Source organism: Lathamus discolor, chromosome 5 (genome assembly GCF_037157495.1).
Source record: "Lathamus discolor isolate bLatDis1 chromosome 5, bLatDis1.hap1, whole genome shotgun sequence".
Classification (NCBI taxonomy): domain Eukaryota; kingdom Metazoa; phylum Chordata; class Aves; order Psittaciformes; family Psittacidae; genus Lathamus; species Lathamus discolor.
The window spans coordinates 70,779,274-70,851,362 of NC_088888.1; the positions used below are offsets into that span (position 1 = coordinate 70,779,274).

At 38.6% G+C, this 72,089-nt stretch overlaps 2 protein-coding genes across 2 annotated transcripts in view; both read right to left on the reverse strand.

The window, feature by feature from the left end:
• FHL5 (four and a half LIM domains 5) overlaps positions 1-137 on the reverse strand; it is a 26,000-nt gene extending 25,863 nt beyond the window's left edge. Inside the window, exon 1 of the mRNA XM_065681204.1 lies at positions 1-137. This exon is cut by the window's left edge and continues 224 nt beyond it. The gene's annotated coding sequence lies outside the window, so the exon portion shown is untranslated.
• Positions 138-2,763: 2,626 nt separating this feature from the next.
• On the reverse strand, positions 2,764-25,868 carry UFL1 (UFM1 specific ligase 1). Its single transcript, XM_065681206.1, has 19 exons — positions 25,731-25,868; positions 24,848-24,993; positions 23,645-23,673; positions 22,815-22,912; positions 21,422-21,536; positions 20,129-20,259; positions 19,435-19,493; positions 17,367-17,513; positions 15,981-16,156; positions 15,084-15,263; positions 14,583-14,703; positions 13,088-13,210; positions 11,167-11,287; positions 10,119-10,282; positions 6,641-6,771; positions 6,431-6,511; positions 5,618-5,703; positions 4,979-5,159; positions 2,764-4,269 (listed from the first exon to the last, which is right to left on the reverse strand). Exons 1-19 carry the CDS (start codon positions 25,805-25,807, stop codon positions 4,060-4,062), a joined length of 2,376 nt encoding a protein of 791 aa, XP_065537278.1. The 5' UTR covers positions 25,808-25,868; the 3' UTR covers positions 2,764-4,059.
• Positions 25,869-72,089: the final 46,221 nt, after the last annotated feature.

The window sequence follows — 72,089 nt, forward strand, 5'->3', positions numbered from 1 at the left end:
CTCTCAGTGTTTTTCAGTTCTGGCCTTAGAATTGCAGTCATCTCTTTTAACTTTTGCTTGGACTGAACAGGAACCAGCTGACTTTCACAGACAGTTTACTGCATGCATGGAGTACACAGAAGTCCTTACACTTTGCATAAGACTCTACTCAGACTTTTAATCAATCACAGCTGAAAGTAAGGATATTGTGTCCATTTAAAAATGCTGACTGAAGTTAAGCAGAGTGAAAAGGATGGCTGCTTGTGGTATGAACAATGACTGACCTCCGGGGAGATTTTTCCACATCCAAGAGCCAATAGACCTGAATCATTTAATCTATAACGTCAAGTGGGTGGAAGCTGTTTTTTATCACAGATAGAAGAAAGAAGGAAATGTTTAAAATTTTTAAAGATGTATTACATTTTCTGAAGACTTTGGCAAAATTGCTAAATCTGGACATGTTCTGGAGGTTATCTGTGTCTAGGTAGTATCTTGCAATGAAGACTGCTCCTCTAATTATTATTGCCAGTTGACCATTTCTATTTGTAGTTTTCTGGCTTACTAAATTCTGAAGACAATTATTTTGTCATACACTTAAACTAGATTGAACTAGTTTTTCTTAATATTGTGTGAGCTATTAGCTTTATTTGTACCAAGCACATTACAAACTTGGGATTTTTGCAGATTGAGGACAAGTTAGATGTGAATTTGAGTCCAGAATGAGAATCATGAATAGCTTCCTCTTGCCTTTACTTCCAGAAAGAGAAAACTGAAAGTACAGTTCTTGACCATGTACCCTTTGAAGTTCACAAATCAGAGAAACAAAAAAGCATTACCCAAACAGATCTGTCAAACGAGCTAATGAAACTTCAAAATACTTCTAATGCAACACATTCTTTCCAGAAAGGAAGTATGGACACCTCCTCCAGCATATCACTTTCCTTAATCTTCAAAGACTATCCTCAAATTTGTATTACTATAGAGATCACAACTATGCTAATAGAAGACATCCCCAAAGAAGCATTTAATTGGAGGCTTTGCCAACAGGTGCAAATTGAGTACAACTTCAGAGGTCAACAAATTCTGCTGCTTCTTCAGAGTATCAGTTAGATGATGCCTCATACAGCTCTCACATCTCTGCCTGAAATAAAAAGAAGCTTATTTCATCTGTCCCCACCAGACACAATGATTCTTCATATTGAGGATTTGGGAAATCCATCAACCAAATGGTGGTTCTCTTTAAACTACTCAAGTTGCTCTTCCCAATTCAGCTTAATAGTCATTCCTTAACAATTCCCAAGAAAATAAATAAATAACTTGTTGTTTTCCTGAGAAAACATCTTTGGCATTTACTCAATATGTTCTGTTATTTGGGCTAGCAGAGAAAGGAATTCTCTCAGTATCCTGTTTATCCAAAAGCTTCAGATAATTACCGTTTTCTATGTTTAAAATACAATAATTGTTAAAAAAGTTTAAGTAGCATGTATTTGGAGGCTCAAAAGGCACGCAAGGGAAAATCACTACATGCCTTCTTCTCATATTCCTCCCTAGGCATCCACTTTTGGCTCCTGCTGAAGACACAATACTGGGCTACACAGACCTTTGATCTGACCCAGTATAGCCACTCTTGCGTCTTCTGCAAGAGTACTAAACTTCCAGTTAAAACCCCCACCCAAGTCTACCCATTTTTGTAGAGATTTCTGTTTTCCCAGCCTAATGAAAATGTAACTGTTACTCACTGGAAAAAAGAATTCAGGGAGTAACCACTGCAGGAGTAGCCTACTCATGAGCCTACACAGAGAACAGAAGTACTGTAGTTTTATCTGACCAAGCTGTAGGATGGATTCATGCAGACAACAAACCCCAGTGCTATTAATTAGAAATTTCTGGCAATTTCTTGTTTTTTTAAGAAGCTGTGAAACAAGAGAATTGGAAAGAAGGCTGCAAGTCCTAACAGAGCAACAGCTTATTTCCAGCAGACCTGCAAATAACCAAATGGCCAGCTATGAAAGTCATATTTTGCCACTTAAAAAAGTGCAAGGAAATGCCATTGGTGAGAGAGATATTATTCTACCTATGGCTAATGCAATTTGCTGAGAGCAGCACCAAATGAAGCTAGATCAATGTTTATAAATAGCTGTGTATATATACATACATGCATACATATACGTCAGCTTTTTGAGTCTATAAAAATACAAAGGTGGTGTTTAAATACCATAAGTGAAGAGCATGAGAGGCTGAGACTAAATACCTGAAATCAAAGTAAGTATGTTAATTTGTATACTTTGTAGTGCCATCAAAGGGCAGTTTTGTTTTGTGAACTGAACACCTGATTTCTACGACAATTCCTCCCAGTCAGAGAAAAACCCCCATGAATTAGCAAAATATTCAGGAAATTGAGAATATTCCTTTTCTCTTTCAAAATACTTCTGTATCATAAACTGAAGACTGATTTTCCACAGCCAAGAGGCAACAAAAATATCTGCAAAGGTTTTCCAACCTATGTCTCCTTGAATTCTGTTAGTAGCCAGAAGATATCTCTGAATTTTAGTGCTTCCCCTGTATCTACTTAAAATAATATTTATCATCCTTTTCACACTAGCTACAATGCAAAAAGTCTAACACACGATAGATGTCCATTATTATTGCAGCATAAACCAGTACAGAACAAAAATACAGGGATGCTTAGAATGGCATGTTAAATCAAATGGTGCATTTGCACATTGCTCTTTGAAAGATCCAAGTTTCAAGATGATCAACCATTGATTAAATCAACAGAATGCATTTCAAATACTTAATCATTTAATGTTATTAAAATACTTTCATATTTGCATATAGAATGTCATGTGCTCTATTATTTACAAAATAGCTTAATGTCATATAAAATTGTTTACATTCAATATAGGAACTTAATAATTATTTTAGGTAAATAACAAGAAACTGAACCTATTCCCTGTATGGAAACTTTATTTCTTAAATGAAGTTAAACAGCCTGAATATTTTTCATCTCTTACTTTTCATTGTCTTCTACTGTCAGCTACGAAAGCCTCAACAACTACCTTTACTTCTGCCTTACAGCTGGCAAACTCTTTTGTCTGACATCTGGTAGAAGATCAGCACTGCTGTGAACACTGATAAATGTTACTGCCTTTCATATATATATAAAATTCAACTTTTTTTACCTTACCAAAATTATCTTAACCTTGTTTTACCAGTTACTGAGCTTCCATACTTGGCCTCTTCAACTTTCATTTATTGCGACTTCACGTTTTGATGTATTTATGACTTAGCTTAGAGAATACATGAACTGTTGGAAAACAAGTATTTGAACAGAATAGGGTTTGCACAGAATTTGCTTTCTTTCAGCATCAGAGAATTTTGGCAAGGATGGGTGAATGACATTTTTAGTGAAAAGAACTCTATTTCTGTCTTACTACTCAAACTTGACTTTATGTAAAACCCTGAAATTACACACATGAAATCAACGGGCATTACTGAAGTAATGCAACTACAATCTCTGCTGCTTGAAAATCACCTTTTGTTAAAAGTAAGTTGGCAGTATATTTGACATAGAATTGTCTAATTAATAGTGGCAGAACTCTATTTTACACATTTTACCACCTTCCTGAAGACAAAAAGCACCGCACATGTAAAAATAAGGCTGGTAAAAAACTCAAGGGAAACAGTATTTTAGCCAGTATTTTGGTCTATAAAGCTTCTGTAGAAAGATCATAAACTGAAATCTTTTAATGAAACTCAGCACAAACAGAATACCACAGGTTTTCTCAAGGAGCTGACAGAATACAATACTTCTAACTGCTATGCGAACTGGACTAAGAACTCAAGAAGTCTGCTGAATGAACAATGCACACAGCTGTACTACAATGTGTTACATGTGCTACACGTACACTGTAGTAGTACATAACAATACTTAATTTACCATCATCACCCAGCTGTAATTTCCCATTGTTAGAAGCTAAATTTTAAAGTTTGCCAAGCATTTTCTGCTATCCTTTCCTTCAGGATAAGAAAAAAATAAATCTGACTGAATTATGGATTTGGATTCACCAAACAGTAATTTTATTCCTCTGTTACAGAAGATTTCCTAGGTCTGAGAACAAGGTCTTTAATAGAGGTAGTGATTTCCTGTAGCTCTTTTCGAATGGCATCTGCTTCTTCCTCTTCCAGGTTATCTGTTGTGTCACTGTCTCCATGTTCAGTTTTCTTAGTCTGGCTGATCAACTGTTTCACTACTAGCCCTTGGTATTTTACTAATAGGGAATGCTGATCCTAAAGGGAAAAGAGAGAACAAACCAAAGGAATGTCAATGTTATGGAGAAGCTACCCCGAGCTTTAACTGAAAGTAATTTTTTTTAAAAAGCATTCTTCCCTTCTTGCCTAAAGAGGGTAAATATATACATAAATATATTTCCATCAAGTTATTTTGCAACCTAAATTGTGAGAGACATTCAAAGGGGCAAAAAATTTAAAGTGCATCAATGCTGTGAGAACAGGACAATTAAACACCAAAGCAGGGAAGCAGTGCAGTTAGTAAATGTCACCAGTTCGGGCAGTTTGGAATACAGAATTTCAATATCTTTACTTTTGAAGTGGTATACCTTTCTCTAAAACTGAACTAGAGAAGTTTAAAAAGCAACCATGCTGTAGCTGGAAGGAAAGAGAGCGTAAGAATTTTCAGTTGCAAGAATTATAATATCCTCCAGTAGACAGCTGTCTCTATGGTTAAAGGCAAAAGCTGCAGTACTTGTAACAGGTTGATTTTTAGTTTTATTGAAAAGTATTGAAGACAGATTCTTGAAATGCTAGGTTTGAAATACAATCCAGATTAGCAAAATTGCATATTCTGTAAATAAAATAAATGATTAGACATGAAACATAAAGTTGTCAGTCTTATGCAGCAGAAACAGTATAAGGCACAACTTCAATGTTCTGTCATAGAAGCAAGGTACTTTCCCCTTAAGAAGCTAGAAAGGAGTACCTCTGGGACCTTGCCACTTAGGAAATTAATGATCTGTGGTACTGATCTTCCTGGTGCATGAAGCATACAGTGGGTTGAAAACTGAAATAACAGTACTGATGTCAGGTGCAGAACAAGAGCTGGATCTTCTGTGACTTTAAGCTGTTCAATCAGAGCTTGTCTATGCTGAAACAGGACTTGCCTGAGGAACAGAAATACATTATACAAATATATTTCTGTCCTACAGCAATTGATGATATACTCTAAAACATCAAACTTCGGTTAATTTTAATTTTCTCTTCTGACCAGTTCTATGTAAAATTGCACATTAAAAAAAAAAAACAAAAAAACCCAAACAACAAAAACCCCCCCAAAACCCCCCAAACTAGCACTGGTGTAGCTCAGATTTTGAAAGCCCCCTAGAGAATTTATAAACTATGTTGTAGTAAGTCAAGTAAATTAGCTAAATATAAAGTCCCCCCTTCTCCTTCTCCCATGGAATTAGGACTGCTTGACTTTGCATTTTTCAGTTAAGCAGTTTGAAAAGAAAGACTGCTTCTTACACATTCTCTGTGACTGCTACCACAGTAACCACCTAACATTTGTCCAGCAGTACAGCTACATTTCAGACTGTGCATAGAATAAATAAAATTAAGGTACCTTTCTTTCTTTTTGTCTCCTTTTTTCACCATAATACCACAAATATCCACTGCAGAATCAAGGCATGAGAGAAAATCTTCTATGCTCTATTAGAAAATGAGATAAATATTTAAACTGAGTTAGCAAATTATAAAAAAGTTAACTACTGTTCACAATTAATCACACAGATGACTGCGAATACATTTGGAATATGCTATGAAAGAAAACAGAAAGCAAAAAGTATTTAGTAGAAATTAATGCTATTCCTTTTCCAATAGTTCATATACTTAAATACTAAACCAAGTTATAATCCACTAATCTTAACAATGTAATTAAAAAAGGAATATATGTTCTACAATTATTTACAGATATGTTTTTTCTTAAGAAACATCAGTCCGGCCTTTTGCATAAAATAATAAATTACTCTGCTTTGTACTTTCACTGCTGATCTTTTTCCTAAATATCCAGGGTTTACTAGTTATGAAATATATGGGACAACAATCATGATCTTCAGGAACAAACAAGAAATATCATCCACTTTGAATTACACATTCTTTCTCAGCTTTTACTTTTCTCACCTGCACTTAAGAGATATACTGGATTTCACCTGGAAGCGAAGAGCTAGGTGACTATGCAAATGTAAGAACAATCTTTCAAATGTAAAAATTCACAGGTATGAAAATGTACTTACTCTCACTGACTTACAAACATTTGAAAGGTTATTTTGACTTCTTCCTTCACAGCAGCAGCAGTTACGTATTACACTCTCTATGTTAGCTGTTTATTAGCATTGTATCAGCAGAAAATCTGAACTCAGATTCTGGATCACTTTACCTTGCCATTCAGAGAAGTATGCAGTTTAGTTAAAGGGCCTTTGGTGTCTTCTGGCAATTTACCTAAAATCTTTGTTCGGACCTGTATGAGACAAGAATTAAAATAATCTGATTATTATTTATCACTTTAGCTGCATTTACACATAAGATAATAAAATATTAAATAAACATTACTGATCTACTTGAGACTTATAAAGGAACTGCTGTGTACCTCACTTGTGATTGCAGAGTAATTTTCTGTTGTCATCATTGAATCAGATGCTAGGAAGTTGAAAATAAGATTTGTAATATCTGTACAAACTGTCTTCAACAGATGTTTGGCAAGGTTAGTCTGAGTCTCATCTGTTAAAAGAAGTAAGAGATTCAAAGTTAACTTACATGATTCTTAAGAGAGTTAGTACAGCAATTCCTAAAACGTAGAGTCTTATCAAGTATGAGTAGTATAAGAAAGTTATCTGGATAAATGAAGCTAACATGCCTCATTTGTAATTGCTTATTGAACATTCTTCAGTGAAAAATGTGAGTTTTCACAGAATCCCAGAATCCCAGAATCCCAAGGGTTGGAAGGGACCTAAAAAGATCATCTAGTCCAACCCCCCTGCAAGAGCAGGGTAACCTACAGTACATCACACAGGAACTTGTCCAGGCGGGCCTTGAATATCTCCAGTGTAGGAGACTCCACAACCCCCCTGGGCAACCTGTTCCAGTGCTCTGTCACTCTTACAGTAAAGAAGTTCTTCCTGATGTTAACGTGGAACTTCCTATGTTCCAGTTTACACCCATTGCCCCTTGTCCTATCACTGGATATCACTGAAAAAAGCCTAGCTCCATCATCCTGACACCTACCCTTCACATATTTGTAAACATTGATGAGGTCACCCCTCAGTCTCCTCTTTTGCAAGCTAAAGAGACCCAGCTCCCTCAGCCTCTCCTCATAAGGGAGATGTTCCACTCCCTTAATCATCTTTGTGGCTCTGCGCTGGACTCCTTCAAGCAATTCCCTGTCCTTCTTGAACAGAGGGGCCCAGAACTGGACGCAATATTCCAGATGCGGCCTCACCAAGGCTGAGTAGAGGGGGAGGAGAACCTCTCTTGACCTACTAACCACTCCCTTTCTAATGCACCCTAAGATGCCATTTGCCTTCTTGGCCACAAGAGCACATTGCTGGCTCATGGTCATCCTCCTATCCACCAGGACCCCCAGGTCCCTTTCCCCTTCGCTACTTTCCAGCAGGTCAACCCCCAACCTGTACTGGTACATGGGGTTGTTCTTCCCCAGATGCAAGACTCTACACTTGCCCTTGTTAAATTTCATCAAGTTTCTCCCCGCCCAACTCTCCAGCCTGTCCAGGTCTCGCTGAATGGCAGCACAGTCCTCTGGTGTGTCAGCCACTCCTCCCAGTTTTGTGTCATCAGCAAACTTGCTGAGGGTGCACTCAGTTCCCTCATCCAGGTCATTGATGAAAATATTAAACAGCACCGGTCCCAGCACCGACCCCTGAGGAACTCCACTAGTCACAGACCTCCAGCTAGATTCTGCGCCATTGACCACAACTCTCTGCCTTCTTCCTTTCAACCAGTTCTCGATCCACCTCACTACTTGATCGTCAAGCCCACACTTCCTCAGCTTATCTATGAGGATGCTGTGGGAGACAGTATCAAATGCCTTACTGAAATCAAGAAAAACCACATCTACCGCTCTACCATCATCCCTCCACCTAGTCACTTCCTCATAGAAGGCTATAAGGTTGGTCATACATGACTTCCCCCTCATAAAACCATGTTGGCTGTTCTTAATGACCCCCTCATCCTTGATATGCCTAGTGATGGAGTCAAGAATAAGTTGTTCCATCATCTTTCCAGGGATGGAGGTAAGGCTGACCGGTCTATAATTACCCGGGTCCTCCTTCTTGCCCTTCTTATAGATTGGTGTGACCTTTGCCATCCGCCAATCCTCAGGCACCTCGCCCGTTTCCCACGACTTACCAAAGATGATGGAAAGTGGCCTAGCAATGACCTCCGCCAGCTCCCTCAGCACCCGTGGGTGCATTCCATCCGGACCCATCGATTTACAGATGTCCAGTTTGCATAGCTGATCCCTAACCCAATCCTCATCTACCAAAGCAAACTCCTCCTTTGTCCTGACTCCTTCTGGGGCTATAGAAATCCGGGGCCCTCGGGGAGAGTCTGCAGGAGTAAAGACAGAGGCAAAGAAGGCATTCAGCACCTCTGCCTTCTTTATATCCTCTGTCTCCAGGGTACCCACTTCGTTCAGCAGTGGGCCTATATTGCCTCTTGTTTTAGTTTTATTTGCTATGTATTTGAAGAAGCCCTTTCTATTGTCTTTAACCCGACTAGCAAGATTGAGTTCCAAGGAGGCCTTAGCTGTCCTAATTGCCTCCCTACATCCTCTAACAACTGTCCTATATTCCTCCCAAGCGGCCAGCCCCTCCTTCCATAATCCATAGATTCTCCTTTTCCACTTGAGTTTGCCCAGCAGCTCCTTGTTTAACCACGCCGGTCTCCTAGATCCCTTACTTGACTTCCTACTCATTGGGACGCTCCGATCCTGAGCTTGGAAGAAGCAGTCCTTGAATGCTAACCAACTATCTTGAGCCCCTTTACCGCCTAGTACACTTTCCCATGAGACTTCCCTTAGCAGTTGACTGAAGAGGCCAAAGTTGGCCCTTCGGAAATCCAGAACTGTGGCTTTGCTAGGTATTCTATTCCTCCCACACAGGATCCTAAACTCCACCATCTCATGGTCACTGCAGCCAAGGCTGCCATTGACCGTCACCACTTCGACCAAACCCTCCTTGTTGGCGAGTACTAAATCTAGCAGCGCTGCTCCCCTAGTTGGTACGTCCACCATTTGCATTAAGAAATGGTCTCTAAGAGTATTTTAATGTGTTGGTACTATTTCAAAAGGTGTATTTGTAGAAGCAGTAAAGTAGTCCTTGTACAATCTTCCTGAACCCCTAACGAACAATCACTGCTATGCAACAACAAATAAAAAAGGAAAAGTCTACAATCACTGCTATGCATCAACAAATAAAAAAGGAAAAGTCTACAGGACAAGCAGTGGAACAGAAGAGCAGGCATATGACTACAGCACTTAAACAGGTTTTAGAAAAAAGAGGTTACAGAACACATGTACAAGAACAGACGCTAACGAGAAATAATTCCATTTATTCCTAAACATAGGAATATCAGGGTTTTTTATTAGTGTTTCCTTTTGTTATAAGTTTTCCACAGGGAAAGTTCTACATGAAAGCTGAATACAGCAGAGAATCTTGGAAATGTCTACAATATTTTCCAAATGCTAGTTTTCTGTCACAAAATATAGCTAAAGAAGACACCTTACAAAGTATCCCACTGCAAAATAAATCTACACCTTTTTGAAAAGCTGCCCTCAAGGAGCAGCTGCTTTCAGTATCAAACCTAAAAGAGTTTTTAACAGGGGCTTCTTAGAAACATTCGAATTTTTCGTTAGTGGCACAGGCAACAGAATGAAGGAAGCTTACTGATTTTGCACTCCAGCATAAGGTTAGTGTTAGGCAGAGTAAACACATCTCTAAGTTTTTCCTTTTTAAATGGTTGCTCTTCTTTCACCTTGAATGTAGATTCTAGAATAAATTCAACACCCTTGAAGAAGCATAGTCAGTTTTTAATGTATGCATGCACTGTACCTGTGAAATGCTTTGCTCCCTTTTCGAATAACCTAATGTTGTTGTACAAGATTGAGAACTCCTCCTGCAAGTCCTTCATAGTCTGTCTTCTGCTGGCTCCAGAAGATGATGTTGAAGATGTAAAAACAGAACGCACAACTTCCTGGTAAGTTTTTGTTAAAGGTCTTAGAACAGGGAAGAAGAGAGGAGAAAAAGTGAACATTAAGCAAAGTGTAAAACTGTAGGTTTCTCCAAATATATCAGCAATAGAGACAGCTATCTCATTGCACAGTAAGTGAATGGAGCATGCTCATGGAATGGTAAGCTTAATAAAAAAGCAAATAATGGAAATCAGAAAATAAGCACTAGGAAGTTAAAATGTACTTTTGTAAGTGCAGAAGTACTAATGGTTACCATATGCACAGCATGTACATGCTTGACAAGGTTTTAACTCATAACAACTCCGAAATGCAAACAAGATGACAGATAGAAAATACTTCCAGACGCAATGTCATTCAAAAACTCTTTCAGGGGCCCGGACAAATTTCAGATCAATGATAGCTATAAGAGGGGAAGACTTTTAAGCTGCATTAAAATAGCACAGGCCATTCTAAAAATGCAGTTACCACTGTACTCTAATGTCCTTTTCTGCCCTTACCACACATATTCACATACTTTCTATTGTATGGAGAACCTTTTAGAACAAGATATTCATCTCTGCTTAGATCAGTTTGCTGACCTAGCTTATTACCCAAGTTAATCAGGTACCAGCGGAGCTACAAAAGACAAGAAAGGTGAACACAGACCAAAGGCTATACAGAAGATGGCACTGGTGGAACCCCAACATGGATCAGTGTAAGAGGGTGGAAATACAAGCATGAACTAGAAAATATGCTTGCTGACAAAGGGCACAGAACCACCTACTGCCATGACACGTGCCACATGGAGCTGTGACATGCTTTGCTTCCATCAGCAAAACATTTTTTCTCAGCAAGAAAACAGACTGAAGAGAAGATTAATCTGAAGTGAATCGCAGAGTTTCCGACTCCAGCTGAATTACTGAAATTACCTTATTAGATGTTCAGCAAGTTCTGCAATAAGTTCTTCGGGACAATCCTGCATGTGGGTCTTTAAAACATCCTGAATTTCATCTGCTGACATGAAAGGGAGCTCCGGCTGCTTATTCCTACCTGTAGCGGTCATGAGCAACGTTCATTGAGAAAACATTATACGTAGTTTTGCTACATTTCCTCTATGGCACAGAAGATGAATGTCTCCACAGAAGATGAATACACATGATAGTTAAATCTTACACAAGAAAAACTGACAAAATATCTCTTTTGATTGCTTAGAAGTAATTTTCTGTAATAGACAACTTAAGTAGTAATTGTAGTCACATTTCAAACTGCCTGGCCCATCCACTAATTTAGAAACTATGATGTCACCAAGACCAAGTAGTTTTTTTAAATGCCAAATCTGAATAGAATGCTCCAATTTGAAAGATTTCATAAGGTTGTTTTGTTTAGAGTCCACTTAGTAACAGAGGGTATCCTAAGCTTAACTTACAGTATAAAATTCGAGACATGATAAAGTATTAAACTAGACGAGAAGTTCCAGCAATAAAATCAACTTACATGCTGCTTGTTAACACATATGAATTAGTGCCTCTGTATTTTGGTTTTGGACAAAATGCAAAGTTTATGTGCACGCTGCAGAATTGTTTTATACATGAGATCAGGATGACGACAGGGAACCAGAAAAGGACAGGCATTCTATGATGCAGATGCAGCATGTAACGGGATTACTCTGCACATAAGGAAACTGAATGAATGGAAATCAATTATGTTTCTAGTAGTGCCACATTAGCAATAAACAGTATACAAGGCTATAAAAACTGGTGGTAAGGGAGCTTAAATCAGGTTTTGGAAGGGTCTTATTCACATACACCTGAATTTATCTTGGGATTTTGACTCAAGCTGCTTATTAAAATACAGCAATACAAGCATCAACAACTGTAAAACACATGAAAGAGGTGATTTAAAACTTAATTTTATATGCTCAGTGACTGAGCAGCTTTGAAAAATAACTTCATTTATATGAGAATTCCAGTAATCTGAGAGTAGTATCATACAAAATTAAATGCTGTACTTCACAACGTCAAACATGTTTAAAGTATTTCAGTCAGTAATGAAAGTCTTGATACCATATATAAAATGGAAGTGCACATTTCTGCATCTCCATTGAATAAAAGAAGTAACACATAATTATGACTGCGCCACTTGCAACCAGCTTGCTGAAAGCCTAACAATGTAGGTGTTTAATTCTGAGGATGCTATCCATGCTCCTTTTCCTAACAGTAAAGGCAGAGAAATGGGCTCAATAGGGAGCAATTCAATCTCATCCTGTAATACACACCTAAAATGAGCGAGACAGACTAGACCTTCAATGTACCTACCTTACTCCATTACAAAGCCAACAGATATAAAGGTAACTTGCTCTGATGTAGATGCCCCAGTTAAACAAGACAAACCCTATTTAAAATATTAAACCTTTATTTTGACTGTATATTTTATCCCTGTGAGGAAAAACATCTAAGTACTAATTCTTCATTATGATTTGTTAATTTAAGCCTTGGAACTGAATGTGAACTTCTTCATTTATCATACACTATTCAGCAGGTATTAAGAAACCAAGTATAATATTAATCCTGAAATCTAAGGCATTTCCTACACAAAATTAAATAATAAAAAAGGCTCTCATTTCCTTTACTTAAAATTTCTTTTTTAAAGACCAAGTTATACTTCTCAGTGAATATAGTATGTTTATTTAATTTAAACAGCAATATCATGTCCATTGATACAATTCTAACTAAAAGTATTCTCATGTTATTTGGCATTTTACCTGACAGCGGGGAAAACAAGAGCTGTGAAAAACCAAGTGCTAAAAACATGTGAGTGTGAATAGATAGTGCGCAAAATAAAAGGACAAACCTGTGCTAGTTGCTTGCGACTCTTCATCACTGTCAGCATCTTTTCTTCCTTTCTTCTTGGTCTTCTTAATCTTGATTTCTCTAGCATTACCACCTCCTCCTCCTCTCACGCATCCACTGCCCTCTGGTGGAGAATTATTTGCTTAGTACACAGCAAAGTTGCAGCACTTAAAAAGTTTACAATATTATTTACCTGCATTCCTTGTTAATGCTGAATTAAAACCCTACAACCTGATTCTAAACATAACCTGCAATCCATATCCCAGAATATTAGGACTGTAAGATTCAGTCTTGAGAAAAAAGAGCAACCAAGTCACAGCTTTATTTAAGCTAACATCATCAATAAACACAAGTACTAATCATATCAAATGTACCTATATATTTTATTTTTAAAAGGCACAATATCTTTTTCCAGCTGAAAACAGATGAGATACCACTTTCCAGAATGTAATGGCAGATTTTGTGTTGGCTGAAAATAGCATCTTAGTAGGCATCTAGCATTTTTATTCAGTGATGCTGAATAACTGAGCTACTGAAAAATATCCAGATAATGTAACTTTGTTAACCTGCAGAGAAAAAATCCTACGTAGTAAGCATTTATCCAAAATATTCTTGAAAACATGCATTCAATCAACTAGAATACTAGTTCTTTTCCAACTATTCCTAGATGACTGTAACGCAATGAGATGTTCCAGTTCTGACAAACATATCAAACTACTTAGTTCATATGTCCTGTAATCCATGTATTCACACTGCAGACTGGATCTCAATTTGCAGTACAGTCCTTCTCCACATGGTAAGTAGTTCTGCTGTTTGTTTCCCTTTCCACAGCTTGTTCCCTTCTTTTTTCACTTAAAAGAAATTTCAGATCCAGAATAACTGGTTCTATACATGCACTAAGTCTTTAAAAAGTAGTTCTTTTCCATTTAAATATAAGGTCCAAGATTTCAAGTAACTACATTATGTAACAGTGGTATCATTTAAGAAAAGGAAACACTCCCCTGCCCCCAAACCTGATTTCTCTATTTATACAGAGTTATTTTGGAATTTATTTCTCAAGACTTAAGAAATAGTTTCATTTTCATGGGTCCTTGAGAAAAACAGCACAGAGTGTATCTATACTGTGTAATCAAAAATGGTACAGAGGTTTGGCCACTCCCCAGTGCACAACTCAATCTTACGTGATCACACCATACACACAAATGAACATGGATTCCTTGCTTCTAAGGACAGCTGCCTTGTGTTGGACTAACTCAAGACACTTTTATGATACTTCTAAACCCGAAATTAGTTCTCATGGACATAGCTCAGATACACCCACATCTACAGGATAATGATAAGAAGTGGCTAGATTATTTCTTAAAATATCTTCAGCAACAGACTGGAAGGAACTACCACACTACAAGATATCGTAACTTTATATTTGAATATTTCCAAGGCTAAACAAGCCTTTTTTTTTCTTTTTTTTTCGCTTAAGTTAAATACTGATGCTTTACCTGTTGCCTTCTTTCTTCTTTCATCCTTTTTGTCTTTTTTATTAGCATATGAGCTCTCTAAACCAGAAGCCTGTTTTAAATCTTCTTCAGTGATTAAATTAACAGGGTTATTTTTAATTTCCTAAAATGAAGAACATGCACGTAACAGCAAAAAGATACAGCAACAAAAGATACATGCAGAAACATTTCACACTTTTGGCCATGTTTTCAGTATACTAAGCTAACACCATGTATTCCAAGTGCAACACATGAAGAGATATTTATTCTTCTCTTCAAAATTCAGCATCTGGTCATACTGTCAGTGGAACAGTGTTCCCTGAGTGCAACTGAACGTACATTAAATTACACTAATTGCACATACAAACTTTTTCGTCATTTTTGCTTTTCTTCTCAAACTGTATTTCAGATGAGATGCAAACAGATGGTAACAACAGAGAGTCATATAAACTATAGTCCAACACTCAACATATATTGATTGCATCTTGACCAAAAAACCCCTACCTTTTCAGCTTTCTGCTGCATTGCAGCAGAGAACAGATCAGCACAGCTGCTTAGAAATTTCTCACTGACCACAACAGTGTCACTGAAGATTAAACCTGAAGAATTTTTATCTAAAGATCTCATCACTTGCTGAAGCAAAATCCCAGCATCTTCTACTGACAATGAGCTGGGCAGAAGAGTCTATGGGGAAGAAAATAAAAATAATTTACATACAATGATCTGTTCTAGAATGGACAGACATACTTGTGTGTGCATAAACAGAATCCATGGACATTTGACCTCTATTAACTACTTAGAATATACTGCACTTTTAAAATTAAACTAGCAATTTAAGAGTAAACACTATTTTAAATCTTAGAACACCAGAAATCAACACTGCTCTGTGCAAATGCACAGCAACTTCTTCAAAATGCACCTCAACAGGTACAGAGTAACACCAAACAAAACAACAGCAGGCTTCCTTACAAGTCACAAAATAGTGCTGTTACAGCCTAGAATTACAATTTAGCCAAGACAAAATGGCTAATATCCCTCTGCTTATGAAACTGTCACAGAAATCCGGTTTAAACTTTTTTCTAACCTCCCCTTTCCTCCTGCCCCGCAACAGCCCCCCCACCCCCAAAATATACTGTTCTCTAGCAGAATACACTAGCACTGATTTTGAAATGAAAGTTAGTCCTAGGTTTCTATCAACTGAATACTGCTATGTCCTTCCACTGGCTTTTTTCAGGTCAGATTAAAGGCAAATAATGCCTTTTGACTCGTTATTTCACTTGAACTGAATATCCTTCTTTGACAACATGAAATTTTTCATTATATATGTGTAGTATAAAGATTTTTGGACACAAAAGTAAAATAAAACAAATAAATACAACAACAACTGAAAGGATTGCTTACTGCTACATCTATCCAGTTTCCGGAACTGATGGCTTCCTCTACAGAGGCTTCAACTTGATCCACGATTTCTTGACCAACACAAGCTGCTCTCAGAAATAAGAGCTGTGTAGACTTGTACCTTTTTTTAATATAGCCTGCTGGGTCAGGGATGCCAAGTCTGTGCAATGCATCAAATTCTATAAAACAGTTAGATGTCTGTCACATTTAAGTACCTTCATATACTTACAGGATCTTATGTGGTAATGTTTTTTGAAAGCAGGAAATGAAGAATTTTGTTTAGTTTGTATATAAGTAAATGCAGTCTCAAGCGAATGCTGACCTAAAACTTAGTTCATACAAGGTGCACCACAACATAGTTAAGAGAAATATGAAGATAAAATTATGGACATGAGTTTGGGCTGAGTTTTGGAAAAAAAAAAATAAATGGTTTGGAGTTTTGTTTTTTTGGTTTGGTTTTTTTTTTTTTTCAGATTCCTATACCTTTAACTTTGCAATTGTATCTTTCTTAAGTATTCCGATATAACATGAACAATACTCATAATATATACAATGTCAACATGTTTTGTTTTCAAAAGTTACCCCAGTCTGCTCAGAATTGTGCAATGCCTCACAAGCAAAGTGTTTCAACTATTTGGCAGTTTATACTTAAGACATTCTGAAAACATTCAAAGACTTTGACAGATACTCTTATCAGTCAAGCAGTATTACAGAAACACTTAATGCTAGTACAGTAAATTATGATGAAGCTTTTTGAACTGCAAGACTAACCGTTTTTAGTAACTGGCCCTTTGGGACCATAAGGATACATTCTTTGTTTATTCAGGTCCATATTTTCCCATAGCTCCTGTATTAAAACACCATCATCCAGCATCACTCATCTTTAAGTTAGATAGATTTGTTCGGATTCAAATCGGACACTAGTGCCACCCAGTCCAGTTCTACAAATCTTATTTTGCACAGGCTCTTCCTGTGCACTGTATGCTTGGCTGTCTGGACTATTAGCCCAAGTTTGGCTGTAATCTGGATGCCTGGACTGAAACTCCAACCCTGTGGGTCAAACATTATCGCCTGAAAAGTCTACAGGGAGTAGTCTAAGAAATGTTTTCAGAACAGTAGTAAAAGTAGCATTTGTAACTCTGGTTTTGAGAAATAAAAGCTACTGTTTAGCAGTATGGTTCTCTCTGTTGAAATATGGTTCTTTGCGATAAAAGTAATACACATCATTATAAGCAAGACAGTCTTTTAACAAAGGAGTATCAACTACTGTATTGATTTCCACTTATTCTTGTGAGGCTTCACTCTAAACACTGGCTATATTAGGGTAAGACCAATTACATAAATTAGTTTTAGAAAGACATTTTATCTATGGGAATATAGATTAATTACCTAGGTAACCATTCTGCTTGAAAAAAGAATCCACCCAGTTGCTCTGCGTTCTGGCATAAATGTCTGGAATAAACACAGCCTTATCCTGTCTCCCACCAACCACAGTGCCTTTTAGTCGACCAGTGTTAACAAGTTCTTCTAGCACAGCTACAACACAGAAAAGAAAAGAAGTGGCATTTTCCACTTAGATATCTCCACTAAACAAAACATAGCAATTACTTTCCCTGTTTGGTTTTGTCTTTGCTGTCCGCCACCCCCATTAGTTGTTTGTGCTTGTTTTAGAAAAACATTTCTTGGGTCTATCAACTATTTTTAACACTATGCAAGTGTTCTGATAAAAGCTCTGGAAAGCATACAATGTTTCAAAAGAGTGAACCTCAATGGCAGAATCAAAACACTTCTTATTGAACATGTAACTGTACAGTTTGAGCTTTTACTTTAGAAAATGCAGTCATAAAAGTATCTTTATATATATATATGATGTATAAGCATTTTAGCAATTATGTTCTCTTCAAATTCACTGCTTGCATGTTAACCAAGACAGAAAAAAAGAGATCCAAACTCACTAAAATGACATGAAAAATTGTTATCTAAACTGCATAAATGTGAGCACCTCCTGCTGGTGACCATCATTATGGTTTACAATGTTCACACTTGCCAGTAATAACCTCCTAATAATGCACAAATACTGTTGATAAAGAACATACTGGCAACTCATAGTACCAAAGTACTAAGCCTTTCTCAATGCTAAATAAGGTATTTTTGGTCCATTAAAGGTGCACAGGAATATCTGATTTGCCTTGTATGTTCTGCCTGTGCCTTCTCATACATCACTAGATACAATGACAAAAAAAAAAAAAAAAAAAATCAGTGACATCAACTGCCAAGCTCTGCTGATTTCCAGAATTTTGCGAGATGGCTTTTTTACCCCCAGTTTGGGATGATTTCTATTTCATTGAAAGACAGACTTTACACTGGAACAGAACATTAAATAGTATCATATGGTTTGGCTTCTTTCTCATGATATGAGTAAACATTACAATATGCTTAATACAGCACATGAAGGTTTAGCTCACCTAAACAGGAAAATTTACCTAAAAACCTGGTTCCGTAAGAAATACTGCACATTAAATCATGATTTTTTATTTCTTTGGGCAGATATGACCATGTGAAAGTAGAGTGTTTATATAACCTTATTTAAATGCTAAGATTTTCATTTTCAATGAACAAGTTTGTTGCAAAGAACAAGAAGGTAAGCAGGGTGGTATTATAGTGCAGCTGAAGCATGCAATGCCCAGAAGGCAAAAAGACCCAACCAAATGAAAGAGAAATAGTAACTTTCATGAGAAGAGACAGAAAACTATTAAGGGATGCTAAAGACCAGTAGCACTTAGTCAGCCAGAATACAAGACTAATGATGCTTGAAGCAGCATTTTGGACAGATGGGAGGGGATGGTGAAAGAAAAGCTACAACATTAGAAGTAAAAAACAATTAAGTACTGCCTAAAAGTTTCAGTAGTAGGGTAGGAAATCTATTTTATTTTTGCATTTCTATTTAAAAAAGGAACTGCAAGAAATAAAAGCAAACAGTTTAAGGATATGCTTTATCTCTCAGCATATAAACACATTTAACTAAGAGCATAACAAAAGCTCTGCCTCCGATATCACAGAGAAGTCAATAAATAGAATCCAGAGCAGTTAATGTTATTTGGCTACATAAAATCTACTCCCTTTTGTGTGCTTCACAGATAAAACTGCCGGTAGCTAACGGCAAATAACAAAACAGATGACAAAATGAGTACTGTACTTCTTGCATCATCCTGCCCCAGAGGCATTTCATCAACGTATGCTTTCATTGCTTTAGATACAGAGAACATCTCTTCAGTTATGGATAGCAGAAAAGATTTAACATTTTTTACACTAAAGAGAAACATATTGCTCTTTCTTCCAGAATTAAAGCTATATACTAAAATGCTTATTTGAAAGCATACTTCTAGTAATGAAGAATCTATTAATTAACTAAAAAAAACCCAACAAAACAAACCAACCCAATCCAAATGAAACTCACAGTAAAGTAAATGTTCTTGAAATCCATACCGAGTGATCAAGTTAGTTACAGGTGTAGGCCTTGGAAAAAAAGACAAACAAACCAGCGTAAGTCAGTGACCTGAAACTGATGTGGAGAATCTAGAAATAAGAGCGGTTACTCCAGATGGACAAAACTACAAAGTATCTTAGCCCCAGGGTGCTACGCTGATGTTTAACATTTCCTAAAACATTTTAAATTACTACGAAGTTCTATCTTATAACAAAGCTACAATAATTACTTTAAGTAAACTTTCGCTGTTCCAAGTTTTTCTCTTCAAACAAATTGACACGGATGGATATTGACTTAATTATAAAAAATAATCTAGAATCACACATAGTGGGCAGACATCAATATGTAATTGACTAGGGAGTGGTAGAATGACAATGAGGATACTCTCCAAACAAATAGAACTGCTGATTAACATTTTCTTCAGCCAAACAACTTCTTGTATACTGCATATTGTTATGCCTCCCTTGTTCTCCTTTCAAAAGGAGGTTCCCATTTTGAAAAAGTGAATCTAATATAAATATTTCACCCCAGGAACTGAACTACACTTACAAGAAATCAATCCATAGGTCTTTATTTTCTTTTCTTTTTCAATCACATGAGAATTTTGTCAATAAAGACCTATGTTGAAAATATTTTAATATGTGGCTGCATGTGTTCCATTTACCGAGTAATTGCAGTGAAGAGACCACGAATGCGTGCTCGATGCCGTGACACAAAGGCTTCTGTAAAAATCACCTCATGGTTTTCCTGGTCTAGCTGTCCATGAATAATTCTACCCAAACGCCTGGATAATGCCTGTAAATAGAAGCTGGGTTAACTGCTAAAACTGTATATTAATGATATTAAACAAAAATTAATGAAAAAGAACTATATTAGCAGAGCAGCAAATTAGCTTTGCTAAGATAGAAAAAACATTCAGAAATGAGGACTGCAAGTATAAATTACTACTTAAGTATGTTGAGAATTTGTATGTATTTACTAAATTGATGCCATTATGGCCCACACTCCAAACTTAAGGGAATTCAGCTTTCGTAACAATGCCCTCTTCTATCAGACATGTGCGTATCTAATGATGAAAGAAACTTTTCAAAAGTAAAAATAGTTTGGAAATGCACAATACAATTTTTTTCAAATAGACAAGATAAAAATCAGCAACAATAAACACAAAAGAAACCGGGTAGAAACAGTTTATAAACGTACATAATTGGAAGTGAACTAAACCCAGGAAATACTGCCCAGGAAACAAACAGAACACATGTAATTTTGTGTGTTAGAAACGTTTTTGTAGAAGCTGATCACACAAGTAGTATTAGAAGAAATCTGCTCACAAACTGAGAGTCAACAAGGTTGTCTGTGGTACATAATATGACTGTTCACCTAACACATGCCACGTGATTACCCTTTGAAAAAAATATCTTCCAATCAAAATCCAACCTTAAATGAAAGTCAATAATGGTAAGAGAATTCTCCCTAATCCTCTGAAACACTACAATAGTCACTAACAAAAGAAAAGTTTTTTGTTTCTACTCTGAATGTCTGGCTTCAGCTTTTAGAAACAAACATTATTTTAAGTTTTCTGAATAAACTGAAAGGTTTCTACCATTGTATTTCTGCTTCCTGGGTAACTAATGAGACTGATGAAATTCCCACTATATCTTTAGTATCTTACACAAATAAGTTTTCAGATCTAACTAATCTAACTTGTTCCTGACATTACTAATTCTGGTCTGCTCCTACCAGTTATGAAGATTCTGAAGAAATTTTGCCCAGTAGTCAAAAGGCTAACATCAACAACATTCTGTGAATGGCTGTTACACTGCACCTTCTATGTACCTAATACTTTTCTGCTTAGAATGACAAACAGTTTACAATAATTACAGCCATGAATACTGCAAAGATAATGAAAGAATGTAAATACAATAAATTCTACATTTGCTAGGTTGGTGGCTTGCATCACCTGTATCAGGAAGTCTCCCGGAAGGTCATATGTCTTGCAGAGTTCTGATATTGTCACCTGGCCAGTTTCCTGTAGTTTATCATTTATTTCTTCTGCTAATTGATCCAGGTAACTCCTTATTTAAAAACAAGAAAGAAACACCCACACATTAAGTGTGAATTTCAAAATCAACCTGCTAGCCATATGCTGAATTACTAATTGACCTGGCATTATGATGACCAGAGGACTGGAGCACCACTCCTATAGAGTCAAGCTGAGAGAGGTGGGGTTGTTCAGCCTGAGGAAACGGCTGGAGAAGGGAGACCTTACAGCAGCCTTCCACTACCTAAAGGAGGCCTACAAGAAATCTGGAGTGAGACTTTTAACATGGGCATGTAGAGATAGGACAAGGGATAATGTCTTTGGAAGAGGGGAGATCTAGATTAGATATTAGGAAGAAGTTCTTTACTGTGAAGGTGGTGAGACACTGGAACAGGTTGCCCAGAGAAGCTGTGGCTGCCTCATTCCTGGCAGCGTTCAAAGTCAGCTTGGATGGGGCTTTGAGAAACCTGGTCTAGCAGTAGGTGTCTCTGCCCATGGCAGCAGGGCTGGAAATAGATGATCTTTAAGGTCCTTTCCAATCCAAACCATTCTATGATTCTATGACTGTACCTCTTTCTACTGAATTTTTGCAAAAATAAAGTTAGTTTAAACTAACAAAGGAGAACAATGTCAGTGAACATGTGGTTGTTTGGTTTCGGGTTTTTTTAAGCCTGCTAACCAAGTAGCTAATATTAAAATTGGCCATTTATCTGCTTGTATGAATTTGTCAACTAGCAGGAACAGGAAAACATGTCAATGAAGCTTAGAAAAGGGCTTTAATAAGCAAGATAGTTTTTTATCAAGAGAGCCATGAACTTCACATTCTTTGACAAGAATAAATCCTGCAGCACAATCAATAATAGAGACAAGAGTATTACTTCAGTGGCTGTTAGTGTGCTGAAAGCCATGAAATAACTTGCTCATACATCTTCATCTTGTGAGGAAGCAAGATGTGGGAAAAAGTTAAACTGTTTGTCAACAGCCAAGGCAAACAGCAAAGGCAAGAGAGATATGGCTGCTGTACACAAAGACACTGAGAAAGAAATGAAGCCTCCTAAGTGCTTACTCCTAAGTAAGTAAGGGTACTGGCCTCAGTAAGGCCTTTGCTCCATGGATTCACTGGATGCTCTGCTGAGACAGGCCTTGCTTGCCATTTCCAGAAGAAGCACTGATCACCACCAGGCACCCTCAGCAGCAGGCAAGAAAAATGCAGTTCGCTTCAAAAGCAACAAAGGCTGGCCAATGCTTTTAGCCTGCATTCTAAAATATGAGAGGGATGTGAATTATACATATTGCTCCTGAAAGTACTCACTCATTTATAAGCTGTCCCAATACAAGCTGAATAGTTTTTTCAGATTTAACGACGTCATTAGCTCTGTTTTCAATATGCAGAAGGTCCACATTTATTACCTAAAGAAAAATGCCAATGAAACCTCTTATCAGAACTTTAAATTAATTCTCAAACACTGAGATATCATACTTACACATTCCTATGTCTTGAGAAAAGCTGCTTTTATTTTTTCTGCTATTGCATACATACACATATAGTTAAGCTGTGATTTGGAATAAAGCAGCAAGGGTTTCTTTGCAACTGCGACAAGGTTAAAAGAAACCTCTACAATAAAAAAATCCAGAAAACTACGAATAGGAAATACTAAATTGTCTTTCAGAAAGGTTTTCTGATTCCAAGTGACTTTACTCAAGCCAGAAGGGAAAATTAGTCACAGAGGAAGACTACTCGAGTGTAAAGATTGGTGGAGACAAGCGAATAAAAAAGGAAGAGTGAAGATCCAAAGAGGCATGCAAAAGTTAATTATGCATGCTCCTGCAGCTTTATATTTAAATGAAAAACATATTTACTTTGTTTGCCATCCTTAGTTTACAAAGGAAGAGTTCATAAAGAAAATCTGTATATTTCAGTGGTGATTTCAGAGTTCCTAGATTACCATTAAACACACAGGAGCTTTCTACAAAGCAGTAAATTGTCAGATTAAGTAATCTGCTGTACTCTGACATGAGCTATCAGCTTTTCATTCTTTTAAAAAAGTAAATTAGCTGGAATATAACTGTTGAACTCCACATTTACAATATACATGGTGAAGTAAAGAAAGAAGTATGCAGTATTTTATTACTAAAATTTACCTGTTGTAAGTCAACAATGTTTACTCGACCTTCAAAAAAAAAGTACAAATAAACTTTTAGTGTATAAAACATGTTTGAACAGACTTAGTATATAGCATAGTCCATGGTGTACAAAACATTTCTTCACTACCTTTCTGTAAACCAATTAAATGAACTTCAGCTTTATATGTTATCAAATCACAGGCAGTCAGAGCAAGATACCCCTACTGTTCTATCTACTGCCTTGCTGACAATCCAATACAGAAATTTCAGAAGTAAAAATCAATGTTTAAACTCCCTCCCAATTAGTTTTTGCCTTGATGATGATCTGGATTTGACCACTTGTCCCTGAGTATCAAAACAGTGATTGCCAAAACGTTTTTTACCTGATATTTATTTATTTTATATAAACATTTTACCTGATATTTATTTATTTTATATATATTTACCTGATATATATTTATTTTACCTGATATTTACCTGATACCTGATATATTACATGATGCTACTAACAAACCCCAGCAACTTTAAATTCAGTTCAAGCTATCATACTGATATGATACAGTGGCCTAACATATTGAGGCATATTTGTGGTGATCGTAAGAATACTACTAATCTGTATAAACATAATAAGGAAGTTAATTTTCTAAACACGATAACATGAAATTCACCCTTAAACGTAACTAGAAGTACAGTACACTGTCTTCTCACAAAAACCACCGACAAAAAGCTGTCTGGGGCTACGTGCCTCCTTACATATCTGAGATCCTACAAAGCAGATGGCTCATCATTCTCATAAAATAGAAAATGTCAGTGACAATTTTAAAATATTATCAAGGACATGAATAGAGAATGATTTTGAAATTCGGAGTCAAGGCCAAATACCTAGGCTAGATAGTTAATCATACTAAAGTGTCAAACTTCCTTCAAAAGGGTTCTTAGACCACTTCTATCTTCGCATGGGTGAAAACGAACAAATGAACTAAGTAACCTATCTTGATATGCTTACCTAAACATTTAACACAGATCTGAAGTGACAATAAAAAAGAAGTAGGTGAATTAATATGTAGATGAAGCAGTAGGAAGCAAGGGGTTTTATATTTTGGGTTTTTTTTTTTTTTTTTTTTGCAAGATTAGGACTACTAAACAAAACCTTCAAATTCTTTCTGTAGTCTTCAGAACTAACATCCAAATCCAGAGGAAGAAAGCAAATGCCACACTTACCACCACATACATGAAGCTCATCCCGGATCTCCTTACTAATCTGTGCTGGAGTGACATATTCTTTTCCATCAAGTGTGTGCACTACTTCCAACTGCTTCTCTGCAATCAGTTTTGTGACAATTTCTATACAGTTCCGCTCTGACAATCTATCAACAGCGTAAATAAATTCAGTCAGTCTAAGCAAGTGCTTGCTAAAATTATCTTTAAATTGATGTTTCAGAAATACTAAACACAGGAAGCGCAATGAGGATTACTGTTCTGTGTCAGTACTTTTAAAGACAAAAAACTGCATTCAGGATCCCGCTTATCACCTCCCAAATCATCCATATGGCTTCATTTATGTGCATCGTGTCTCTAAAACAACTTTTACTCTTCCCCTTAACAGCTGTCAGCCTCTTTTTGCTGAAAGAATGCACCTGCTAGTGGACTTAAGAACGGCTGTGCTTACAGAATGCCTGTCTATCACTCTTCTGTATTTTTTTTATTTTGCTTTGCTTGCTTCGGATGATTTTGTTTTTCTTTAATAAAAACAGCAGGCAACAACCTCTACTGCTCAATGACACATACGGAAGAAACAAAGCACTGGAACCATGACAGCGTTCACCAGCCTGAACTTAGCAGCAATTGCATACCGTGGACCTGCACGTACTCTGTGCGGGCCCTCGGGACTTTTGGGGACTGCCTGGCTGAGCTCCCGGCCCCGGCTGTGTGTGAGGGCAGGAGGCTGTGAGAGCGGGCAGGGGAAGGGAGGCTGAGCGGGCAGGGGAAGGGAGGCTGTGAGGGCAGGCGAAGGAAGGCAGGCCGCCGGCGCGGGGAGGGGAGGAAGCGCCGGCCGGCGGAAGGCGCCGGGGTCCGCAGCGGGTACCGGCGACTCGCGGCTCACCTGTGGGCCACCTCGGCAAACTGCGCCCGCTGGAAATCGGCCGCCAGGCGCCGAATCTCCTCCCAGGCGGCCGCCATCGCCGGCAGCCTCCACACTACACGTCAGACCCCGCCGGCCGGGCTACGGGCAGCCAGCGCGGTCAAAACGCCTCGCCGCGGCAGCCTCCCGCAGCGACACCTATCGGCCGGGAGCCGCCCCGGGCCTCGCCGCAGCCGAAACAGCGGTAAAAAAAGGCAAAAAGCAAAAAAGCAAAATACCAAAAAGCAGTTTCCCCAGGCGTGCCTGACTCCCGCGGCGGGGCCCGGTGGATGTAGACAAGAGAGCAGGCAAACCGAGTTGTCAGTGAGGTGCCATCACGGCTGACGGGGTGCGGGAGCTGGTGGCTGAGCAGCGTGCTTCACCCGGTGCGCTGTGTGCCCTCGGCAGCCGGCTTCTCTGGCTCCCTGTCAGGGGACTGAAACTTGGTCTGAAATGCAAACTGAGCGTGTTGGTGGGAATACGAGCAGCACTAGAAGCCAGCGTTACTGAAAACTGAAGTGAAATTTAGTTGGGAAGTAGGGTGTGAGGTAAATAGTGGCACCACTATTGCACAGTGAAAGGTGAGCTGCTTATCTGGCAATGGAGATAAGATTTTGTAAAGAACTATTTGTGTGAAAGCTTGAAAATCTTAAGTTTAGAATTGCACATAGTAAGGAAAAGCACTGTTTCCTTACTAAGCTAACAGATCTTGAGGAAAGGTAGAGCACTGATACCTGGATCAGAAGTAATTAACTTCAGAAAACTTAGGGAGAAACCCATGGTCAAAACTACAGAAGTATTAAAAATAAATATAAAAAACCTCAAGCAAACAAACAAAAACCCCTCAAAGGACACTGGGTTTGACAACATAAAGTACTTTTAGCAGTATATAGAAAATTCATGCAAAGAATGAGTAATACGAAATAGCAAAGAGCAAAGTTCCTAAGAGGTGTGGTTTATTAGCAAACTTTTTACATGGCATAAAAAATTAATTAGAAGAATGTTGATATGCCTGTTGTATTTTCCTTTCACTCAGAAAGAGCAGTGCCATATGTTCATCTGGAATTGATCTGATATTAACAGGGGAATAAAGCATAAAGGTGTGATTATTTGGTAGACTGGACTCTGCAGACTGTTTTTGATATGGGATATTTTGTTAAGACACCTGCAAAGACAGGAATTAGCAGTGCAGCCACTGTAATGGTGAAAAAGTAGAAATGATGTAAAAGTAGAAATGAGAAAATATTTGTCCAACAGCATGTCCAAAAATAGTTTGTATACTGGATAAAATGGAGTATAAATTAGAATTGTATTAAATGGTTCTTTCATTCTGCATGTGTTATGATATTATCTTCATCACTTGCTGGCCATTTTTTCCTAGCAAACTGCTGAATTTGTGAATTTAAAAGATGTAGCTGTCTGGTTTTGCTCATTAATGTACTTAATTTGATTTTAGGAATCAAAAAGGTTATCTCATGTCTCATTTGGTTTTCATTGTGCTGGTGTACAAAATCTAAGTAACATCACCAATTTTGATGTGGTGATTCAGAGGCATTACTCAGATGAAGGAACAGGTGCCTAGTAAGCTCGTGCTTTATCAGAGAGCTAGCAAGTTAAAGCACAAGGTTTATAAAATGGTAAGTGGATATTGAATGTACGTTAGAAGGACAAAGTTTTCACCCTGGCTGTGTGTGCCGTGGGTAGCACTGGCTTTTTTCATTTTCACAGTCCCCCTTTAATGAACCGTAATAATATTCATAATAAATGAATATTCAATAAATGACATAACATTTTGCTTTTCAGCGTGCTCTCTTCCTGTCCTGTTGCACAGTGGCTGTGCTGTATGCTAATGGGAGGGTGCTTAGTTCAACCTCAAGCAGCCTTTCTACATTATTGGTTTCGTTATGAAACACCATACTTTCAATTAACTAGTGTGATTACTCACCTAACTCTAGATAGGAGAAATTTTGTATTCATTTGATTCTTCCTTTGCAGTGAATATTTTTATCAACAATAAAGCATTCCCTGAGTAAAAAATTACAGATGTGCAGGGCATGAAACAGCACATGCATGTGGGAAAGCTCACAAGTAACACTGAATGCTAAATGCATCAGCAGCTTCCTTGTTCATACGCTTACGTGCATGTGTTTCAGATGTGTATTCAGAAAATTATATTAATATAGATGCTGGGGATTTTTTTACTGTTTTAAGAAACCCTTTCCTTTTGTTAGGATATGTAGAGGGCTAATGAAATTTTCTCAGCTTCAGAATACTACGTCCAGTTTATATGTTTGTTTGGCAAGGTTATTTTCTGTATTTGGATTAGAAGACTAAAAGTACTGAAGTATTTAAATGAGCAAATTTCTACACTGTGTTTGACAAAATCCCCTTTGTTCTTTTTGAGGAATAGTTAAACATAACGTACAGAATTTAGAGTAATTGTTTGTTTCACTTGATCTGAAAACACGATGCAGAATATTTAGGGGAAGTGGAAGACATTTCCGTGGGTTTTCAGCCATATGCCCAGTTAAAAATCAAATGTAATGCTGTGTTTATAGAACAAATTGATAAGAAAAAAAGCCAGGGTAAATCTGCATATTTTGCCATTCAACTGAATATTTTGATTAATGCTAAATAGAGGACCAATTTGTCAGTAATAGTGTAGCACGGCATAGTAAGATACTGCAAACTTCAAGTATATTTTACTCTGATATACTGAACTGTCATGGAACAGAACACTGAAGTCATAGATAATGTTTTTATTCATAGTTAACTAAAAACACTTGTAAAACATTGCAACCAATATAAAATATAGGCTGTTGCATAAATGAAAAACCAGTTATACAATCAAAGGCGACAGAGAAACTTTTAAGGGGTCAGCCAACAGAAATTCTCAAAAGTCAATGCCAAGCAAAGACTCAAGTAGCAATTAAGGCCAGACAAATAAAATAAAAGCACTTTATTTAAAGATAGAAGGGGAGTACATGTTAATTTGAACTGTAATTTCAAAACGCAGTATTAAGAAACATGCAAATGAAAAGAAACCCGGATATTTTTATCCCCAGAATACTTTTTTCACAGTGACATATTTTCAAATCACTTCTTGTGATGCTTCCTCTGTATTAGGCTCATGTTGCAGTTGAGGCGTCACGGATCACATCCTAAAGCAGGAGTGATCTGAGGCTTTGCATATTCTTGACAGGCACTGAAGCATCAGAAGAGGTGCCAGTTCAGGGCACAGTGTGGGTTCAAGTATGAAGGTGATGGAAGGCCATTGCCATCAAATGGAAGAGTACTTCATACAAGTATAGCATTCTGAATTTCACAAGCGGGAAGCAGAATTTTAATGGGAATAAAGGAGACAGGATTCAAGCCTGCCTGCCTCTCTGTCACCTCTTGACCTCTTAAATTGCCACTTTGAACCATGTAGTTTCCATCACTTTACGAGGGATCAGGCTTCCAAGTGCAGTTTCTCTTTATCTCCCATCCTCCTTGGGCTGCTTTCAGCCCTGAATTAGAATAGGGCTTTGGATCAATGGTTTGCCTTTTGTCATATCACAGATGACCACGTTATGTACAAATAATAATCGGGTTGTTCTCTCATACTCTCTTCTATCTGGAAAGTTCTATCTAGATGATTAGAAATCATCTAATTTCCAGACTGAATTAATTAATGAGCATTAGTGTTTGTGTCACTGTAGTGCTTTAGTTGAATTACTCCATCACAGAATCAGCGTGGCCTAAAAATGTGTAATATTTTTGAAAAGGATCAGTATCATGCAAGGGTGCTTGGGGTAAGATACTTCTGGTCAGGAAGGGAGTGTAAATGCCACAGTGAAAGACACTGGTTATCAGAATCATGTACCATTCCAAGTGTCCAAGTTAAAAATGAAAAAAACCTTGTAAGATCTGTAGGTACAATTTATGGGAACAGGGGAATGGAGAATCTGTTTTGCAGGAGGGATCTGTCTTGTCCAGTTTAAAAAAAAGGTTGAAAAATTCTTGAGCCTTTAACCAGAAGGTAAAAAACTGATATGTAGGGAAAAGCTAGAATTATGTTAGACAAAATTGGCACAAAACCCCAGAACAATGAGTTTCTGGATGCAAGTTATAAGGCAAACAACTTAACTGGTTTCAGTTGGAATTTTCCACTCGATTGTCTAAAATATCCATGGTCTGGATCATTGTAGGAGATCGCTCTCTTACTAGAGGTTGTACGTGCAGTTAAGTTGTGTTGTAGGAAAAACAAATCACAAATGATTCAAAGCTCATATGATTCAGAGATGTGATCATTTTGGAAATGTGAATAAAGGAAATTGAAGGTGATCAACACATTTCAAGATCTGAGCTAATGTGATTATTTGAAATGTATTGTGACTCTGAATTCCCTAGTAAATCAATCTGATTATATGAATAAGGTAGATAGCTTCATGCTATATTTAAATCAGGTTCTCTGAGTTGAGACACAGTCAAAAAGCATGATAATATCTGTGGATGAATGTGCTCTGACCGTCTCCAACTAAAAGTAACTAAACTCAATATTGGAACAACTGTGTCTATCTTACATTGCAATTGGCACAGGCTGGAAGCTTGCAGTGGTCAATCATCACATCTCAGCTGATGTGTGGTAACTTGCCAAGCTGCAGTAGCCTAAATGCTTCTGATTGTGCTTCTGCACACCATTTGTTAATCCATTTCCTGACTGCTCTTACCAAAATCTATTTACATTTGTAGGTTAAATAATCCTTCACTTTGGCTTTTCTTCTATGAACTGAACAGTGCAATTATTTGAAAAGTTAATTTAACATCTTTCTAGAAAACTAATAAAATGAACTCAAAGTACTAAAAGTGTTTGCGGAGAAAGCATTCAAATGGCTAATGTGAATTTTGTATGGCCTTTTTTTTTTTTTATTTGGTTTCAACTCAGTCCTGCCCCAAGCCTCTAAAATTATAGGCATGTTCAAGCAGAACAACTGTTTTCTATTTTAATTCAACATGTTAATCCATTCCATTCTGTGTCATTTTGTTAGAAGGTGCCTTCATGTTGCACACACTGCAAATAGCACAGATGTGCTAGGATAAAAAAACTCTACTATATTTCAGATGGATCTTTATGAAATGCCATTGCATGCTGAGAAGCAAATTCATGCTTCTATTAGAAACAAACACAGCAAAAAGGAAATAAAAGTAAATCCAAATCATCTTCTGCTAAATTTGCATCTGCAAATATTAGATTTGAGAAAAAATGTTTTCCTAGGTTCTCAAATGATAGCTATGGGAAATAAAGAGTCAAATATTTAGGTAGGAAAAATAGCCCTTAAATTTCAGTCTTCTGCACAATATAATTGCTATCATACTGCTTTTATTCAGGAAAACTTTAAATCTCTGACAATTAGTTTATAGAGATTTTCCTCTCCATTTTGTCCATGTCACATCCTCTCAGTATTTTGGATATCACATGATTAACTCCTTCCTTACAGAGGTCATAATCTTTTAATATAGTGTCAGTCCAATGAAAAAGCGCATGGGAAACTGCACCCCTCACTTCTCTCTTTTCCTCACCCCCCTCCCCCCCCGCCCCGGCCTTAGAATTCATGAATTTGTCTTTATTCTAGAAGGCCCTTTATTCTGAGTTCCCTTTATTCTAGAGTGGGAAATCATGTCAAGATTAGTGGGTTTTCTGGTACAGTCTAGATACAATATAAAATTTGAAAAAAAAAGGTCATCTTTTTAACTCTGTTTATGTTTCTGGGATAGGTTTTTAGAAGTTTCCTTTAAAGTAAGGAAAAAGCTTTTAGATCAGTTTCTCATAGAAATAATACTTTCTTACAGAATTTAAGAGATTGCTGGTAGACAGAAAGCACTTGACGTCATGAAGCTGTGTCATGTTTTCACTGTGCTTCCTGTACTGCAACCAGCCTCCATCTGATATCTCCTGTCATGTTATAAGTTTCTAGGGCAGAGGTTTGCCCTTTTGTTGGCTATATATATCACAGAATGAAACAGAGACTCACTTCTGGAAAAACAGTACTTTAATAGCTGTGATGATGCAAAGTAGCAAAACACTGTTACTCAGTTTTTAGAAATGGAGCGATGCACTGTTGCCTGAGGAAGAGACAACAATTACACTGGTCTGCAACTGAAACTAGTAGCGTTGGCTCCCATGACACAAGTACAAATTTTATTCTTCTCACTAACAACAGCATAGTGTTCTTGAATAATGCCCTCAACTGAAAGTCTCTGAGCATTTCATACTGGGTTTTTTTCCTGTTCTAGCAATATTTGAGTTAGTTACTTTTAAGTATTAGATAAGAAACTTTACGTGGGATTCAGTCTGAGATTAATGTACCTGTGTAGGTACCTGCAGGGTGTACTAGATGTCTAAGGTGTCTCTGTAGTCAATGGAGAGCTAGGGCTAGATACCTAAATAAAGGAAAGAAGAGCCGTTTGAGATGCTGTGAAGTATCCAGAATATCTGCATGGATCTAGTAAATATGACAAAAGGACCAAGGGAGGCCTTAGCATTTCTGCAGGTCACATGGAACACCTTTAGATGCCTAAGCAACCAAAATGAGCATCTAGTGAACAGTCAGTGGAGCCCAGAACAAGCTTCAGGCAGCCAACTCTGAGGGGTGTTCACACAGATGCTTAGTGCTACTTGAGATACCAAAGAGCTACCCTGATGGCCTACAACCACTTCTCCAGAATGACACTGGTCTTCCCCAAGTCCTCTATAATGTTTGGCAGCCATGACTCTTAAATACCTTGTGACATATGAAATAATGTGTCTACTGGTGGGCAACTAAATCAAGATGTCAGTATCTATTCAGCCAGATGATGCTTTCTAGGCTCCTTTGCTTATGCTGATTAGATTTTTGTTGGTTGTAATGAGAGCTTAAGGAAGCAGCATGCTTGCATGCACCTACCTTTTGGAAGGATTCATTACATCTCTGTAGATCCCTAGTGTCATTTAGGCTCTGTGGGATATTTCCTCTGTTCTCTTGTTGCCACTGTAGAAGCCTGTGTCTTCTTCAAGCATTGTGTCATATCTACCAGCCATATGCAGATGTTTTGAATAGCTGAAAACAGTGTGTTTGCACTAGATGTCTTCCTTAACGTCAAGCTGAATCCTAGCCATTATCTCCATTTAATACACAGGGATAAGAGAAAAATGTTTCCCAAGTTGGCCCCAAAATGTTGCTATCAGAAACAGAATTTTCAATTCCTGTCAGGTCTCAGTGAAAAAACAACTGGAAGGGGTGGTCAGCCTTTTAACAGAAAGAGTAACATCAGTTAACTTAACATGAGAAGTTAGCAGCTTATCAGTCCAAGGTACTCACGAGCCAACTCCCTTTTTCCATAATACCTCTGTGCCCTTGTTTTGTTACATACTTATTCCTTCTCTCATGGCACATACTTACACTGTCAGTACTTTTGGCACTTGCTGTATAAGAACACTGGAGAATTACCTTGTCTTACCTTGTGTATGAAGAATTCCAAACATGATAATACTAAAATGAATAACACATTTAAAATATTAAAACTACAAATAAATTGTGTGCTCTAAGTGTAGAGTTTGAGCTTTGTTTAGTTTTTCTAACTACTGCAGCCTTGTCAGCAACTCCTCTCCTTGGAAATTTATGTTTGCTCATTTTGCAGTGTCTTAAGACACGATATATAAAGAGTCTATTGGCAGAATTTTGCAAAATTATGCTTTTTTACTGAAGGCTCATATGTATTGTATAGCACTACATAATGTCTTCAGATACTATTAACTACTGACTGTGCTTGATTCTGAAAAACCTGCACCCAGAACCTGCCTGCCATTATGGGATTTGCTTTTCTAGGTGTTTCTGGACATATATTCCCAGTGAAAATGCCTATGTAGATGTCTGATAACAGAGTTCAGATACTAGATATTTTATACAATCTCCATCCTATTTGACTTATAATGTTGGAAGCTGCCTAAGTTTAAACTCTGAGTTTTGTAGTCAGTGAAATGAATCAAGTGTCTGCAGGGAGAGATTCATCTTGTCTAAACCACCAGATTTAAGATGAGATGAATTACCCTCTGGAGATACCTCATTCATTCCCTTGATACATATAGGGCTTAAAGTTACTGTTTTTAAAGTAGTCAACTAACTTTCAGGTGACTGAAGTTGATGATATTAATCTTCCCTGTCGTAATTGGAATGCTCACAGCTGAGAATGTGCTAACAAGCTCTCAGGCTTTTCATCAAAGCTGCACTGACACTGCTCAGATTTAGCTTGCAGGTGGTAGATGTTTCTACTGGACTTTTGGTATTTCCTCCAAAGCAGTATGACAGGAAATTATTAAAGTTTGTCCATTATTCAGCTATGAAAATCCATAACAAAGCTGCTTAGAACAGCTTAAATATATTCTGGAAAGAGAATTGCATTTGATTATTCAGCACTCCCTGAGACTATCACACCAGGTAAAATTGAGAAGTGTCTGTTTAATTTGTAACCAATATCTCTGTTCCTTTGAAATTCATTATTCTTTTACTTGAGTTTGCTGTGAGGTCAGCATGGGCAGAAGCGTGTGTTGGTAATGCTGTTCGTGACCTCATTTAGCTGTGGCTGGGAGTCATGTGGGGGGCACATTTAGTTTTAGCAGAAAGAACCTGCTGAGGGAAGATTTCGCACGACATTGGGAGATGACTGTGCCTGGTTTCTGTTTGCCTTTTAACTGGCATTTCAGGAGTGCAGTGACATGGAGTGCTGCAAACAGGAGCCACAAACACAGACCCAGCATTTAACTTCCTTGGCAATTGGGCAAGCAATAGTGGTCCCTAATGTTCAGCAAAGCCCCAGAATGATGAACTTTAATTTTCTATCTATGTTTTTGTTGTGCAGTGAGGCTTTGAGTTTCTGCAGTGGGCTTTGAGATGTGTAGTTTGCATGATAAGAATGCAGGAAGCTGAGACAATAATCTTTAAGAGGACTAGAAAACATAGTGCACAGGAATGAAAGGCATGGTTTAGAACCATCCAACTGATAGCAGGTTGGATGGTTTATAAATAAGTTCCACTCTTTTACTCCTGGATTTTGCACAGAAGAAAGCTATAACTTAAATGCCGAAGAATTTGAGTAGCTGAAGTTCAACACTGATAATACAGCTTTTCATTGCCAAACTTTTCAGAAACTCAAACATCTGTATTATGGAAAATGAATTTGCAATAGGGAAGACTGCTTAAGTTAGAGGCAAATTCACACCATTTATAAGTTTATGACTTAATTGTGAAATCAAAGAATTATCCACTTAAACATGTTTGCTTTTCTGCATGAAGTAAGTAACATCTGCAAATTAGAGCCAAGCTTGGATTCTCACATTCAGTGAATCTAAATTGCATTGCTTATTTATATAAAATGAAAGATCCCTGAGGTAGTAAACATGTTCCCTCCCAGGCTCTTGTTTGCTGTTTTTATTTTCCTTATGTTTTCCATAACCAACCAGTTGCCTTAGAATGACTTCTGAGGTGACTAGTATGACTGCCAAGTCAAATGGATTGACATTGTATAAGAGGAACAGAAAGGGAAATCTGAGACCACAGATGTTGGGCAAACTCATATTAATATGATGGAAAGATTTGCATCCCCAGAGAACAGATGACATGTTTCTGAAATCTTTCAAAATACAAAATCTGTCACAGACATTCCTTTCTATCAAAAGACAGAATGTGCAGTTTCTGCAGAGGTGTATTTTGTCCATGCTTCCCAGTAGGAGTGAATTGATCCAGGTCACACAGTCTACAGTTACCCTAGATGTACGAGATGCTCCACATGTAAGTGCTGTTTGCTTCCTGCACTGTCAGCAGTAGTAAAGCTGTGAGTGTTGAACATACACAGCTGGCCTAGAGCAGAAAGCTGGTAATCTTTTTTAATATATTTCATTTCTTGACAGAGTGCTTATCGGGAATATAATGCTGATCATCTCAGTTCCCCTTATGGCAAGCCCAAAAGGTACTAATATTGTTCTACTAGTTCACCTAGTTCTCTAGTTCACCTTAAGCACAGTCTAACAGGTGTAGACTTAGTGGGGAGCTAATGGCTCTGTAAACTCAAAGTAGGATTTGCCTCTGATTCTTTAGCCATGTGGGCAGTGAAGCCCTTTCCTTGAGGGTGGGGGGCAGAAGGAGTATATGTCCATGAAATGTCCTTGTATAACATATTATCTTTTTGAAGAAAACACGGCTATGTTTTCGTTTGTATGCCTGCAATCTCACTGAAATTGCCTTCCAATCCCATGAAAATTGCTCCCTGCCTCTGCCTGTTAGCTGAAAGTCAGACATCTTTCAGGTTCGTTGAGTTGTGAGTAAGTTCCAAAGGCTAACTGCTGAAAAACCCCTGCCATGCATCCAGGCAAACACACCGCAGTGGCCATTGGCTTAGCAGATTTCGGCTGCTGGTGAAAAGTATGAGAACAGCAATTGCTTTTAACCATGCAGGAATTACAGATCAAAACCATTATCTAGAGCAGCACTAAAAAATGATGTGCTGAAAGAAATATGGGCTGTCTGAATTTTTAAAGAACTTCATTATACTGCCACATGGAATGCAGCAACACTGACATTGCTCAGTGGAAGCAGATGAGTTACTGGAGACGCAGACCTGGTACTCTCTTCTCTGATCCTGTACAGTGAAGGAAAATCAATATTTCTTCCAGTACTCAATGTTAGAAATACATTATTTTTCTCTAAACAAAGTCACCCAATCTCCCCAAAGACAACCCCCACAAACCACTCATTTAACACTTGAATGTACTCCAATTTAAAGCATTAAAGCCTGTCTGCATGTTGTGAGGAGAATTTACCACTGCTCATGTCTGCTGGCATTTAATTCTTCCAGGCAGCTACCTGTTGGATTTTACACGTTAAGCTTATCACTGTGTGAATTCCATCATATTTGTGCTTCGCTGTTTCTTAGTTTTAACTCTGGAGAAAAGGATTGAATATGGAGATCTTTTATAAACACTATGGAAGAGCATCTGTTATAAATAGTATTGCAATATAAATCGAAAGCATAGGAAATATGAGTTTGGGAAGCTGTTGAGAGGGTGAAGAGGAAGGGGAGAGTATAAGCAGTCTCTTTCAGAGCTCTTCCATTTGCTCCACTGCCTCTTATCTTTCCCTGATGGTTTGTCAGTGCTAAGTCAAACAGCTTAGCTTAAATTGAATAGAAGCATCATAAAGGACATTTAAGACATTCTTTGCCTGCTGGTTGCTTGAGTTGCTCTGAACTTGTTGGCCACACTATATATCAGACACTCAGGCTTGCTTCTGATCTGTGAGTCTTTGACGTCCTTCTCCTGAAGGGTTTCCATAACTGGTCAGCAGGATGCAGAGTGGCCTAGAGGTGAGTTAGGAAGTTGGGCAGAATGGAGGATCTGCAGATCAGGTGTCAATTTCAGACATAAGGGAAATACCCTCTGAAGGAAATGCCTTCAGTGATATTAGCTGGTCTAATAACCTTATATTTAACTAAAACTTGGTTTGCTTATGGCCTCTGACAATCATATCTAAAGTACGTCATGTGCTTTGTGATCCTGGAAAACAGCATTCAGGTGGGTGCTTTTCAGAAACATGCTTATGTCTTTTAATTTTTTCTCCCCTATGGCTGGTTTTCAGGATAAGTTGATCTCATGTGACTGCAACTCATCAGCATTTTGTCCTCCCGTTCTCTCATTTGCTGAAGTAGTCAGAGATGTCTCTGGGATGTAGTTAGTTCCTTCCTGTTACAGTTAATGATAATTCTTCATGTGAATATGCTGTGAGGCTTTGGAAATATTTCCTGTGTGTCTCACTTTCTCTTGTCCTTCTTTCCATTTCTTTATCCATACACTAAAGTTTTTCTCCAAAGCTTTTCTGTACATTTCAAAGAATGAAATGTACACTCAGACTAGGGACTCCAGCAAAAAAAGGATAAGCAAGAGACTAGTGATCAGTCCAGGCTAAGCAACTACATATTTTTATGCTGTTCTTGTAGAATAAGGGTTTGATCTTAGTAGTCTGCTCTGTTCCATGATTTCCTAATAGCTATCCAGAAGAGTGGTGCAAAGAGGCACCAGATCTTGCCCTACTCTACAGGAAATAAATAAAATAGTGATGAACATACTGTAACTACGGAACAGAAATATGTGAATGGAATGAATGGGCATAATTTGTCATATTTCTTTTAAAGTCATCTGGTCTGGAAAACTGTTTGCTTTCCTTTGCAGAAGAGAAAGCTGGCCTGAGTATATTATGGCAGATGCAACAAAATTGCCAATCCATTGCCCCATTTGGCAAAAATATAACTCGTGCATTGCCTGTGAGTCATTTCCATGCTATTTATGCCAGTGTATTGGCAGTGTGTGCAGACGGAGTTTTCCAGTACAGTGCAAACTGATGCAGACTGGTTCTGTAGGTTGGAGTAGTCTGAGCAGTGCAATACATCCACTGATTATGCCATGAACAGGCCAGATTTCTGTATGATAATAGATGAGGAAAAAAACTCCTCTATCCAGATATGTGCATTAATCATGGCCCAGTCAAACTTCTTTTTAGTCAGTTTGTCTCCTCTCCTTTCTCTGGGGTGCATATTATGTGGAATAAAGAGTCTGCCAAAGTAGGACTCTTTGACATGTCCTTTAAAGCTCCTTGTGGGCATTTATAGACTTTAAGGAAGCAAATTATACAGCTAGCTGCTTGACAACAGGTTGTGAGGAGAAGAGTGCTTCAGGAACATTATTGAGCAGACACATCTGTTGCATTTCAGAGTTTATATACCCCTCAAAGTGGGATGTGGCTCTCTGAAATGGCAGTGGCAATATCGGTTTCATCAGGAGTTTAATTATATATATACATTTTTATATATCAGCCTGTATGATTTATTACATTTAGTACTCTTAAGGTGTTTAATTTTTTAAGAGATTGGGAGGAATAGAGTAAGATAAAGGAATAGCTGCTATTTCTGTCATCCCATCTTCACCCAGTTCCCACAAGAAAGTATCAGGTGAATTGTTGACACTTTACTAACATAAACACTTACCCTCCTTGTCTCATTCCTTGCAACCACTGGAGAATATTGTATGGACTGAATGGATTTCCTGACAGCAGGACTGCAACGCATATGTTAGAAACTTACTCTTGCCTGTCACAAGTGATTACTATTTGTATCAGTAATGGTTATTTACAAAGCCCCTAGAAGGAAGCAGGCAGAATAAGCTGCTTTGCCTTGTTCACTCCTTCTCCATTCAGCATTCCTATTTTTTTCACAGGAGGAATCAGTACAGTTAACCCACAGCTGACACATATTTTTTAGCAAAGGACCAGCATCCCATTCAGAAACATACCTACATTGCTGCATACCTACATTGACCACTGTCTTATGTTACTGCTCTCTGACGACACAAAAGTACTCAAAACCAAGGCTCAGATCCAAGCAAAGCCCAGCACTGTTAACACTCTTTCTAGTGTTTTGTTGAAAGAAAATTTAGCTGCATGTTTGCAGGTTGTACTTTGGCACGTCTCTGTGGCAGTAGTCTGTCTCTACTACAGGCAACAGAAGTTACTGTTGAGTCCACTCATTACGAGAGAGCTGACTACTACCCATGCTGTAAACCCTCAATTTTACACTAAGGGACCAAATCTGTCCAAGCTCTAGGGCTTCCTGGAGAAGAGAGAATCCTCGTGTGCATGGTTCTGTGAAATTACTCTTTTAGATGTAGTCTGACAGAGGAGGTGTAAGTGAGGCTTAATGACCTGTTGAGCAAGAAGTGCTGGGAGCTGGCTCATCTTCAGCTACCACCAGCTGTGAGGATTGTGGGGCTCAGCGAACAGACACTGTCTTCTCAAACCTCTTCTCCACCACACAGTATAGACACAAACCAAGTTAAGGGGGTGGTAGCTAGTTCAGTTGAGAAATACCCATACCAACAGCATGGAAACCACTGGCTTAGGCCTCCTGGCTAAGCAACCAAATATAGTAAAGATCTATTCACTGTTATTCGCTAGCAGGCAGAAGACTTGCAGATCAAACTATTTCTGGGAGCATGGCACATTCAGAGCTCAGTGGAACTAGAAACCATCACTTTGACAGCAGGCCAGCAAAGGGAAAGGAAAGAATGATAAGGCTAAGTTGGAAAAAAACACTGCATGAATGTGAAGAAGCAGTAACAACGTTGTAGAGGGTAGAAAGAAATGGGAGACTTTTCTGTCATATTCTATTTCTTGCCCCAGTTCAGCGTATTATAACATGCATGAAAAACTATTACCTTGCAATGACTGTTGCTAATTGAAATCTGTAATCCCATTACAAATGCATCCGGACACGTTTAATCAAACCATATCCTGTTGTGCAAATTGAGATCCAAGTTCATAGCTCATTTCTAAACAAATTACACACAGTGTGACAGTCCAGGCACTGAATTAGGCATCTTGTAGCAAATGCTGCCAGCTCCCTCAGGTTAGCTGAGAAACTGGGTTGCTGCTGTTTGCAATTTCTAAGGCATAGCAGGATAGCTCATTTTCCAGACTGCCTTGGATTTCTAGTCAGGCTACCTCATGGGGATATTTTGTCTTCTGTGGTATTCTACTGGTGGAAAGAGAAGCTTAAATATACTTTCTTTAAGTCTTTCTTGAAAACTGGCAAGCTTTTTCATTAAAACTGAAGGCAAGGCTGCTCAACTAGAACATCTCCTAGTCTGCTGACCATTATTTTGCAGACCTGAAAATTGAACTGGAAATAAATATGTTTTTAATGTATTCTGATAAATGTACAGAATAGCTTCTCCTACTTGCTTTCCTATGCTAAGTTCCACCATTCCACCTTTTGGTATAATATCTGATTTTGTCCATTACAGATTTTGTAAGGAAGACATTATAAAATTCAAGATTAAGACTACCTGCTGCCTGTTTATCAGCTCTTTCACCTTTTCCTGCCACATACTCACCTGAAACCAACACCTCCACCTTCCTCTTCTTTTTAAAATGACCACACAAATACAGTCATTTTACTTGAAAGGTTTTCATAACGTCATAATGTTGGACTCTAGGTGGCAGCATCTGTGAGTGAATATTAGATGTTTGTGCTAAACTAGTGATTTGAAGCATGTCTCAACCGCTAACCGTTGTATACAAGTCTTCCTTAAAAGCACTTATTCTTTGCTGTTCTTACTCTTTATTTTCATCCTATAAAACCTAGTAATGTACTTAACGTACAAATGTTGGAAGAGCTCTTAGTGGCATGTTAACAGATCTTTCATGACGGTTCAGAGCAGCCTCTTGAGTCACAGATGACAGAGAGCAGCACAGGACATTAAGCCATCCTAGTCTGAAACAGAATGGACAATGCTTGGATAGAAATGTGTATTTTTACTGCTGTCACAGAAAATAAGGTGCATCTCTGTGCGTTGGCTCTTCAGCAGCTATTTGTGCCTTGTCAGGATTATAAAAGGCTGGGGGCGTATAGAATCATGGAATAGTTTGGGTTGGAAGGGAGCTTTAAGGATCATCTAGTCCAACCTCCTGCAATGAGCAGGGACATCTTCAACGATCGGGTTGCCCAGAAGCACATCCAGCCTGGCCTTGAATGTCTCCAGGGATGACACATCCACTGCCTCTCTGGGCAACCTGTTCCAGTACTTTGCCACCTTCATTGTACAATGCAAGTGTTTTCCAACACAAAAGCTAATAATCAGGGGCTTTTCTAGCTGTCCCTGTTTAAGTGTACTGGAAGTGAAGGAGGGTCATGCACAGCCTATGCTAACAGCCATGTCCTGATGTCAGATTGGGCAGATTATTGATCTCCTCTAAGAAAGAGCCTTAGGGAGTATGTAAAGGCGTAAGCTGATTGTCACTACAGAAACAGTTCTCATTCCATGTTGGTATGTTTGTGCTCAGTTCTGTTCCTGGCTTGTTTTGGCTGGCTACTTTGCATATCTCAGATCATCACTAGACTGTAAACAACATTTCTAATTGTACCCATCCTTACCCTTCTCACCCCTATGCCTCTGTCAGAAGAGGCATAGATCTCTGCACTGTTGTTTCTCACTTGTTTTCTCTTGTGGGGCAGCCCCATTCTTGTTATTTCCTGATTGTACTACATCAGTGGTTTTCATCATAGATGCAAAATAATTTTTGGAAAAATACATGTCTAATATGTAACCCTTTTTCTCTGCTGTTATGCTCACCCTTCTAATGTTATTCCAGATTGTAGAGGTAGCTCTGATTTCATTATACCAAACAGGGAAGAGGTTGAAAATAGCACAGATACTTTTTTCCAGCTGTTAACATCTGTTTAGAATTTCTGTTGTGATGCTTTTGCTTCTGTGATTAGCACATAGTTGGGTATGCATAGATTTACAGACTAGAATCCACAGGATTTTTATGCAGGAAGAACAACGGAATGTACCACATACCTATGTTTGCTCAGTCTTATGCTCCAGGTAATAAGCAAACAATCTGAGGAACTTTTCAATACCACGTAGCTGAATGCTGCAGTGTCATGTTTTCTTGTTCTGTAACATCTTCACTGTAATCATTAATGGTATGTCCAGTGAGGCTGTGCAATTTTATATGATTTAGTTTGTACATGGAGCACAGCACATACACATTATGCTTCCATTTGAATATATACAGTATTGAATATAAGGATGTTAAACATTTTGTATACACATATACATATATTTAAATAATGAAAAAAAGTGAAATGGGCAGGTTACAACAGTCATTTGGGAAGTAACAAGCTCATACACTTTACTCAAAATCTGCTTTCAGGTTGTAAAAATTGTCATGCGGAAGGTGGAAGAGGATTTCAAGTGATGCCTGATGCAGAATGCAAAACAGTGGTCTGAATGCTGGCTTCCTAAGTGAATGTTATGCTCAAAGAAGCAGTAGGCAACATAGGCATAAACTGGGTCAGCTTCATGGGAAGTAGTCCGAAGTCAAATATAAGCTCTCAGTGCAATGCTGTTAGGATTGTTCCTATAACCATTGCTACTATAACCATCCTTAATATGTCAGAGCCTTTCAGAGAGGCTCCTTATTCTCCTTACACTGTTTCGCTCGTACCTAGACAAGAAATCAAGTCGTAGTACGAATGCACTAACCTATGTGGTTATATTTGTATGTGGGTCTTTGTTGCTGTTAGTGAACTAAACTAAAACCCCCACAATCTGAGTTCCTTCAAGTCAGGAAAATTAGATTCTGGTTCTTACTAAGGAGAACCTAAGGCATAAGCCTCTCCCTGAGAAAGGAGGTCTTTTTATTACAAAAGACCGCCTAAATAGACATGCTCAGGCTAACATTGCTCAGCCATCTGCAGTTTGTTTATGGAAGTTTATCCATGCAGCAAGAAGCAACAAAAAAGTTGTATTTATGTTCTCTGAAATATAAGCTATCTCATGTGTGCTACATTTACAGTTCTAAGGTTGTTGGTTTAATGCTTTGCTGTATCATACAGCACTCATAAACATAGATACTGTAACCTGGGATTCTATGATTAAATATGATTAAAATTAAATGGTGAGGATGAGTGAAATTACACAATTAAATAATTATGTAGAATAATTATATAGAATTTTTTTATTTCCTTGAAAGTTACTGAACTGAACATTCAGTTGCTTCTAACCACTAATAGTGATTCTAAGGCTTTTCAGTTGTTGCAGATCTCAATAGAAAATCCTGGAGCAGACTTGAGTGTGTGTGAGAATGCATATAATGCAACAGAGGGTCAAGAAAACAGGATCGTAAAAACCAAGAATGTGTATGTTTTTCACTATCAAAATAATGACATGAAAAGATAGAAGTATTTGCTGCTGTATGTTAGAAAACTGGGAGAAAAAAATGTTCATTCCTTTAGAAAGGACCTTGTAACTTTCTCCTCCACACTTTTTGCACTTAACCTAAGTGAATATATGGCTAGTCTGCGAGTTTGTGATTAACATGAAGAATCCTTAATGATGGTATCATGCAAGCACATGAATGCATCATTACTTTACACAAGGCTAGTAAAAATCTACATGTGGAAAACTCTTACATGTTCAAATAAATTATTCTGTTTCAACACAAACCCTAATGCAAGGTAAGCCTCAGAAGAAAGCATGCCAGCACAGTCATGACTAGAAGTTCCTCATGGGAGAATTTCGGTTTCTTTCATCAGTCTATTTCCAGTTCCCCTGCAAGTGCACTTCTGAAATTTCTTTCTGTCAGCCCTAGCCTTAGTCTGATCTCTAGGACAGGGCTAGTACTCCAACCAAAACCAATCAGTATTCCTAAGAAAAGAATTTCAACATTAGTCTTAACTTTAAAAGATGCTCCTGAAGTATCGTTCTAGGGTTTCTCTTTCTCACAACAGCAACCAAAACCTTAATTCCAAATCCTACAACTCAGCGAAGTGTCACAAAAGGCCAGATGAACTTTATCTGTACTGAAAATCAGACACAAATGTATTGTCTGGAATTTCCAGTTTCCTTTGGCAGCCTCTTTCTAGACCTTGTCCCCCTGAATGTCTGGGCTGCTTTTTTTCCTCAACATAAACTTAACTGTGTACCTTAAGCCTAGCCTGGGAAGAAAACCTTCCCATTCAGAAATATGCTTAGATAAATACTATGCAATTCTCCAGCTATAGCATCAGCTCTTAACAGTGGAGGGTACATTGTAGCCCCACTACAACTTCATCTCTGTGTTCCCTTTGTTTCTAAACCTCTCTAGCTCTAACACAAATGCTTGGCTGATGCATGCGCCAAAGATAGTGCTTCGTGCAAAGATTCAGTGCTCTTATGAAGAGAATATTAAAGTCTGCCCATGGATTTCTTTGTCAGATGCTGCCCATATGCAATCAAACTTAGCTCTGGACATTCAGTCAAAAATAACCTTAACCCAAACCCTAAAATGAACCTTAGAAAAAACATGCAAGTGAAGATGAAAAATTCCTAAAGAAACAGCTATTTTTGCACCACTCAGTTCCTTTAACAGCTCTCTAAAGATTGAGAGAAAACGCCCAGAGCTACAGCTTGAGTGGTGCAGGAGAAGTGCTGTCTGAAAAAAACAACCCTGTAAGCTAGATTTCCCCCTGGAGTAAATCCTTTTCTGGGTAAGATGAAGAGGGCAGTGTCTAGGCTTATTTTATGCTAGGGATTATATTTAGGAATAAAAATGCAGTTAGGAGAAAAAGAGAAACTGTGAGAAAAGTGTGTGTAGGAGTCTGGAAAATCCTCTAAGAAAATGAACAGTTGATAATTGAATTTTCCTCTCAGGAATGTGGAGCCTTTGATAGGAGCAGGAACCATGGGCAGGGTAGTCAGCCTATCACTAAGGGTTCTTAAGGTGCAAGAAAACACAACCACAGAAAACCAGCTGGAGTGGAGCTGCAGAGGGACTGCCAAAGAAAGATGTAGGCTGCAGAAAGAATTACCCCTTGAAGAACTTTTTCATCTGGGCCATGGATCTTGGGATGGGGCTCAGCCAAGACAAAGGCCAAGGTCAATGGTTTGGAAGAGGAGAAAGCCATGATTAGAGCACAGCAGCAAAAGAGCTGCCCACGGAAGGCATGGGTGGCAAACAGAATTGTCTTCTGGGAATCTGTTAGCTTGGACCCTTGCTCAGTGTGCTGGGGTATGATCCAGGCAAGACCAATGGCAAGACCTAACCTTAGGACTGTGGTTGGGAAAAAGAGAAAGCATGGTGCAGTGGTTGGGGCGGTGCAGAGGGGCTGCCAAAGGAAGGTGTGGTTTGGCAAATGAGTTGCCTCAGAATACTTTTTCATCTGGGGCATCTTTGCTGAAGGCTCAGTTGATGCTAGGAAAGAGGCAAACCATAAAACTAAACCAATCCAAGGGAAAATGAACCCTATGCTAAGACCCAGTGCAAAGAATATTTTCTCTTTTCCTGTCCTTCTTCCTCACCTCTTCACTTCAGATTCCTTCAAAATGTAATCTACCTATTTGGAGCATTTCATCAAGTGTGAGGTGCCTTCTAAATTAGTTGCCATTTCACTCATGACTAACCTTGCATAACTTGTTCAGATGCCTGCATATTTTAATGGATGTTATTCCTCCCAAGTGGTGTTAGCTTCCTGACAGAGGTGAGTATTTTGAGCAAGCAGGTGGTTTTTCTGAATTATGTAGGCCCTTACAAGTACTATACACTGTGTGCAATGTCTCAGCTATGATGAGTAAAAGTTAATTTTTCATTGTTAGCAAGTACAGGGAAATATGAGAGATTATTTTAATGTGTATCTGAAAAAAGCTTGTTCAGGGAATACAAGGGAAGCCTGGACTTTTGTCACTGGAAATTGGGAATGATGTCTTTCTTTCTTCCATGTTACATTTCCAAATCATCTTATGTAATGATTCTCAAATGAAAATAAAATCTAATTTAACATGAAACACATATACCCATATTTGACACATATTATTGTGTCAAAGATTATTTATAGACTGGGTTGAGCACTTGCGAAACAAGGAAAATCTGAAGTTTTCATCAAGAGACCGTTTGCTTTGGTATTTCTATTATTAGTTGTTATTTCATTGCCAGATAGATATAACTCAATGAAAACTTGCTTTGTATTGAATCATTGTTCAGGGAAGCAAACTTCAACTGTATATAGTTTCCCTTCATAAAATGTTTCAGCATTTTAATGAAAGTTCCATGTCATGTGAGACATTCATTCACTTGATGTCAAAGATTTACACCATGAATTTTATGCATCCCTAGAGATGAAAATTTAAGCTTCTTTGTTTAGCAGTGGTTGCACTCAGGAAAGCTTGCTTCTTTAATTTATTGGGGAAAAGTTTTGAAAGGTTTTTGCGCAATTACTATTATAAATTTAAGTAAAGTGTCAAGAAGGGATTTCAGCCTTCTGTACATTCCATTTTGATCATAAACTTTTTGCGGAGATCAGTATGACTTTATATGTTTGAATTACCTATATTCTGTCATTTCTGGTAATACAAAAGGGTTAATGATCAAAATGTAAGTAAATTCTTATTTTATAGCATGGGGAATTATTATTGCACAAATTATATCCCCATAGCAATATATACAGTGTTATTTATTTCTCAAGGCCTGAAATATTAATTAGATTGTATATGTAAAACTGCAGTTCACACATAAGATAACTCAAATTCTGAAATGATTTCAGGTAATAGATGTCCAACAATATCCTTGTATCTATTAAAAACACACCGTTCAAGGGCTATACTTGCAAAGAGTGTGTGTAGAAGAAATTTTTGTACCAAGGCTTTGGTGTAAATTCTTATCTTCTGTTACACAAGATGCATGTATTGTATGTTTGTATGACGTAAACATATGAACATATATTTGAGCAACAATAATGCCTTTTTGCTACTTACCAAGTTATTTCACAGGCAGAATTGATGAGTTGTTTCTGTTACTAAAACTGACTGGAAAACTATCATAAAAAGGACCCTGCATGAGCATGGGGGAACACTCTCCCAATTTTTTAAGTTCTGCACATCATTCTCTTTGCTTAAGTTACCTCTCATTAAATATGAAAGAATCATAAGACCCCACTTGCAGTTATGGTGTCCTCAACAAAAGAAGGACACAAGGATAATAAGGGGGCTGGACCACCTCCCGTATGAAGACAGGCTGAGAAAACTGGGGCTATTCAGCTGTTTAATTTCAAATTATCTTTCTTTTCTATGAACTCCTTCAAGTTTAGCAGCATCTTTTTTTAGTACAATTCTGGGGGATGAGCACATGCTATCAAAATCCTGTGCCTTGTTCCATATTGTGCCATATTTGTGAATGTAGCCCTAAAGTGTATACATTGGTTTTGCATCCACTTCACATTGCCAACCCGTCTCATTCACTTTCAGCTTTCACCCTTGGTACTTCTATATCATTAATCTTACCCAGACCTCTCCAATGGACTGAGTATTTTTTTATCTGTTATTAATTGGATTTCACCAGATATATTAGATTACCCTTTTTTAATTATTATTTTTTATTATTTATTATTCTTCCAGAAAAAGAAACTCATTTTGCGCCTTTTGGCACAGATTTCTAATCTCTCCAGGTCTCTGTGTCGTGTCATTTAACTCATTGCTTTCCACAGCTCTGTTCAACAGGGCTGATTTCAAATTCCTGTCTTGTTTGCTTTATCTACCTGGTCATCCTTGAAGAGCTAACTGAAACCAGCACTAAATATTCTCCAGAGCCAGTCAGTAGACCATTACCTTTCACTCCTGTTTAGGTGCTGTTTACCCATGATAACCATTTTTATGCTACCCAATTTGAATGATTCCTCTAAGCATATTTTTTTACCGTGTTCTTTTTCATTTCAAAGTATTAATGAAGTCATTCCATACCTGTCTGCTTAAATCAGCAGCATGCCTTAAGCCAGTCTTCCAGCATGGGCTGTAGATGGTATAGAGTACATTTCAGTTTCATCACTGAGAGTTTTTCATGTGCTCTGTCTTTCATACCTGGTTTGCAAATCTGTATCTGAAAGACAGTAAGATGAGTACAGTAATGAAAAGCAGCAGTGGAATTTAGCAATTGCGAATTTATTATCTTCATTTTTAGTCTATGACAGCAAGTGCTGATGAAATTGCTGGGTTTTGCAGTACTAAACCATCTTCTGGGTTTGGAGTATCCATTATGCTGCATGTTTGTAGATATTCCTGGATGATTAAAATATAAATGGGGAGGAAATAATCTGATTTGTATAATAATATGAACGACTGGTTGTTGTTTTTTGTACATCTGTGAATGGTAATTTTTTATTTATTATTAAAAAAATCTTTTTTTTTCTTGACATTTAAGTGAGACAGAGGTTGAATGCAAAATGATACTTGTTCGCTTCAGCTGGAATACCTACAATATAAAAAGCTTATTAGGAGGAGAAAAATGTGGAAGATCTATTTGATTGAATAATTCAAATCTTTTATCTGATTAATATTAATTGTTAATATTATATTAATTGGATATGTAGAAAGAGGTGAATAAAATCAGGTTAGATTTGAACTAATAAAAGGTAATTGTCCTGTAAAGTCAGATTTTAATTAATCTGTTAGTGTGCCTAGCTTTTAATGATAGTATTCTGCAGTTCTGGAGTTGTTAATTCAATCCAGAAGTCAACAGCCTACAGGCTGTTTTTTCACAGATTGGTCCAAATCTGCAACACATCACTTGTTACTAGCATTCTATATACTAGCTTAATTCCTGCACTGGAATGAAAGTCACAAACAAAATATCCCATTGTGCTATGCAATAATGTGGAAATGATACCAGACGCTATAAGCAATTCCTTTTTAGCTTTTTTCTATTCTTTTTTTTGTTTTTTTTTTTCATCTTTAAACGCATGGTTTGGTTTCTGACCTGCTGCAAGGCTGTGTGATGCATTGTTGCCGTGCAGACAGTCATTATAGTGAAGATGGGTTGAAATTACATTGAATGAGACTGCCCATATTAACTTTTAGTTATTATCTGCATGTGGAGTGTTTTCATTAACTATGTGCTGGAAATGTCCTGACTGAAATAAGCATCTCCTGCTTTTTGATTTGTGCCTATGAATGTGTGTATGTGTAATGATTACTGCAGTACTTAGAGGAGCGCCAGAATAGCATGTAGTCAAATGTGAAATTCACCTCAGGGAAATTACACACTGTCAAAGAAATCAGTTTTTACAAAGCTTTTTAATTGCCAAGTAGTCAGAAAAAAACCCCATCAAAACATCCATAGCAACCACTATCAGAGTTGCTGACCAAGTGAAAAAGACTGTTGTGAGCTCTGTTACTAGAGATATACGTGAAATACAAGCAGGAGTTCCCAGTTTCATTTCTTATGAATTCCAGACCTTTGGCATGTTGCTTATAGCCAGAGTGAAGAGCCGGATCTTTGATTGTTGCATCTGTCTCATTCATCAGCTGCAAAAGCCAACACAAGGAGTAGTTAATTCCTAGGAAGAAAGGAATTCTTCATTAGGACACCTCACAGAAATATGGAAGGTAACAGAAAGAAAAGGTAACAGAAAGGTATATAGTAGGCAGGAGCAGAGTGAGGATTCTTAAGAAAGTAAAAGGATAACTGTGTGGTGTTGCTGGAGGATTAAGACATTTGTCCCTTTTAGGCACAATACAGTTGTACTCTTCACACCTGTGTGGTACCGTATCTGAGAATACTTCTCAGGTTCGTACCATGCATGGAGTAGTAAACTGGTCTGCTTTTGATGGCAGGTGGCTTATGAACACTAAAGAATTTGCTCTTTTGCGAACTGGATTTACTAAGCCTCCTACAACCAGCTTCCTGCTGCAAATAACCTTGCATAAGTTTCTCAACTCTGTAGGATATGGAGAGTCCCACAATTTTACAATGTACTGGACAGATACATCAGACTTTTGTGGTATGAGGTGGCTGGAAAAGACTGAATGTATTAATGATTTATGTTTTCTCATCTCTGAGTTCAATGTGTGAAACATTAATGCATTAGCAATATTTATGAGTGGTAGTAAAGAAGATTAATTCACTTGTAACAACCACTGATGAGCTGTTTTTCCTTAATGCTTCCTTTTTTCTAAAAAGATTTAAGAACCTAACACTTTTTATTCCATCGAGAAAACACAAGTACTTTATCCCCTTCTTGTATTATTCAATAAGGGCATGAAAGAAGGCTAATGACATCCTATGCTGCAGAGGGCAGAACATTGCCAGCAGGAGGAAGGAAGTGATCCTTCCCCTCTACTCAACACTGGTAAGGCTACATCTGGAGTAGTGCGTCCAGCTGTGGGTTTCTCATTAGAAGGCAGACACGGACATACTGGAGAAAGTCCAGTGACAGGCTACAAAGATGATTGTAGGGCTGGAATCTTTCCTATGAGGAAAACCTGAGAGAGCTAGCACTGTTTAGTCTGGAGCAGAGAAGGCTCAGGGAGATGTTATCAATATATAGAAATGCCTGAAGGGAGGGTGCATATTGAACAGATCCAAGCTCTTTTCACTGGTGCTCAGTGACAGAACCAGAGCCAATGGGCACAAGCTGAAATACAGGATGTTGCTCCTGAACATTAGTAAGCATTTTTTTCCCACTGTGAGGATAACCAAGCACTGGCACAGGTTGCCCAGAGAGGTTGTTGTGTTTCTACCCTTAGAGATACTCTGGACATGGTACTGAGCAGCCTGCTCTAGGTGGCCCTTCTTGAGCAGGAGGGTTGGACAAGATGACCTCTGGATGTCGCTTCCAACCTCAGCCATTCTGCGATTCTGTGGTTAATCCAAAGTGGCATTGGTAAGGAGGGGATTTCAGAAGAGTTGCAACAGTATTCTAGCCAGAAATGAAGAATGTACATGCTGCAACTCCCCTAACAGGACATGGTACGTGGCTTCTACTCCTCTAAAAAGAAAGTCACAGATAGTTTAAAAACCGTTAGGTGTGGGTTCGTATGTTAAATATTTGCAAGAAAGGAGGACCTTCTGCTATGTGTGAAAAGTCTTGCAGATCCCACTGATATAATGAATTTTACCACATTTATTTATGCTATGTCCTCTCATTAGCTGAAACTCTTGTTTTACTTTCTTCTCTTTCACCAACCAAGGAATGAAAAGTTAAAAATCCCAACAACAGGTCACCTGCATTCAATTAATTGTAGACTCAACCACAGACTGCATCCTGCTGATAGAAGTGGCACTCTTCTAGTAAGATATGCCCCTTGTTTCCCTTCCTTCAAAAATCCTGCACAGAAAATTCATATAGTCGTTAGTAACCAGACTAAATCAGTTCACAGCAGAATAACTTTATTGCTGTTCATATGTTGATAGCTTTAAAAAGCTAAAAGAATGACCAAGTGTAGAGGTAGCTCACAATCAGGACACACATAGTGGCTAAAACAGTGGACCAGCTGGCTAGAGTCCTGTTTCTGCTATCCAATAGAGTATGACTAAAGAGAAAAATTATTAGAGACTGTTCCTTCTTCATGCATTCTCTCAGTCAGTAGCGGTAAATTCCAATTCAGTGACTTTAACAGCTGCAATGAGTCTAAATCCTTTAAACCCAGTACGTTGTAAAAGAAACTGGTTTGCTGAGAGCCCTTTCAGAAAATGACTTGTTTTACTACTAGGGATGATTTGGTAAGTTTGCCGATGACACCAAGCTGTGTGGTTCGGTTGATACGCTGGAGGGAAGGGATGCCATTCAGAGGGACCTTGACACTCTTGAGAGTTGGGCCAATACCAACCTTATGAAGTTCAACCATGACAAGTGCAAGGTCCTACACCTGGGTCGGAGCAATCCCAGGCACAGCTACAGGCTGGGCAGAGAATAGGTTCAGAGCAGCCCTGCAGAGAAGGACTTGGGGGTGCTGGTCGATGAGAAAATGAACATGAGCCGGCACTGTGCGCTCGCAGCCCAGAAAGCCAACCGTATCCTGGGCTGCATCAAAAGGAGCGTGACCAGCAGGGTGAAGGAGGTGGTGGATCCTGCCCCTCTACTCTGCTCTTGTGAGACCTCACCTGGAGTATTGTGTGCAGTTCTGGTGTCCTCAACATAAAAAGGACATGGAACTGCTGGAACAAGTCCAGAGGAGGGCCACGAGGATGATCAGGGGACTGGAGCACCTCCCGTATGAAGACAGGCTGAGGAAGTTGGGGCTGTTCAGCCTGGAGAAGAGAAGGCTGCGTGGGGACCTCATAGCAGCCTTCCAGTATCTGAAGGGGGCCTATAGGGATGCTGTGGAGGGACTCTTCATCAGGGACTGTAGTGACAGGACAAGGGGTAATGGGTTAAAACTTAAACAGGGGAAGTTTTGGTTGGATATAAGGAAGAAATTCTTTCCTGTTAGGGTGGTGAGGCACTGGAATGGGTTGCCCAGGGAGGTTGTGAATGCTCCACCCCTGGTGGTGTTCAAGGTCAGGCTAGACAGAGCCTTGTGTGGGATGGTTTAGTGTGAGGTGTCCCTGCCCATGGCAGGGGGGTTGGAATTGGATGATCTTAATGTCCTTTCCAACCCTAACTGTTCTATGATTTTATGATAACAAAAATATTGCTGGATTCCTGATCTTCTTTACATAAGTTGGAGTAATTCCAATCAGGGCACAAGACCAGTAAATCAAAATTCATACTCTTGCCTTACTTGCACCACAATTATATTTTACATTTCTAAATGAATGCATGCAAATGTCCACTTAATCTTAAGGCCTCAACATGCTCCACACAGGTGTATGTGGTAGTAATGGAACTGGCTCGTGATCGGTTTACTGAGATTACAGAAAACAGTCAGCTGTCTACTACTACTTGCTAATCTGACCTTAGAAACCTCAGAAGGCATATAATTTAATAAAGGTTGCCGTATCATGTAAAACTAACTAGATCTAAAGGATGCAACCTATTGTATTTTGGTACAGAGCTCTCTCAATTCAGACAGAAGGAAAATCTTCTTGAGATCTTATGTTTGTAAGGATAAAGATGCAGGCTCTGACAACCTGAATTCCACTTTAGTCTCATTGTACAGTGCTTCCTATTAGCCACTGGTGTCTGAGGACCTACCAGTGGGGAACAGAAAATGATGGGCAGGAAGATTGGAATGTAATCGACACCACCAGAATGTGTGCTCATGCAAAAGTCCTAATGCCTACCATCAGCTTTCAGGAGTCTTTAAGACATAAAAAACGAAGTCAGCAAAGTGGAAAATCAGTCATGGGAGAGAAGCATGATAGGATAAGACTATCTGAGAATAAATACGTACTGTACTTGTTAAAAGGTAATTTCTCTCAGCGAGTATCAGGCAAAAAGTTTACTTCTGAGGGGAAGAAAAGAAGACAGAAATATCACTAGCAATCTATGTTTGTGATTTGTGGGTTGCTGGAGGTAAAAAGCAATATTTTTAAGGAAAGACATATGAAGTGACAATTTTATGATAAAAATGGAGCGAGGAGAAACAGAACAAACAATACATCTTGATTTCTTTCTAAAACCTATATCTCAGCTTCTGTTTCTGTCACCAGTGCTAATAAGGTTGAATAAAGGTCATTGGTGTTTTCACTTACAGACCAAAAAATATAATAGCTAATCAAACCCAAAGAGAACAAAGACAGAAAGAAAAAAGATAGGGCAAAGTCTTGCCAATCTCTTCTCTGACCACCTTCAAACAGGGAATTGTGTAAAGTTGAGGTATGGGAAAGAAGCCAAATATTTTTTAACTTCTGGACATGAAAGAGTTTCAGGTCTTCCAGCTACTAGTTTGAAAATAGAATCTCATAGAAGGACCAATAGTGGCTTATCCCAGCTGAGGAGCTAACTTGCTGCATTACTGTTCTCAAAGTCTGGTGAACAGTTTAATGACACATATTGCTGTCTCACAGCCATACACCCAAATGGGCAGCATTAGCTTGAGAAAGGATACTGACATGGTGAAGCAGCAATTTGCACATATGACTGCTTGTTGCATTCAGTGAAACATCTTTTGACAGTGGGAGCTCCACATTCCTCCTAACTGTGAGTACAATTTTATGAGCACAAATTAGATCCTACTTTTGAAACAAACAGCACTGTTCCTGGGCAGTTCTCAGTATTTTACCTTCTTTCACTCCCCTCTGGTACTATTGTGATTTTATGCTACTCATCATTTGTGATTACTGTTTTATTTTCTTCAGGTATCTGGGATATGCTTCACTTCATCAGTTTGATACAGGGACTGAGAAAGTACTTAAGATGCTGTGCACTTATTTATAGTGGCCTGAGGCACTTTTCAATTATTAGTTAACACTACAAATAGTAAAGGTTTGAAGTCTTAGCAGTTTCAAACAGTCGTATGTGTTTCAAACACTAGTACAATAATTAAGTATCTGATACACAACAACCTCACAAGTGTTTGCTGTAATCATAGATCATTGTATTGTTGTGTTTTCTGCTACTTTTGTGATTTAGAATTGTTTGATGAATTGTTCCATATTATTTGTGTCCCAAGTACAGAGATAGCAAGATAAATTGTAGATCCACTAATGATACTGAGAGTCTGATTTGTAGTAGACCCTCACATCATAAATTTTTCCTATCAGCTGCTGTTCAGCTGCTACTGTAGAGGGGAAGTCATGTACTGGTGATCTGCAGGGGATTACTAAATTATTGGTCCACAAGGTGAACCAAAGGTACCGAACTTTTGCAACACTGCTGCTTGCTTTGCATTAATTAAAAAATCTGGAAAATTCTTAGAGAAAAAAACTATCCAGCTTGCAAAGCAAGCAGTTGAAAGGGAAACTGGGAAGCCAACATGTGGCTAGATTGCTGGCTATAGTTGTAGAGTCTCTGTAGGTCTTCATAAATAGAAAATGGCCCATAAGAATCTTATTATACATTACTTAACGTGTGATGCAAGAGAATTCATAGAATAGTTAGGGTTGGAAAGGACCTTAAGATCATCTAGTTTCAATACCCCTGCCATGGGCAGGGACACCTCATACTAAACCATCTCACCCAAGGCTTCGTCCAACCTGGCCTTGAACACCACCACGGTAGCACTATTCAGTTTTGTGATATTCATCTGCAGAGGAGACTGATTAACAGCTGGACACCACAGCACTGAGAAAAAAAGAAAAAATCAAACAGCTTCAAGCTGAACCACCAAATATCTATCCATAAAAGCAAAGAGGGCATGAGTTAAGTCTCTATATAGAGCTCCCCCTGATAAAAGATTTTTAAAAAATTGAGATAATGCCTTTTAAATATTTTTCTGAGTGAAAAAAGAAAGCAAGTATATGGGACACCATTGTTAGAAATGGTGTCTGAACACAGGAGAGAGCAATTTGATGAGTTCTGAGACAAAAACTGCAGATCAAAAGATGTTCCAAAACCTTGCACAGTTAAGAATTTTTCCATTCCCATGTGATTTTACAGCAAGGAATCCCTAATCAAAGGCTGAGTCTCTTGTGGAGCGTGTGAGTTCAGCTTAGTAGGGAGACTTATGAGAGGAGCAGCTTTATCTCTATAAAGATATCTCCTATTGAACGTCAGGGAGAGCACTAAAGTAAAAGAGCCATCATTTTGTAGCAAATGTATCAAGCTAAAGGAAGACAATAAATAAGACAAAGATAGAATAATGAGGAAGATAACCTTCATAGGCTGGTGTGCTGCAAAGAGTAACAAAAATTTCAGGAAGAAAAAGGACTACCTTTTCGGCTATCACACGGAGGAGGGAGGGAAACTAATCCAAGTAAAATCCTAAACTTCAGGTAGCTTGAGGATAAAATATTTTCTGTGTACACTCACTGAAAATGTGCTTTATAATGCACAGAAGTACACATCTAGCAGATCTATATGTTCTCAGTGCACAAACTTGGCTGCCAACAGTTCTACTGACATATTCAAGACCAGTCCAGCCATCAGATTTTGGCTGGATAATTCAGCCAGCTGTAACATCATCTCAGTGATAATCATAAGCGGTAATGTTAACTCAGAAAAATGCAGCAAAGTGGTGTTAATGTTTATAAAGCACTGTGTTCTGGGCAAATAAAAGTATCGATGAGAATCTCAAGTAATTGAAAAAAAATGCTAGACTTTCATTCACATTTCTTTACAATAGAAATTTGTTCCCAAAAAGTTGGCTGTCACCTACCTTAAAATATGCTGAAGCTTTTTCTTTAGAGACAAAAATAAAAGAGAAATTACAAATGAAAGGAATTATGGTTAATATGCTTTCTATGGAAAAAAGACTTGGGATGATAAAATACATGCATGTTTGTGTGCTAAAATTGCCATTGGGGTTCTACTCTTCCGTGTTAATTTTTTATACAGTTGACGATGACTAGCACTGGAGTCAATTCTCCTCAACTGAAGACTGGTAATGTGTTTATCTTTTCACTCCTAGCAAAGAACTGATCTTAAAGCAGCTGGCTAAATTCCCTGTGGAGTAAATGCAGATGAGTAGGTGTCTTTAGAGATCTTGATGCCCATAGTTTAGGCATGAAAGTTGGTTGGACAATAAGTGCTTCGAAAAGCCATCAGAAATAATACTTCTTTCCATTCAATGATAATTGTGCTAAAGCACATACACAGCATCACCAGGTACCTAAAACTGAGGTGCAAATGACAGGCGTATATTTGCTTGACTAGTCTGCAGGCTAGTTCTCCAGTTTCATGAAAATAGGTGGATAAGTGAAGTACTTTGCATATGTAATACCAGAGGCAAGAGCACCTTTGGGAGCTCGCCCAGTGGAGCCACTGGAAAATCCATGTAGGAAGGAGGCTCCAGGAGAGCTGGAGTTAGTAGAGATTTTTTTGTATACCAAAGTCTGCTACATTGGTTAGAAGTTCGTGGAAAGCCAGGCTTCCTCAGTGCTGGAGCCTGTGGAACTACATGCTTGTTTGTAGTGGTTTTTTACTTTGTCATAAGACTGATCCAGAATGTAGCTGACACTGATGATGGAGCATGGCAGAATTACACATACCAGTAATGGGGAAGTACCTGACCTGTGGAGCAGCTCGAGGTGTTACATTTATCACTTGAACTGACTGCTGAAGCACATTATATATGTGAAATGCCAGTTCAAAGAACTGAACCTCATCAAGCCTTCTGCATTTTACAGACTTATACAGTTCATTTTGCTGGAAATGTTGAAAGCTAATAACTTGTTTCTCACTACATCAGTGGTTCCCAGACTACAAGATTACAGTTCAAGGTGAGATAATGAACACAGAAGCAATGTTACTAAGAAAACTTTGGAAATTGTTGGATTGAAATTTTTTTCTCTTGAAGGGATCAAGTCTTCTTTTGAAGAGAGTGAGGGAAGATGAATTCCCCACATCCCTGACGTTTAGATTGTTACAAATGTAAGACTTCTGATTTTAATGTGACTGGCTTTTTCTGTTAGATCTGAGAGATCTTTAGTGTTTGGTATCATTCAGAAACACGCATACAACCTGAAATAGTCATCTGACATCTAAACATGGTCTGCATCTACCCTCTACTACAGTAGTTGGCTTAGTGGAAATCCTAAACCCTGTTCATATCTGCTGTGTTCACAAAATAGTACCTCCCTCTGAACTATATGTGTTGCACCTCCTACATATTTTAGTGTAGTGCATCCTGCCTTAATGGACTCAGTTTACTGAGCAATTCACCAAGTGCAATGGTGTTTCTTCATCATTATTGAATATCATTTTGCATCATTTGATATGATTTTATCAGCAGTGATTTTATATTATTTCCATACCACTGAAGAAGATACTGGTTAGCATCAGCTGTGTTGTCAGCCCCTGCAGATTTTCCATAGAAAATAGGCCTAGGCTGGTATTTTTAAAGGTCCTTTTCACTGGATTATATCAATATGTTGGAATTAATAATCCTTCATAGATTGTGCTCATTTTGATGAGGATTTCACAGAGAGATTTCTCAGATTCAGGAATATCTAATAAAGGTAATAGAATTCACTTCTAGAAAAATGAGAAAAACACCTCCTAGGAATTTGGAATGTCTGAGAGCAGTTTCCTCTTTTTCTTGATTCAGCTAAGGATTGTATTTCAACCCAAATTACCCAATCCCAAACAAAATCTTTTACCATACTGTAGTCATTCCTAGGAGGGTCTCAATATCTCTTCTATGCTTTATATCTAGACCTAAATATTCACTGGGTAAGAAGCACAAAGTCCTCACTGGTGAGAAGTTCTGTCTAATTTTATAACAGTTTCTACCACAAAATGCTAATGCTTTTTTACATTGCTATTGTCAGAGATGGGAAAACCTCTTCTAGTTTGCTCCAGTAGAACCAGTAAGGGATGGTGTCCACTGACTTTTGGGAGATTGTCAGCTGAATGATTCTTAATTTATTGATCATACAGACAGCTAATTTTTAAATCTGAATTTTAGTCATCAATGCTTAACTATTTAATTATACCTCTGCATTTATCTTCATCAATCAGATCTTCAATCTCAGCCAAAATTAAACCTTATTTGTTTGTTAAGATCTATTTTCCTTCTAGCCAACCCAAGTGACATTAAATGTATTCCTATGCTTTAATTATTTCTTACCTGCATCTTGTTCCAACTTTTTTGTAACAGAAAAGGAAAGGGGCATGATTAAGAAAGGATGAGTTACTTTATTTGACAAAATAGGAAACATGATGCAACAGAAAATGGAATTGCTAAGAACAAAATGCAGTGTAATGAAGGAGACATGGCTCTTTAAGATTCCTCTCCACATTTTCCAAAACACAAGTAGAAAAAAACCCAACCAACCAAAAAAACCCAACCAAACAAAAAGGCCATAAGCAAGAAAAATATCCTGTAAAGTATATTTTTTAAATAGCTAGAAAATTGCTGAAAGTTTTCCATGAATCACTTCATTTTTGAGAAAGAAGTCTGTGGGAATCACCAGGAGACAAGCTCATCAGATGATGACTGACAAGTCTCAGTTTATTGCTAAGCAGATGGATACTTATATACCTTGCATACAGAGATCATTGGCTTATAGCTTTTACATGTTACAAGATCATTGGTTCGTAGCTTCTACATGTTACAGGATCATTGGTTTATAGCTTCTACATTTTTGCAGCTACACCGTGCACCCCCCCCACCATCCTCCTTCTCATGCACTTATCACTTAGTGGCCTTGGCTGTGATTGGTCATAGTATGTTGCTGTTTGCCGGTGTCCTTCATTTCCTCATTATCTGGTGTGAGAGGTTTGCACCATGTTCTACACAGATGTCTTGTTTCAGCTCGTTGATGGGAACGTGACCTTTTGACCTTTTTCGACAAGCCAATCCTCCACAGAAGTCTGGTGTTGAAAAAGCAAAATGCATAGGAAATATATCAAAGAGCATAAGAAGACCTCTTATCTCCAATTTTCATGTTGGCCTGATTAGGAGATTAAATTTCTTAGCCTTTTCTGTTAAGCGTGGATAAAACATAAAGCAGCACCTCCGTGACCTTTGGTTATGAACGTGCCCTCAACTATATTAGGCTTTGATATGTAATAGATCTTTGCTGATGTGATTTTGTATAGCTCAGATAACTTGATTGCTCAGAGGAATCACAGAATCACAGAATCCCAAGGGTTGGAAGGGACCTAAAAAGATCATCTAGTCCAACCCCCCTGCAAGAGCAGGGTAACCTACAGTACATCACACAGGAACTTGTCCAGGCGGGCCTTGAATATCTCCAGTGTAGGAGACTCCACAACCCCCCTGGGCAACCTGTTCCAGTGCTCTGTCACTCTTACAGTAAAGAAGTTCTTCCTGATGTTAACGTGGAACTTCCTATGTTCCAGTTTACACCCATTGCCCCTTGTCCTATCACTGGATATCACTGAAAAAAGCCTAGCTCCATCATCCTGACACCTACCCTTCACATATTTGTAAACATTGATGAGGTCACCCCTCAGTCTCCTCTTTTGCAAGCTAAAGAGACCCAGCTCCCTCAGCCTCTCCTCATAAGGGAGATGTTCCACTCCCTTAATCATCTTTGTGGCTCTGCGCTGGACTCCTTCAAGCAATTCCCTGTCCTTCTTGAACAGAGGGGCCCAGAACTGGACGCAATATTCCAGATGCGGCCTCACCAAGGCTGAGTAGAGGGGGAGGAGAACCTCTCTTGACCTACTAACCACTCCCTTTCTAATGCACCCTAAGATGCCATTTGCCTTCTTGGCCACAAGAGCACATTGCTGGCTCATGGTCATCCTCCTATCCACCAGGACCCCCAGGTCCCTTTCCCGTTCACTACTTTCCAGCAGGTCAACCCCCAACCTGTACTGGTACATGGGGTTGTTCTTCCCCAGATGCAAGACTCTACACTTGCCCTTGTTAAATTTCATCAAGTTTCTCCCCGCCCAACTCTCCAGCCTGTCCAGGTCTCGCTGAATGGCAGCACAGTCCTCTGGTGTGTCAGCCACTCCTCCCAGTTTTGTGTCATCAGCAAACTTGCTGAGGGTGCACTCAGTTCCCTCATCCAGGTCATTGATGAAAATATTAAACAGCACCGGTCCCAGCACCGACCCCTGAGGAACTCCACTAGTCACAGACCTCCAGCTAGATTCTGCGCCATTGACCACAACTCTCTGCCTTCTTCCTTTCAACCAGTTCTCGATCCACCTCACTACTTGATCGTCAAGCCCACACTTCCTTAGCTTATCTGTGAGGATGCTGTGGGAGACAGTATCAAATGCCTTACTGAAATCAAGAAAAACTACATCTACCGCTCTACCATCATCCCTCCACCTAGTCACTTCCTCATAGAAGGCTATAAGGTTGGTCATACATGACTTCCCCCTCATAAAACCATGTTGGCTGTTCTTAATGACCCCCTCATCCTTGATATGCCTAGTGATGGAGTCAAGAATAAGTTGTTCCATCATCTTTCCAGGGATGGAGGTAAGGCTGACCGGTCTATAATTACCCGGGTCCTCCTTCTTGCCCTTCTTATAGATTGGTGTGACCTTTGCCATCCGCCAATCCTCAGGCACCTCGCCCGTTTCCCACGACTTACCAAAGATGATGGAAAGTGGCCTAGCAATGACCTCCGCCAGCTCCCTCAGCACCCGTGGGTGCATTCCATCCGGACCCATCGATTTACAGATGTCCAGATTGCATAGCTGATCCCTAACCCAATCCTCATCTACCAAAGCAAACTCCTCCTTTGTCCTGACTCCTTCTGGGGCTATAGAAATCCGGGGCCCTCGGGGAGAGTCTGCAGGAGTAAAGACAGAGGCAAAGAAGGCATTCAGCACCTCTGCCTTCTTTATATCCTCTGTCTCCAGGGTACCCACTTCGTTCAGCAGTGGGCCTATATTGCCTCTTGTTTTAGTTTTATTTGCTATGTATTTGAAGAAGCCCTTTCTATTGTCTTTAACCCGACTAGCAAGATTGAGTTCCAAGGAGGCCTTAGCTGTCCTAATTGCCTCCCTACATCCTCTAACAACTGTCCTATATTCCTCCCAAGCGGCCAGCCCCTCCTTCCATAATCCATAGATTCTCCTTTTCCACTTGAGTTTGCCCAGCAGCTCCTTGTTTAACCACGCCGGTCTCCTAGATCCCTTACTTGACTTCCTACTCATTGGGACGCTCCGATCCTGAGCTTGGAAGAAGCGGTCCTTGAATGCTAACCAACTATCTTGAGCCCCTTTACCGCCTAGTACACTTTCCCATGAGACTTCCCTTAGCAGTTGACTGAAGAGGCCAAAGTTGGCCCTTCGGAAATCCAGAACTGTGGCTTTGCTAGGTATTCTATTCCTCAGCTGCTTTAAATCACTCTAGTAACTTAGCCTGAAATAGATCATTCCAGTTACAGAGTTATCAAGCATCAGAATACTCCAGCCATGTTGCCTTACACCCATCTGACCTTTTTTAATGGTCCAGCTATTAAAGCCCATCCTGCCTTTCTGAGGCAGTGCCTCATGTAGAGACTTTACACAATAATTTTCTGCCAGAATCAAAGGGAACAAAATTCTTTTGTTCTTTATAACTGTCTCCCATGCTCCTGCATAGTCTAAAATCAGCAATTTGCACACCAAGAGATGACCAGAATTTTTTGTTTCTTTTGTGTAGAGCAGGCCAACTCCTACACAACATAAATTTTCTATAAAATACTGGGTTTATCTTGGTAATAATAATAATAAAAAATCTATTAAGGGTTCTTAAGCACTCCTTTTTGCTAAATTTAAAATGTTAGCTTCACTTAAGCATTAACCTGGATCTCTTCCTGTCACTAAAATTTCTTCACATCTGTGGATTAGGTGCTTAGAGTCCTGCCTTATAGACAGTCTGTAATCTATGTTTCCCAGATGGATTATAAATTTCATGATGCCATATAGTAGTAGCCTTTTGATTGAAACAGTAAAGATTCTTAAGTGTCAGTACATTGTGAAAGATGAAGTCCTGACACTGAGCACTGCTTATGAAGTAGATTATGAGCTGGTGATGATACAGCTCCTGTGAGACCATGTGGGATGGCAGATAATCCAATTCAATGTCAAACTGACTCATAACACAATATTTAGCTATTTCTAAAACATATTTTTTCTGAACCTTCTGATGAGAAAAAACTCAACATTTGGACATTGATTTGGAATGAGATGATGTTTTTCCAAAGGATTAGAAATTCAGACTTTTACCTATATTATTTTTGCAGTATAATGCAATAATCCAAGGGCTACAAAACCCTACTGAAGGGGCAACCTGTCACAGACTGTCTTGGATCATACTATTCCCTCCTTCCCCATCCTTCCCACTAAATCTTTTTTTTTATTGTTGTCTTCCTCCTACTACTTAAGTGATGCCTTTGCAGGCACCAAGGGGCATACTTTCCTTCCTTTCCTTGGAACTTACCTTTATAAAAAAGCTTTGGTCAGAGAAAGTAACACAGCCACATTTGAAACACTGTTAAGGGAAACAGTCTAGATGAAGAATACAATTTTTTTCTCCTATTTGAAAGATATAACAAACCAAACATAATTCAATACTACTACTTCCCTTTTGCTTCCTAACCAGTAAGTCAGTGGGAAATTCTGGGTTTCTGTGGTAATTCAAAATTGAAATGATAAATGAGCTACTGTGAAGAGAAAAAGTTTGGTACAGCATAATCACAGAGAAAGGGTCCAAAAAGGTCTGAAGAGCCTTGCTGTGGGATAATGGCTGTCAAATAGTGATAACTCTTGCTGTCAACAAATAACATTAACAGCTCGTGTTTAATGAATAGTAACATGAACTAGAGGGTGACGCTTCAGATATTAAAAAGCTCGATTCTTGCACAGCCTACAATTGTGTTTTTGTAACTGGACTGCAATTTGCAGTTTTGATTGCTGGGTCAGGCCTTACGTCAAAAGAATAAAGGTTTCTAACGACAGTAGCTTTCTATGGTTTGGGTTAAGAAAGGGGAAAAACCCCTCCACCTTTAAAATGAACCTGTCATTGTGGTTTCACTCAAAAGTTTCAGGCATTGAATAAAAGAAATTGTAATTTCATATGGAAATTGGGGGATTTGGATTATCTATCTAAAGGTAGTTAAAAAAAAAGAGTAGTTAAAAAAACAAACAAAAAAAAAAGGAAATCAGTTAATTTCATCATCTAGCATACGTAAAGCATCAGAGTTCCTGAGAGTATTATGTATTTTTAGATGTTTCTATCCAGATTCCATACAGAAAATGCTTAATTTTCAGCTGCTCTTGGCCTCTCCCATAAAAAAATTGTAATTTCTGTTGCCATTTTTAGCTAATTTAGACAGGTGAAGGTCTGAAAGACATTTGATTCCTATAACTGTCATGAAATAAAAATTAACAAGAGTAGTTCTCTGCTAAAGGAAAGGGTGAAGCCAGAAACTGACTTTATTAAAGACATTAAAGGATCTACCCTTTCTGGCTTCAGGCTGGTCATGATGTAGAGAGAGCTGAAAAGGTTTTATTCAGGCTTCTTAGACAGAACTTAGTAATTTGTATAAAATGATCCTAATTTGGTTTGAGGTTCTCCAAGGTCAAGGAGTGAGGCAGGATGCATTTGCAGTGTGTCCTGGTCAGTTACCGGATATTACTCTGGGAAGGAAGGAAGGAAGGAAGGGAGGAAGGGAGGAAGGGAGGAAGGGATGGAGGAGTGGGTCTGCATGACAGAAAGAAAAACCACTGCAAGGGTTTTCCATGGTTACTAACAACATTCTCATGCTTGTCATTTTAAAAGGCTGATTAAACCTGAGACCTTTTGCACCAGCTGCCTGAGAAGATGATAGTTGCTCAGCAGCTGTGGTCTCAGGTGCTGAGAGCTGATTTTCCAAGGCTCATCATAAAAGCATCAACATAAAAGCGAAAAGACTTCAAGGTGTTTTATTCCATCTATATTATCTTATCTATTGTCTTTGTACACTGCGCATCTCTATAGCACTGAACTGCAGGTATATTAATTCCTAAATCAAGCACCACAGGTGTAAATAGAGTTGAAATTAAAGCCCACCCTCCAAAAAAACCCAACCAAAAGCAGCTGCCTGCACATATCCATAAGGAGTGGGAGCACATATCCTCATGTTGAAAAAAATACCCACCCCAAAAAACGAACCACCACATGAATTCCTGTATGTCATGTTCTTTGCTCTTATGAGACCTCACTTGAAGCATTGTGTGCAGTTCTGGTGTCCTCAACATAAAAAGGACATGGAACTGTTGGAACAAGTCCAGAGGAGGGCCATGAGGATGATCAGGGGACTGGAGCACCTCCCATATGAAGACAGGTTGAGAAAGTTGGGGCTGTTCAGCCTGGAGAAGAGAAGGCTGCGTGGGGACCCCATAGCAGCCTTCCAGTATCTGAAGGGGGCCTATAAGGATGCTGTGGAGGGACTCTTTATTAGGGGCTGTAGTGATAGGACAAGGGGTAATGGGTTAAAACTTAAACAGGGGAAGTTTAGATTGGATATAAGGAAGAAATTCTTTCCTGTTAGGGTGGTGAGGCACTGGAATGGGTTGCCCAGGGAGGTTGTGAATGCTCCACCCCTGGTGGTGTTCAAGGTCAGGCTAGACAGAGCCTTGGGTGGGATGGTTTAGTGTGAGGTGTCCCTGCCCATGGCAGGGGGTTTGGAACTAGATGATCTTAAGGTCCTTTCCAACACTAACTATTCTGTGATTCTATTCTATGATTCCAGACCCCTGGCTCTGCCTTTCCATATGGAAAACAAGGTGTGTTAGACTTCCCTCTCTGGTATTTTATGTAAAACAATTGTGACTAGTAGGGTACTGATTTTAGTGAGGGTTGAGAGCACTCACTGATGTCAGTGAATCAGGTCTTTGACTCTGCTTCTACATTTTACTTTGGGAAAGTGCAACAGGAAAATTATTAGATCATCTTTCCATTTAGCTGTGTTAGAATAGAGGTGTTGGAAACTGAAATTATCAAGAAATAGAATCTGATTTTTTATTGTTTACACCAATTCTCACATTTTTCACCTGTGTAAATAAACTCAGGGTTTGTGACACAGTATTTTTTTTTTTTTCCTTTTTTTTGACCTGCACTTCAGCTTTACATCAAGGAAGCAATTGAGCTCAGACTGGACAGGCAATATTTTACCAGGTTTTTCTCCTTGGCATTTTCTGTAAGAGGTGGGAAGCTCTGACACTTAAAGAACTTTATACTTATTTAAGAGTATGAAAATTATTTGCACATGGACAGACAACATCTGCCTTCTCAATTATTTAATATTTTGAGATATATAATGCAGCCTTATGAGTGTTTTTCATATCTAATATTCTTTTATATGCTAATGCTTTGATAGGAAATGTAAAATCCTGCACCCACAGACAAATAACCCCATGCCCCAGTACATGCTGGAGGCAGACTGGCTGGCAAACAACTCTGCACAGAAGGACATGGGGCTTCTGATACACAACAGCTTGAACATGAGATAGCAATGTGGTCTTGCAGCAAAGATGGCGACAGCTCCTGCATTTCCAGCAGATTGAAGGAGGCATTCTTTCCCCTCTACTCAGCACTGGTGAAACACATCTGGGGTGCTGGGCCCAGGTGTGGACTCCCCAGTACAAGGGGCAGGCAGGAGAGAATCCAGCAAAGAGCCACAAAAATGATTAAGAGATTGAAGCATCTTTCCAATGGGGAGAGGCTAAGAGAGCTGAAGTTGTGCATCCTGAGGAAGGGAGGGAATGCTCAGGGCGTATGATCAATGTGTATAATGAGACTGATAGGACAGTGTAAGAAGGCAAAGCCAGACTCTTGTTAGTGGTGCTCAGTGACAGGACCAGAGGCAATGGGCACAAACTGAAACACGGGAGGTTCCATTTAAAGGTAAGAAAAGTATTTTTTATTGGACTTCTGAGTGTACAATTTGACTCACAAAGAGCAACACTGTTTTACCCAGACCTTGTAACTATACAGATAGAGCAAAAAGGAACTACTAGCTACTGCAGGGTTTCCTTAGTGAAAGACCTCAGTTGTAGAACCAGAAGCACGGCTACGTTAATAACAGGAAAAGAAATTTGGAAAAAAACCCTGTGATGGTAAGCAGTTATTCTCTGAGCATGATCAATAGACATGTGGACACTGCTTAACATAACTGTTTGTGTCCCTTATATTGAGTTTGCATGTTGTATATTTTCTTCTTCTGTTGCATTTAGCTGTGTTGGAACATGCCCTCAAGAAGTGCTTGCACCAGACGTTAAACTGGTCATAGTAGTGATGCCGGGGTCCCATCTTCTGCCCGTAGTCTTCCCCTCTGGTGCCACTGGTGCTTGGGAATCTCTGCAGAAAACTGACTTTATAGCTGGTTTGCTCCCACGATAAATACCTATTGAAACATAGACTGTTAGATCATCTTACTGATCTGGCTCCTTGGTTTCATGAATGTCAGTGTAAGGGATGGGGAGGCAACAAGTTGGGGAATCAGGAGTGCTGCAACTCCCTGATTGCTGCTACTCAGCTGGAATGGCACTTGACTACAATGCCCTAACCCTTCAAGTCATGTTCAGTTGTCTGTCAGTCTAAACAATAAGATTTTCACATCAATAAAGACTTAGCAATCAGGGAAAGTGACACATGATGTAAAGCCATAGTCTTACTTACAAACTGTCACTGCATGCTGTCATGGGGAATGAGCCAAGTCTTGTTTTGCTTCAACTGCCTCTGACCTCTCTCTGCTTTTCTGCCAAGGCTTTTCCAGCCTCTAGTCCTCTCGCAGGACCGGTACACTCCATAACTAATCCATTGCTTGCATATATGTAAAAACGAGCTGTATTGCAATGCTATCTAGAATTTTATTGCTATTTTCTAAAATACATTACTCATAAATATGTTTTTATTTTTGCATTGACTAATACTAACCAGGAAATGTTAGCTCTTGAAGGAATAAGTGGTGAACTCATTTGCATATCTTCCAGCCACTTCTTTATTTCCTGTCTTCTGTATCTTCATAAAACAAAATTCTGACTACTGTAAAGCAGTTTGAGCTTGAATTTTACTGTAGGGTCCTTGGTTTTTGAGGAATTCATGCTTTGAGAATCCTGGCAAATATAAACAAAGTTTTTATTAACCTGAAGAGAAAGGCTGTAACGTCTCATACCTGTTTTGTTATGTACTCAGTGCTAAATTGTCACAGCCCCTGCTCCACAATGAAGAAAATTAGTTCTTTTTAGCTGGTGACAGAAGCTTCCCTCATGAGAGTGGAGTCATGATTATGGATTTGTTTCTTTGTTTTGACATCTAGTAAGGGGTGAACTTCATTGCAGCGGAGAAACAAATGGGAGATACCTCTACTTATCTTGTCCTCAACCCTTCCCCCAAGCACTTCAGAAGCAGGTATCTTTGAGCTTTTACCTGTTTGTGAAGCTCAATAGAAACTGGCCTCTGAGTTCAAATACTTTCAAGGATAGATACATAAATCAACACAAAAAGACAAGATCACATAAGCCTCTTTTCCTCTGAAAATGAAGCTGAAGAATGCATGAATCCTGTCCCTAATATATTCATCTGAAGTTATATGCCTTCATCTGGATTCTGTTTAGGTTTTCTTGGAAACAGCTTTACAGATGTTTAAATAGATGAGTATCTGTAACTCCAGGGACAAAAAGTCAAACTTTTAAAGCTTCATAATATGATAGTTTAATATAAACTAGAAAGATGCACTTTTTCTATAGAAGTTTAACATGCATTGCTCTTCATATGGAATTGTTAGCACTACTGGGAGACTGGCTCACTCCTTCTCTGTTATTTTTCTTTGTTTTTCCTTCGGATGATAAGATCGTTCCTTCTTGGCATCTAATTCAGCCTCTCTTCTTTCCAATTCTGACCCAAAACCTATGTTTTATTGCCAGATTATGGGTTTAGTGTGATGTTGGCCTCGTATTTGTGGTAAACAGTTGAAAAAAGAGCCAATTCAAGGTAAGGATTAGATGGAAATTTGTTGCCATTATGTGCTGGCTTGGTGAAATCTAAATGTTTCTCAAAAATTGTTCTTTTTGTTGAAGTTCTAATGAAACTGTGGGATAGATTTAATGAGATCTTCTTCACAGAAACCCTTCAGCTGGAAATTTGCCAGAGTTTTTCCTAGTTTACTTACCTGATGAATTCCAGCTCTCAGGCTCCTTGGCTCTGAAGCACCTTTCCTCTAAAATAATGGACAACTGTGAAACTGAGGATATATTCCTGCTAGCAGAAAATTGTGACTTTTCCAAGAGGGGAAAAAAACCCATAATTTGAAATATATCTATATCTTCTTCTGTGCTTTCTTGCTCTGTTGAGTGTATTGAGTCCTCCTCAGACTAACATTAGCTTGTAACTTTAAATTTAGAAGTCCCTGTTTCTGACATAAAACGCAGATGTTTATATAAAAAACGGATGTTTATATAAAAAGAAGAAATGCATACATCAATTTCTGTTTTGTCTTGTTGGTATCAGGGTGCAATGGGGAACAGATGCTCCCTAAAGAACAGGGAGCTGAGTGTGACACTAGATCAGGCAGAGTCCTCACTGATGAGGCTCCATCTCATAGGATCTTAGTATGCTGAGGCAGGGCTGGGTGCTGCTAACAGGGTCCATTGAGAGTCCTCAGCATGAAAAGTGAACCAGGTCCAGGCTCCAGCAGGAAAACCAGTCAGGAACAGAAGGAGATATGGCCAGAGTCAGGGCTGGCCACACAGCTGTGATATACAGTTGAGGAGTCCAATCCAGGAGCAAGTTACCTACAGCATAGGGCCTGGGTTCATCCAGAGGGCTGTGACAGACACGGGGTAAAGACAAGCACTCCTGTGGCATTGCTGGGGAGTGATGACTGACAACTCCAGGCTGAGCAGGACCTGTGGGCAGGGGATACACCTCCCCTGCATCTATGTTAAGAGACTGTGCAGCCTATTAAATTGTACCTATAGAGGTGGTGCCCAGAAGCCAATGTCCAAGTTGCTTATGTACCAGGGTATTTCGTATCATACAAGATATAGTCTAGTTGTATGGACTGATTGTGCTTTCGTGTCCTGCACTTACGGAGCTCATCTCCCAGTTTAATGTCATCCAAAAGAAGTTCCTGTATTTTGAGTCCACTTTGCATTGGGAACTAGAGCATTGTAAGCGGGGACAATATGGAGATTTGCTTCAAAAATAAACTCCTGATCTAAATTAAAATGCTAGAGTAGACCACCCAAAATGCCTCTTTAGCTTTCCCCTGCCAGTTGTATCTCTTAATTTTCTCATGGAGGAGAATGGATAAGGCTTGAGTAGATTCTCTAGCTTCTCTGATCTCCAGATTAGCTCTATTATTTGAATTTCAGAAATACATAGAAAAAACACCCAAAAAACTGGTGCTTTAATCATACTAATGCAGTCTCTGAGACATCTTGTGCTGCCCAGAATATGCTAGGCTGAAAAGCAGTTCCCTTCAGTGTAAATATCTCCAACAGGCAGACCAATTAGAAATCACAGAAGGACGCTGAAATACTTAACAAGAATGCAATCAGGTAACGGCAGGGAGAGCCATAAGTGGTATCTGTTCCTTGCTAAGGGTCAGAACTGCTGCCACCTTTGAACCTTTTAGCTTAGACTTCAAACTTACAATGTGAAGAGCCACCACAATGGCCCTCAGGGGGTTTTCAGTTCCCTGGGTCTCCTGAAGCTCATGCTGAACTTCACAGGTGGAGGTCAGGTGTCATCCAGCTTACTTGGCATGTCTCTACCAGAGCTGCAATCTAACATTGGTCCATCCAAGTGGGTTGGTTTGCCGGCAGAGTGGCTAACCGATCTTTTCCATCCCTATGTAATTTGTTTGAATCAGACTGAACTTTGTGAGTTTGGCCCAGAAACAAGGCAAAGGTTTGGGCCAGCTTCTTCTACTGCAGGGTGTGGCTCACCTTTACTCATTGTAACCCATGAGTTTATTAATGGATCCAAATATAGACAGTGACTTTCTGTACCAGATGGTGAATCATGTCTTACTTCCAGGGCACAAATTAACATTTTTAAAGGCTTTTTAAAATACTGTTGACTTTAGCAAGTGAAACATAATAACAAGGATTTGCTGAAGTATGATGCCATAAGTTTGGATATGATGAAAATTCATTATCTGAGGAAAAATCTAGTATTAGTGTGCCATTAACAAGGACACTGCAAGGTGCCATTTGTTTTAGAATGATGTATGGTTTATGATGCTGAAACTGCCATCACAGACAAGTCATGATTATTTGCCTTGAAGATGATTTATGAATCGTGATTCTAGAGGAAGTAATTTCTCTCACATAGGTTGTTGGAAGTCACTCCCCTTGGCATTAGATTTTATCAGGAAGGGTATGTCATGGCCCTCAAAATTTTGGTCAAGAGCCTCCTAAACCTTTCCCTTTGATTAAATAAAAAAAATATTTTTCTCATTGGTTTGAACTTAAAGGGTTTAGTTATGTTTTCTTTTAGTCCATTTTTTTTTTCATACTATATTTAAGCAACATTACCAAAACATGGTAACACACAATGACCTAGATAAGATGTAGATAACTAAAGAAGATTAAGTTACATATCTGAGCATGAGTGTGAAGTGGAGGATCCAGTAAAGAAATTTAATAACTATAACTATAACTAACTATAACTATAACTATAACTATAACTATAACTATAACTATAACTATAACTATAAATAATATAAATATAAATATAAATATAAATATAAATATAAATATAAATATAAATAATATAAATATAAATATAAATATAAATATAAATATAAATATAAATATAAATATAAATATAAATATAAATATAAATATAAATATAAATATAAATATAAATATCTTTCAGGATTTTTCTCTCCCCCTGAAAAATGTTGCATTAGCACAATAAGAACAATACCCACGGATGGAGCCCCAAGCAACTATTCAAACCACAAGGGCATGAGTGTTTTATATAGCTACTGTAGTTTTATTATGTTTTTTCTCCACTTATATAATATATGGGATAATGCCCATCATTGTCATCTCTCATACTGGAACAGCAGCCTGCTATTTTTGAATGCCAGCAAGAACAGAGAACAACTAAATCCACATTCTTGCCCTTCCCTCACTCCTCTTCCAGCTGCAGGTGGGAGAATCTTTCTTTTAGATACAGAGATGTTGCTTAATGATATTTGGATTCTCTATCTTTAAATTAACTACTTATTTGTCTGAGTCACTGAGATACTTCCATGAACTGATGATATGTGAAACCTGGAGAAAGCACAGAGGATGTTAAGTGTTCTCCTATTTAAATATAAGAAACTCAGGAAAAAAAAAAATGCATTTGGATGGATGCAAAACTGTTCAGCCCCTCTGTTCATTCTACATTCAAAATCAGAAAATTCAAATTCTCACAGTGGACTTAGAGATTTCACACTGCAGAGCAAGAAAGCCCAGTAGAAGCTGAGCACAAAAAGACAAGGAAAAGACAAGGTCTGACCTAAGGCA

Excerpts from the sequence above, each read along its gene's own strand:
- UFL1 (XM_065681206.1), bottom strand. The coding sequence starts at position 25,807 with ATGGCGGCCGCCTGGGAGGAGATTCGGCGCCTGGCGGCCGATTTCCAG. Across the intron at positions 17,514-19,434 it reads TCAAGAACATTTACTTTACT|CTGTGCTAGAAGAACTTGTT; the intron begins GTGAGTTTCATT and ends TCTGTGTTGTAG. Across the intron at positions 5,160-5,617 it reads GGAGACAAAAAGAAAGAAAG|GCAAGTCCTGTTTCAGCATA; the intron begins GTACCTTAATTT and ends TCTGTTCCTCAG.